Source organism: Setaria italica, chromosome VII (genome assembly GCF_000263155.2).
Source record: "Setaria italica strain Yugu1 chromosome VII, Setaria_italica_v2.0, whole genome shotgun sequence".
NCBI lineage: Eukaryota > Viridiplantae > Streptophyta > Magnoliopsida > Poales > Poaceae > Setaria > Setaria italica.
The window spans coordinates 30,797,601-30,856,913 of NC_028456.1; the positions used below are offsets into that span (position 1 = coordinate 30,797,601).

Genomic DNA, 59,313 nt, shown 5'->3' on the forward strand with positions numbered 1-59,313 from the left:
ATGCGGTGTGTGGTGTGGAAGGCCTGGCCGGGGACGCCGGGAGTGGGCGGCTAGCTTTTTCCGGGCACGCGTGCGACCCACCGGGCCCCGCGCTTTTGACGCATACGGACTCTCTCCCGCCTCCGCCACTCGCCTTCGCCGCCGTGCTCGCGACCGACCTCATAAGCATGACGTCAACGAGCCTTCGTCCCTTCCCTCGCCGGCCGGGTCGCCTGCTAGCCGTAGGCCGGCCGCCGTCTTTCTTCGATTCAGAGCAGAGTAGACTTTGCCAGCCAGCTAGCGGAATGTACGCCGAAAGACGATGAGACATGCATGCATCAACTAGCAGCTTCTACCTGCCAGTACAGTAGCACGTACGTATTTGTTACTCGCGTACTTCCAGTCACCGAACCTTTTGTACAAAATTTGCGTCAAAATTATCCGTCAAATCTTCTGCGCGTACGTGGACGGCCATGACCATGGCGTGTAGATTGGCTAGGCACAGTAGACAGGAGGCAGGCGTATCTTGCTGGCTGGAGTATGCGAGGGCGAAAGAAAACGAGAGGAATACCGAATACGTACAGATATACTGCAGTGGTTGGTTGGTCTGGGACTCTGGAACGAAGGAATATAGGTTCACGCACAAAATTCCAAAAAGAAACGGGCAGATCATCGAATCATAACAGCCATGGCAAATCACGCACGAGGGGTGCCTAACGCGATTTGAGCCCTGAGGGGGGTACGTTCTCCCATCACATCAGCTTTACCAAACGATACCGATATCTGTCGTCTGTAACTATAGTTTTTCACTTTTCAAAAGAAAAACTATAGTTTTTTTCTTCTCAAAGTTCATCCAAAAGAAACATTTTTGCCATACATGCATGTGTAGTCCATTTTTGTTTTCGCATCTGTACCTTTGGGATTGGGATTAAAAAATTGTCAATAATAATCAGGTGGGTAATTTTTAACGCCGAAAGCCTCTGACTTTTTTGAATTAACATTATCTCCCGACTCCCGTACATGTATACGCATGCATGCTCCCAGCTGCCTTATTAGTAATCTTACAACAAACCAAACTGCAAATAACACCCTTTAAAAAGAAAGAAGAAAACAGCTAGCATATCATCATTCGGAGACACTCAAATACAGAATGATTCAGCTAGCTACAACCAAACTAATATAACATCATGCTACAATGACAGGTGTGCTATAAAATATGCTAAAAATCTGCGGAGTCCAGGGGCTGGTACGTAATTTCGCGTCACGACGATAGCGATGTTAGGTTTATCTTCTAGTGGTCGGAAATGCTCGTAACAGTAAAAGTAAATTAAAGGTGATGGGCGAAGATAAAAAAAAAACAATTATAGCTGAGAAAGTAATCCCCTAGAATTATATAGAATTCGATCGGAGGAGAATATGGCACACACGAACAAGACTTCTGGGTACAGGAAATTAGGTGCATCAGTACTACTACATGCTCCAGTTCAGTAACCCTTTTCTGGTTAGGTGAAATTAATCATCAAACATTCCCTCTAATCGGTGTGATTTATTTGCTTACGTTGCTATCGCAAGACCTCCTTTCCGAAGTCAATGCCTGCTTTGAGATTGCTTAGAATTTATTCTCTAGTATTTTAACAATTTGCTTGTTTTTAATTTGTAAACAAAAAGCAACTGCATTTTCACACTGACTCGACACGACATCTAGTATGTCCTGATTCTTATGTGTGAAAAACATGGGGAGCATAATTCTATTATTGAAGACCTATCTGGTTATATCAACTCCAATATAAATGGAAGAATCCCAAAAATCGGTGCCGCTGACCGGAGCATGCACAAGAATGGAGACAAAAAAAAAATATGGAGAATGAGAATTTAAATTTTGTATAGCTAGATTTGACATGTTCATAGCAATGACATGGAATATTTTGTCTAATCTTCTTTGTTCAGCAAATGGCAATATACGCATTGCATAGTTATGACACGTAGCGTTTCAACAGAAAAGGGAAAAAAAAAACAAACAAGCCATGTGCTCCGATCCTTATCGAGGCATATCACCAATTTGCTCACTATGTCTCACTTTGAACCACGTACATTGTGATATTCCCTCTACAAGCACATATACTAAATATTTTGGACAACAGCATGATCTTCAAAATATCTTTTGATGCCATTGTATAAAAACAATAATAATATTTAATTTTAAAGACAAATCTACCTATCTTATTTTTTTTATGAGAGGTTGATACGTATATTTTGATAATAAATTCGATAAAATTTTTAAAGTGCTTGAAAATAGCATCGTGTAAATATTTTCTTTTAGAGTGAATCGCACAAGACAACATGCTGAAACCATGCTACCACTTTGTACCTGCACAGTGCACCAAGTTTTGGTCCAAGAATTCTCACTTTGCACCAGGTTTAAGCATTATTACACTGCACTGTGCTCCAAATTGTTTCTCAAAAGCATCACTAGAAATTGCCGTAATATATAATAGATGGAAAGAGAGAACACACCAACAAAAGATAAAGAAGGGGGAAAAAATCAATCCAACAACATGACCACTGCACGAGCCATAGTACGACTCAGCACCAAGTTTAATTTAGTCACACATTCTCACTTTGCACCACATTTTATCCTTGAGTCCTAGATCCACATGTAGGCCATATGGATAGTTTTGAGTGTGCCACTGGGTTGACACAAGTGTACCTGAGAAAAAAAAGGGTTGACACAAGTGTAGCTGACGTGGTGGGGAGGGATGGGGTTCTGGTCATAGGTATGCTAAAATGGCGGCAATGAAGGTATTGTAAGTGAAAAAAAATGCTGAGAAGCTATAACGCATCGAACAGAATATTCGACTAGGAGCAGCATAGTGCATCTTAGAGCTATGAGATCGGAGTTTATATTTCATCATGTAATCTTATTTATGTAAATGGTTCACTCATCTCTCTCCTTATATATATGATATGGCAGTGCTCCTGCCCCTTTACGTTTCAAAAAAAAGAATATTTGATTAAAATTGTGAAACGAGATAATCACACATCGCTCTGCGTTTCACATTTTGTAATTGAAAATTTGGCTCTCGCTGTCATCGTATTTTTTTATTACGACGATCCACATTCCGAACATGGATTTTCCACTTGGCCTTGTGGGCACAAGATCGACCTTTTGCATTATAAGGGATATGTAGAAAGAATCGTGGGTTGGCGAGAGAATTAACAGTTGGATGAATGTCATGCAAATAAGATGAATAGTCAAGTCATATGGCCATACATGGATGCGGTGCAGCCTTTCCCTCCACATTCCCCAAAATACCAAGTTCATTTGTCATACTAAATCGCCTATGTGGTTGACATATATACGATCCCAAAGGGTCATTACCTCATCCAGTGCTAAGAGTTGGTGCAAAGTGTTAATTCTTCGCTAAAACCTACTGCAAGGCGCAATCAGTGCTTGAACCTGAGATGTGACAATATGGTTTCAAAACATTTTCTTCAACTTTCGGTAAAAAAAAAACGTTTTCTTCAACTCAACGTTTCATGGATGTCAAAACCCTTAAACCAAAAGGTGTTCATCTTTTTTTTCTAGATGAACCCTAACCCTAAGAAGCTCTACAAGGCAAACGAAGTAACACTACCTGCTAAACCAAAGCTAAGAGTTATTTTTTCGATGCGTGTAGAGAATGAAGCATATTGCTATGGGCGCGGTAGCAGTACTACTACTACTACTACACTTAGCTTAGGGTCGTTGAACTGCCGATGGATCATGATCAGTTGCACCAGAATTGCCTGACGCAATTCCGGAAGACCGCCTAACGACTGCGCCGGTTAAGCTCAGCAGCAGCTGCTCCGGTCAGAAAGCCAGCCGAAATTCTCCCTCCCTCCTTTGCAAACGGTTTATATATACACAACCCACACATCCCCATCCTTTCCACTACTCATCAGCTTGCTCAGCTCAGCTCAGCTTGCTTTCCCCTCCCTGCAGCTTGCCCAACCCAACAAGCTAAGCAAGCACTCACCACACACACTCTCTCTATAGCTGGCTCGCCGCCCCTCCTACGGGCGCGCCAATACCATCCAAGAGACGGAGCAGGTCATCGATCCATCGACGACGACATGGGGGATCACGCCGAGATGTTGCATGCCGCTCCGGCCGTCGTGTACACCGGCGGCGGCGCCGGCGCCGCCCCTCATGGCGGCTGGTGGACCGCGGCATCGGTGCCCACGGCGACGTGCTCGACGGAGCTGGCCGGGTTTGGCACGTGGTCGTCCGCCCTGCAGGCTGCTACTAGCTACGATATGGCGGTCGAGGGGGCCAAGGCCAAGAGCGCCACCACGGCCTCGTCGGAGTCGCCGGGGAACAACAGCTCGGTGACCTTCCAAGAACCGACCGGCGTCGCCGATCCGGTCGGCATCAGCGCCGCCGTGCACCAGCAGCCTCTTGCTGGTTACGCCGATTGGACACATCCCTACATGTAAGTTTAATTTGCTGATTGATTGATTCTCTTCTATACTCGATTAGCCACCATCTTGCTACACATCATATGATGATGTTCAAGCTACTGCTATCACATGGCGCTGAGATCTATATGCACAACAGGAGCAGTGGCGCTACTCTGCATGGGTTCCTGCAAGATGGTCACCAGGACATGAGCTCAAGAACCGAGCAGAGCCCCATGGACGCATCAACCTTGATGAACCCTTCATCGAATAACCTAGCCCTGCAAGTGCAAGGTCACCAACAAGAGCACCAGCTGCTGTCCAGCTTCGGATCCGACCTGCTCTTGTCGCCGACCACACCCTACGGGTTGCAATCTTCTCTGCTAAGAAGCCTCTTGGAGCCGGCAGCGAAGCCGGCTTTGCCGGGGTTCCAGCAGTATGATCAGTACGGCCAGCAGATTTGCCAGCAGGCGTCACCGGCAGCTGCGAGGTTCGCGCCGGGAGCTATCAGGGAGCCACTCCAGTTCACCAACGACGCGCCCTTCTGGAACTCGTCTGCTGCCGGGTTCGGCGTGCCGGCGGCGGTGCCTGACCAAGCTAGCGTACGTTCTGCTGTCAAGCCATCGCCGGCGCCGCGTGCAGCAACCCTTACATTAAAGGTCGGTACATCTAAAAGATGCAATTTTTTTTATTTGAAGACAACGGCAACATTAGCTAGCGAGCTAGTTAACCTAGGCGTAACAATTAACCTTTGTGATTATGTGCAGACTGTGTTGGAAGGAGTAGGAGAGTCTAGCTCAATCATCAGCAAGAAGAAGGCGAGCGGCGAGCCGGCGTTCAAGAAACCGAGGCTGGAGACGCCGTCGCCATTGCCAACCTTCAAGGTACGTCGAAAAACCTAGCTGCTCCATTTTACCCACGTACGCTAGGTCGCTAGCTGAACTCAACCTGGTTTCTTAAACTTCACTGCGCATTATTTGATGTTGTTTATATATGATGCCACAATTGCTTGAACACCCAGATGGATCTTTATTTGATAAAGCTGCATGTGTGCAATACATTTCAGGTTAGGAAGGAGAAGCTAGGGGACAGGATCACTGCACTCCAACAACTAGTCGCCCCTTTTGGAAAGGTGAGGGAGGCTCTTCATGACTAATGCTGACTATATTACAAACAAAGCTAGTGCTTGGAACTATGTTTCAACATCTCTTCCCTGCAAAAGAGCTGCTCCTTTCTCTGCTCCTTTCGAGATCTAGTTAACGCAAACACACACGAACTCAATCTTATTTCTCGATGCGCGTGCAGACGGATACTGCATCGGTGCTCCATGAGACCATCGAGTACATCAAGTTCCTCCACGACCAAGTTGGTGTAAGTGCGCTCGTCCAGCACCATGATTCCCCACCTTTTAATCATAGCACATCTGAAGCACCAGCTCGCATGTTTTCTCCACAAGAATCATCAGAACACAGGACACTGGCCGATCAGAGCTGCATTTGACATTGTGTTTGCTTCTTGTTTCTGCAGGTCCTTAGTGCTCCATACTTGAAGAACGGCCATCATCATCAATTGCCCCACTTGAAGGTACAGTCACTGTGCATATATGCTGCAGGCTTGCTCCTCCTTTTCATTGTGATAGATCATGGTACTTGCTGAACAATCTGTTCAAGTGTGCTGATCGCTTTGCATGCGTGCGTGTCGTTTCAGAGCTCAAGTCCCGAGAAGTCCAAGGACAGTCATGGCGAGATATCACTCAAGGGCAGGGGGCTGTGCCTGGTCCCGATATCCAGCACGTTCGCGGTGGCCAGCGAGGTGCCCGTCGACTTCTGGACTCCGTTTGGCGCCAACTTTAGGTAGAAGAAGCTCTGATCAGAAGTGTCGTTGAACGAATAGCCAGCAATCGCAAGATCGACCGGCCTGAAGATCGATGTTTCTTAATCTCGTCTACTAGTATATGATCATAATTCATAGCAATAGTACTAAGCAGCAGCAGCAGCTATGGCAGTGACAAAAGCACACTGAGCTAGCAGCTAGCTAGATGAACCTTTGGAATGAGTGCTTGAAGACTTGGATTCATTCTCCAGGTTCATCCATCAGAGAAGAATAATGGATCAGCTAATATATTTGAGAGGACACAAGTCTCTACGTACTGATCGTCATCAGCTTCTAATTATGATTGGTTGTTAGGTTTCATCATTGGGTAGTTGCGGAAGGATTTGTTAAAGATGTGTAATGGTTCTAGCTTAAACTAGTGATGATGACGATGGATCAAAGTGTGTAGCAGGTTTCTATTGATTGTACTACCAAATAAAAGTGGCATCTCTTTGATTGATCAGCCATCGCTTTTGGCTAGCTTCTCTTTTGAATCTAAACCACATGTTTTGATATTCTAAGTAGCGCCTTCAAGAATTTGTGCAGATGTGTCGTCTTTAGGTTAGATAAACATTGCCAGAATCTTTCAGCTTAAATTATTCCATGTCTGTAGTGGATATCAGCGCATGCATAGCTTTTGCATAGGCACATTCTGTTGCGGCATTTTATATTATCTGCAGTACTGGCGGTGGCCCCCCTGCCTAAGCTAATTCTCCACTAAATAAACAGTAAAAACGGCATTGTAGACTAATGTTTAATCCACATTTCCATAGACTGCCCCCCTGCTTTGTCAGTCAAGCTCCGCCAGTGATTATCTGGACACGTACTACACAAGCATTTTAATTGTGAAAAGACTCTTATAATGCATCCAATGCCTTCTTGGGATTGCTACGTCAGAACTGTACTAAGGTGCTATCGATAAGCAAATTTTAAGAGAAATTTTAAAACGATACCAACGCATATAAGGGTTATTCCTTTGGGTAATTTGAACTCCGAAAAACTCCTCTAATACGTCAAATACTCGAATTATTGGATGAAAAATACTACATATATACTTGTAGTTGTAGTCTCCACAAAAGCAAGTCGATCCATGCTAGAGTTTCATACAAACTAGTGTTGCTATACTGATGATAGGATAAACCTAGCAAATATTTTGTGATAATTAAGAACTCACTATTGTTTCAGGATTCCTGTAAGTACCGGACTGCTCACTGCAGCCTTGCCCCTACTTCCCTTCTGTTACTGTGGCTGACTAGACTATATGTGGCTAGAGCTTTATTGGCAACATCAAATCTATGTGTGTGGATGAGTGTTAAAATGGAGTAGCGTTGTATCTTTAACTGAACTGTTCTTTTCTTGGAAGAAAATGAACCGAGTTTTCACTTGTCAGAGTTTAGCTCTGTTTTCACTTGCATGAAGCCTGAAAGGTACTAACATGCGGTTTGACGCTTTAAGCTAGTGAAATGGTAAACCCATAATGCAAGCATGCAAGGACAGTTCAACTCCACCTAGTCTTGAAGGAGACAAGTAAATTCAGTGCCTTTTTCTTAGTTCTAAGACGGCGTGATCAACATCAACACCTATAGAAGATATGTCTATTGAAAAGGAAAATTCTTTTGAGACCATCTTTTGAAAAATAATTTCTGATGAGATGGTGCACTAACAAATGGATTAGAAAGTTGCGAGCAATACACTTAACATCTCAGTCTAATCTTCGGATTGAGCCATTGAGGTTGACTAGCATGTCTGTTCTGTATGCACTCAGGCAGGGACCGGGAGTATTTCAAGTTCTGCCGTATCGTCTTGATGTAACATTCTTGAAATAATAAAGCTTCCCGTTTCCAAAAAAACACTTAACATCTCAGTGTTTGCATAGCAGACGAGCAGAGCATTAAAAAACACGTCTAAAATAAGCTCCGAACCTGCAAAGGAACCAGTGATTTTAGCAGCTAGCTACAAGGTGTTCATAGTATCACAGAACCAAAGTTTGGACTGCTATTTTTAAAATGGAAATATATTTTTCTGAATGAAAAAAAGCAGATACTTCAAATATAAAGACTGAAGACTTGAATGTGGTTTCTGAAACTTCAGTGGAAGTGTCTTTGCCTGAGTTGGGCTGGCAATTTTGAAAAGTAATCTCTCAAGATTAGAGGGATGAATTCTGCTGTAACAGGTTAAGGTCAATTGAAATAACCTTTTGACTTCTTGAAACGAGAAGATTATGAAGAGACATATTTCTGATTTGACACATTTAGGCTGGGTTAGATCATTCCAAAAGTTCTGTACCTCAAGTTTGTGGGCACTTCCTGGTAGCACCGTAGCAGGCTAAGATTAAAAGAATTGTGAGCCCTACGAAGCTCACTTCTCTATAGTAAGATACACTGGCGTAAAAAGGATGATGATTGCTTGCAAATGCAGAGAGAACATGGAATTTTCCACCGGCTTTCTTGTGATAAAGGCTTCCAATTCAGACTCATTGACTGACAGACGAAGCCAAGAAGCAGGAAATTCTTACTGGGAAAGCAAATGCAGAGCAGTGACTAGTTAGTGATACACGTACACACATGACCTGGTAGCGTCTTCTATCTGACAAGCGGAAACTAGTGAAGTTTACAATCAGGATAATATTTTTATTAACACAAATCACCGATGGAAAATACAATATATTCAATAGAACACTTTTTGTGTACAAACATGAATGGCTAGTGTAATTGTACAATAGTACAGAACAAAGAAGTTTACACATTTAAGGAACAATGAAACTCATGTTATTCAGAGATCTTTCCATGACAGACACCTAACGCGCCACTAGAGTTGTGATACTCATGTTATTCAGAGATCTTTCCATGTATTCATTTGATCTATCAGTACCGCCATTCCTGATTGTAAAATACAGAGGTTCCTTTGGGGCAGGAAGTTGGGTTGTTTCATTCTCCAGCATGAACACAATGGATGACATGAGTGGCCTCGTATTTGGATGGTCTTGGACGCACAAATGACCTAAGTGAATACACCGTATAACTTCCTGACGTGAACAACTCTCTGAAATCGACGAGTCCACGAATTCCCTTCCATTTCCATCTCTCCATAAGCTCCATGCCTGAACCAATAAAATTAGATTCTGATCAAGTCACCAAAACTATGAGCAATGAGGTTCCTCATACTTACATAAGCAATGAGGTTCCTCATACTTACATAAGCAATGAGGTTTGGAAAGTTCATTATGAGGTGGGGTGAGCTGATCTTTAAGCCGCTTACAATCTCCAGTAGTAGAACACCAAAACTATAGGTGTCAGACTTGACAGAGAATGAGCCTTCCTATGGTGTGCTGCCGGCGCCAAAGCTCTATCGACGCTTGTCGTGCCGTCGTCAGAAGGATAGTTGCTGCTACGATAGTCTTTACTCAATGCTTCCTACCCTCCTAACTAGTGGTTGCTCTGTTGATTTTCAAATGTAACTCTAACATTTCATCTCTCTGTGTGCGTAACGTTTCTAAATATTTTTTTCCTTCTTAATACAAAGATACGCAGCTCTCCTGCGTATTCACGAAAAAAAATGAGCCTTCCATAGCATATTCAAGAGCCATGTAACCGCTGTTTGAAAAATTTGAGAAATAGATGGGATGTACAGTTTGAATTAGTTCAACTAAAGATATTTACCAGCTTGAACCTATAGCTTTGGTGCTCACCAGTAGAACACTAAAGTTATAGATGTCAGACTTGATAGAAAAGGAACCTTCTATTGCACTTTCAGGAGACATGTAACCACTATTTGAGCCATTTCAGAAAATAATGGGTTGCACAGCACCACGTTAATCATCAGCTGTGGATGAATTACTTACTATGTTCCAATAACTCGTGTTGTGTTTGCTTGTTGTTCGCTTCCATAAAAAATCCTGGCCATACCAAAATCTGATATCTTGGAACACATGTCTGTGTCCAACAAGATATTGCTTGCTTTGAGATCTCTATGAATTATTGTTAGTCTTGAATCTTGGTGGAGATAAAGAAGCCCTCTTGCCACCCCTTTAATTATTTTGAACCGGGTTGGCCAATCAAACGAAGATTTTCTTGTGGCATCTTCGAAGTTTTCTGTGAAGAAGGACACTGTCAGCCTCCATGAATATATTTGAGTATTTGACATAAATTGTTTTGCAGTATGCGAACAGAAGTGAGAACATACCCAAAAGGAAAGCATCCAAGCTTTTGTTAGATAAAAATTCATAGATAAGTAACTTCTCATCTTCATGAACTAAGAAACCAAGAAGTCTAACTAAGTTTCTGTGCTGCAGTTTGGCAATCAGAATTACTTCATTTCTAAACTCCTGAATCCCTTGCACAGAACCATTTACTAAGCCTTTTGACAGCAACTTCCTTGCCACCTTCCCACATTCCCTACAGGAGTGCAACATTGTGTGATTGAAACACACAAAACAAAAAAAATATTCTTCTACTGAACCACAAGGAACTTTTCATTACCTTATAAACTTTTCCAAAACCACCTTTCCCGAGCATTTTATAATCAGAGAAATTGTTTGTTGCAGTGATGATGTCTTCAAAGCTAACCGATGGAAATTCTAGATTTTCGTTCCCAAGTTCGTTGGAAGGGTTCAAGCACAGTAGATTCTTCTGAACTTTCCTGCTTTGGTGTTTCACTAGCAGGAAGGAATACCACATATTAATATTATCTCTTACAAGTACCTAATCAACTCTATACTGTGAAAAGTAAAGCAATATCCTACCTCTTGCCTTCAATACAAGCCATATGCATGTGATTAGTAGAAGAAAAGTAGCCATAACCGGGACTACAATCTTTAGTACAGTGCCCTCCTTCTTGCTTACTGCACAAATATAATCCACAACGAGAATAATATCGTCTCAATCTATTACCACACATTTCAAGTGTCTTATTTACCACGAAAAACATTTCATTTTGACACCATCTAACATTACTGTCAACATTATACATATTGTTGCAATTACTTCATGTTCATGATCATTCGAGATTACTTGAAAATATGGTGGTTCTGAAAACAATAATCAAGATGGCAACATGAGCATTTAAACCTTTACTAGATTCATAATTGGCAAAGCCATTAAGCTCTGATGACCTGAATGACGAATGGCATGGTTCTGAAGAAGTATAAATACAGAATCAGAGAACATGAAAGCTTTCGCATGGATGATGGGCAGAACTCAGCTGGTGATGCTGAGCAGGACTGCAATAAGGTTGATCATAAATGCAATAACAAAAGTAAAAACTGTGGCTAGTTTGGTTAACGTTTTTAAAGCCTATGACTTGCACAAATTGTCACCACCGCAAGGGAGCACAATAGACACCCTGATAATTTGGCCCAATTGAGGTCAGTTGAGGCAGCATCAATAGGCAGAAAATACCACTACACCATGATTTAATTGTACCAGCATACTTAGTAAATTGTCTGTGAATATGTAAATATGTGCACGAGATAAGGTAAATACCTGGTGACCTGGGAACTCGGAGATACAGGTTCTCACCAAAAGTGCTACCAAACTTCTGTACATCGACAAGCTCCCCCATCCAAACCAAGCACCTTGTCTGGTCCAGCGTCGCACCCCATCCAAACCAAGCACCTTGTCTGGTCCAGCGTCGCATCAACATTTTTCAGGCTAGCATAAGCACACGCTGAGCACGAGCAGTTGTGACTGCACTCTGCAGTGCATTGGTCGAAGCTTCTGTTCTGGATGTACAAGAACTTGTCAGGAGTCTTCATGGTGGGCAAAGTCAAGAAACTATCTCCGCCGCCACATTTGAGCTCCTCCTTTCTCCGACATCCTTGGGAAAAACTAAGACCATTGGGCTCGTACCCATCGAGGCACTTGCATGTCGGAACATACTCAGTCCTATCACAGTAGCCAAATGGGCACAAAAGGCATACTGGTCACATGTTGAACTGGGGAATTTTTCGAAGACTGTCCATGAGGACATGCTGCTGTTCCATCTTCGAAAAGTTAACATGCCCGTGTAATCCAGAGTTATGCGTATGCTCGGTGAGCCGTCAGAGACAGTTACTTTGATGTAGTACCCATCCCCTGTGTACTCTATTGTTTGGAACATCCTGAAGCTGGAGTTGCCCTGGAATGTGCCCAATACCATTTCACCAACCCATGCGGCTCTTCGCCAGTATGGCCTTATCCCATTCCAAATGACAATCTGGAGATCTGAGATCAAGTCGCCACCCATTGAGAAGATGCTGCTGGATGGGTCATTAGGCCCCTTCCAGGCAATAAAACGCTAGCTCAATGAGAAACTTACATTGGGAACCATGGTGTCGGTAGGGTAATAGAAGCTCTCCCATATGCCAGTGCCATTTGGTGACCGGACAACCAAGTTCCCGGAGTCGAGCAGGACTGCAGCAGTTTCACCGCCTCCTGCAGTGATGTTGTTTGTCGTCGTCCAGATAGTACGGCCTGTGGAGTCTAACAATACAAGGTCAGAACTGTTGGTAAAAATTAGCTTCCCAGGCACGTTGGTGGTGATTGGGTTGTCACGGTTGGCGATCCACACGTATGTGCGCTCGGGGATGTTGTTGTACCATATGCCGACATATGAGCTTGAACTGGAGTTTTTCAGGGAGAAGAAGCCAATAGCAAAGACGCCACTGTCTGAGATGAGCACGTTGCCAGGCAAGAGCGGCTTTGCATGTGTTAACCTGTCATCGGATTGGCATAAGCAAACCATGAACAGGAAGGTGAAGACAGGGAAGTAAGCCATCCCCATTAGGCCTTGCTTGGCAAGTTGGTATACACGGTTATGGAGAACGCAGCAAGGAGATAGCATAGCTAATACTGTCCCCTTAGATCGTTCAATTCAAAGGAGTAGAAAATGTGACAAGTGTGACTTTTCTGTCCCTCCAACTCAAATGCCGTTCTTGTCACTTGTCTTTTACATGGGATAGGAGGAATGATCCAGCTTAGTGGACAAAATATCAGAGTATAAGGATAGCGCCATCAGTTGTCATATGCTGAAGCTCAGATTCTAGGTGCATCACTTTGAGGATGAAGCAGTAAGTTTCAAACGCTAATTCTAGAGACATGATAAGGGAAATAGCTATCAAGTTGGAGAAAATGGGACAAGTGCCCAGACTTTTCTCTTTTTTGAAAGTTACCCAGACTTTTCTGTGCCTCCAATTCAAATGCTGTTCTTGTCACTTGTCACTTGTCAAATTTACATAGGATACGAGGAATAATCCAGCTTAGTGGACAAAATTCCAGAGTCCCTATAGGATACTAGGATAGCGCCATCAGTTGGTTGGTGAAGCTCAGATTCCAGGCGCATCACTCGAGAATGAGCTATAAGCTTCAAATGCTAATTCTAAAGACATAGGATAACGGCAATAACCCTCAAGTTGGAGGTTCGATAGCCGGAAATTGATGCTTAGTTGCTTACACTCGGCACCTCGCCGGAAATGCATAGGCCAAAGCCCAAAGCTGTGAACTAGCAGAAACACCAGTGGGATATTCAGCGTCAAGACAATGAAATGCAGTATGCAGACCAAGAACAGCACTGAGGTACGGGCGATCATGCGAGTGCCACATCAATCAATGATACTTGTAACTAGCTGGGAATGCATAGAAATCGAATGCATAGGAACTCCGGATTCGCACGGCGGCACGACAAGGCGAATTGACACCGAACTGCAACAAGTCAGATTCCAGGTTTTCACGGAAAAGGGAGATGCCAAGAAACTGGTTACCGTCAGGCGCGGATTCGCTCCTGCGCGCCAGAACAGCGGCACCAAACCACGGTCGCCCGGCGCGCCGCGACGCCACTGGCCACCGCCCGGCCCCGACGACGATTGAAGATGGCAATGGCGGAGGGAGGCGGATGCGGTAGGGGAGACTCGAGGGAAAGGAGGGGTAGAGATCGGAACGCGACGGCGAGGCGGCGCGGCAGTCGCCGGAGCCGCGCGGGGAGGGGAGCCCGTCAGCAGTCATGGCAGATGGACCGTTTCTGAAAATATTAGGGGATTTTGTATAAATAACCGGATCGCGATTATTGATCGCGATCCGATATAGGAGATTTTTAGTAAATATTTGGATCGCGATCCGATATAGTTTTTTTAAAATATTTGGATCGTGATTATTGATCGCGATCCGAGTTTTTTTCGTAAATAATTGGGTCGCGATCCGTTCCAGGCGGCTTTCGGCAAAAACGTTGAATGCCGCCGGCGATGGCCGTCTCCGAGTGCCCATCTCATCTCAGGTGCTCGGGTCACCTCCGCCGACGCCCCGCCAGCTAGGCTCCACCCTCAAACCATCCGCCGCACACTCGAACGAGGAGACGGCGGCCATGGAGGTGGAGGCATGGACTTCCACGCCGCGAGCTCCGGTCCAGGCGGCGCTGCGCGGCTCCGATCCGTCCACGACGCGGGAGCAGCATGGCGGCGGCCTCCGCGGGCGCCATCCCGGCCACGCCCAGCGCCGCCGCCGCGCCGCTGGCTCTCCGCTGTCGAGCCCGTTGGGCCTTGAAGGAAGTGGTATGCCTGGGCGGCGTCCGCACCGCTGCCGGTTGCGGAGGCGACGACCCGTCTGCTGAGGCGATGGGGGCGAAGCGGCGGAGGTTCGGGGCTGGGGCGGAGGAGTCGCAGCCGCGCCGCCGCCTGTGGAAGGAACTCAGGAAGAGAGTCAAGAGTCGTGGCCCTCCATACCGTCACGCCTCCACGGGCGCTTGCCGACGATCTCCCCACCGGTGATTCGACGCCGTGCTCGCCATCCTGAGGCAAGTTACTGCTACTAACTCTGAAACATTGTAAGCTTTTGCAGTGAAACATTGTAGTGTCAACAATGCTGAATACAACTCTGAACATTGTAGTCAACAATGCTGAAGATAACTCTGAACATGTTGCGGTGGGCTTTGTCTGAACTTTGGGTTTAATTCATCTACTCTAAGAGATAACCAAACAAAGTGGAAGACTCGTGCCACTATGACATATTGACAATGTATGCAGCTTAACTAGCGTTAATTGAGAAAAAATATGCTGACTTAGAGCAATCTAGGATTAGAAAAACTATTAAGAGGAATTTGGTACATTTCAGCAACTGAAGAATTGTAAGAAAAAACCGACCTCATGTATCATTTGCAGTTATTTCTTTTTCGCATACACTCAACTCGAATCTCTAGTGTTTTCGATGTAATAAGCTCACAGATAGACATGTAACCGCTGTGCAAATGATCTCACTGATAAGGTCTACACAGTTTAAAAGACTGCAGGCAGATATGAAGAATCAGGAGTTACGTACTATGTCCCAACAACCCGGTTTGTATTAGCTTGAAGCTGATTTGCACAGAATATCCTGGTGCACAAGGACTAGTCAGGTCTTCATGCTAGTTGCTAGGCAAATACTCCTAGGTCAAGGTTCAACAAACTATCTCTGTCAACACATTGCCGATCCTCCCTACTCCGATCTTCTGGAGGAATTACGACCATTGGGCTCAAATCCATCCAGATGGGGTTGCATACCGGAACGGTCGCAGGCCCGACTAGACAGTACATCCACGAATTGAAGAAGGCGTGTTGCTTTTCCATCTTCGTACACTTACTAGTTACTACCATGCCTTGTAATCCAGCGTTAAGCGCACACTAGGCGGGTGGTAGTAGATAATGTCATATTGTCATTTGAAGCTGGTGCTGACGATCGTCCGGTACTACAGGCTACAGCATGAAAATTGCTGTTGCGTTGCACTCTGGAACTGGAACATGTCAAATGCCAACCACCATTTCAGGTAGCTCTTCGCCAGAATGGCCACGTCCCTGACTCCCTGTGACCCTGTCCATCCAACTGAAGTACAGTTCTCGCCGGTTGACGGGTCATCCAGCTTCCGGGGCAAAACTTCTGATTAGGATCACGGCAATGCTAATTCTGGAGACCAATGACGCTGAGTCTCTGATGCTGACACTCGAGAAAAATACTCCCTGGGAATGCTGGGCAGCTTCATCATTCAGCATCGCTTCCAGCGCGCTGAGTGGGGACGGCAGACCAAGAACAAAGCGCTGAGCTACGGCTGATCATGCCAGTCCCACGTGGATCTACGATACAACGACACTTGCAGTTGCAGCTGGCCGGGAACGAACGCCGAACGGAGCCAAATGCGCAGGAAACTCCAGTTATCAGAGGGTGCACGCTTCCAGCATCGCTTCCGTGGTGCCGGTCCAAAGCATGGGTTGAGAAGTACACGGGCACTCGGGCATGGAAAAGGGAAGAACACCGAGAAACGGAACGGGTTACCCTCAGCGTCAGGTGGAGCTCCAAACTCCGTGAGATGATAGCTCGCCGCGACAGGGGCGGCGCAACGGCGTTGACGAACCGGTGGTCGATGGCCCGCCAATTGCCAAGGGTTGGGACGGTTTCATAGCGGCCGGAGCTCGGAGGTCGCCGCCGCATTGCTGCTGCTGCTGCTGGCGCCTGGCGGTAACGGCGCGGGAATGGGGGGCGGCGCTTTTCTTTGAAATTTGGAGTTAGATGGGCTGCCAGGCTGCAACCCAAAAATGGGCTGGTGGAACCGTGTGGGTTCGGACGGGCCGAATATGGGCCAGAAGCACTCGAGCCTATTCGGGCTGGAATACGTTGCGAGCTTGGTGGTGCGCGCCTCGGTCCCCCGTCCTTTTGGTCGGCGTCCGGCCGTCCGCCGATGCCGGCCTGCCGGGGCTGCGGAGGCGGCAGCCTCCAGTCGGCTGAGGCGGTGGGAGCGAACCGGCGAAAGCGGCTGATGTTGTGGGCCCGGCCGGTGTCGAGTCGCAGCCGCGCCTCCATCTACGGGGAAGGAACTCAGGATTCAGGAAGAGAACAAGAGGCGCCGCCCTTCTTCTCGTCGTTGTACGCCTTCACGGGCCGTTGCCGCCGATCTCCCCATGGCTATTCGGCGCCACGGTTCCCATCCTCATTCCTGAGGCCAGGTACTACTAGTCTACTTTTACCCTGCTACTTTTGCCGGGAATCCGGTTGATTTCTACAGGCCACTCCTCAGATTTGATTCTAGTGTCCAACAGTACAATGCTGAAAACAACTCTGAACATGCTGCATTTTGTTTTGTCTCAACTTTGTTTTTTTTCCTTTTCTTTTCTTATTAACGGAAGAACTTTGTGGGTTAGTTCCATTAGTCTTCACAGATAAACCAACAAGGTGCATCTCGTGACAAGTATGGCAATGTATGCAAGTTAACCAGCTTCACTGAAAAGTATTCTGATAAAAAACGAGGCATGCCCGTATAAAGATCATCAATTCTTCTTGTACCATTCATAGTTCTTTCTTTTCTCACGTGCATTCAACTCGAGCTTAGCTTTTTTCATGTAGTAACAGTGCAGACGGAACCATCAGATATGCTGAAAACTACCCATGTACAGTTAAGCAAAGATTTAATGATTGCAAAAATTGTTACACTATTCCAAATTGCTGAAATTCACCTAGAGTAAAAGTTGTCATGAACATTTAACGGCCTTCGAGCTCCGTGAAGCCCATATCGTTCGAGGAAAATGCCATGTTATCACCGTTTCTTCCAGGTTCAGCATCTCTGCGTGCAAAATACATAGGTTGCATTGGTATCGGGAGCTGTATGGTTTTGTTCTCCAGCATGGACACAACTGCTGACATTAGTGGCCTACAATCTGGACTGTCTTGAACACACAAAAGTCCAATGTGGATGAATCGTGAAACTTCGTCTAGGGGACAATTCTCCTTAACAGACGAGTCCACCAAATTTTCTGTTTTTCCATCCTTCCATAGGTTCCATGCCTGAACACACAGAATTTTCTCAGTGAGCCATATTTTCAGCGAGTAGTTCCAGTACTGGATTCAGAGCATCCCTCATACTTACATAGACTATAAGATTAGGAAAATCAATGATAAGGTGTGGTGAGCTAATTTTTAATCCACTCACAACCTCTAATAGTAGAACACCAAAGCTGTAGGTGTCAGACTTGACTGAAAATGCACCTTCCATTGCATATTCAGGCGACATGTAACCACTGTACCAATGATTTCACCAATAAGGTCTATTGTAATGTGAATAAGTGCAACCAAAATTCGATGTAGAGAATTTGGTAGTGCAGTAGTTACTTACTATGTCCCAACAACCCGATTAGTATTTGCTTGGTGTTGATCGCTACAGAATATCCTAGCCATACCAAAATCTGATATCTTAGGGATCATCTCTTTATCTAACAAGATGTTGCTTGCTTTGAGATCTCTATGAATTATTGTTAGTCTTGAATCTTGATGGAGGTAAAGAATTCCTCTGGCTACCCCTTGGATTATCTTATGCCTTGATGGCCATTGAAGCACTGGCTTTCTTTCAGAGTCTGATAATAAGAGCATCAAATGAGGCATGCAGTAAGGCATATGTGAACATTGTATTTGTTTGATTCTAGAAATTTTCATAGTATAAAAAATGGGAAATAAAATGTACCAAAGAGGAAGTAATCCAAGCTTTTGTTAGATAAGTACTCATATACCAACAACTTCTCATCTTCATGAATACAGTAACCGAGAAGCTTAGCTAGGTTCCTGTGCTGTAATTTTGCAATCAAGACCACTTCATTTCTAAACTCTTCAGTGCCTTGTCCAGAACCCTTACCAAGTCTCTTGATGGCTACTTCCGTGGCATCTTGCAACACTCCCTGCATGATTTCATCATTTATAATCAGAACAGTGTCCTAGACATTGTATTTATTAATGCAAAGTAATTTAACTAGTACCTTGTACACTTTTCCAAAACCTCCCTTCCCAATCATATTGGACTCTGAGAAATTATCTGTTGCTACAACAATGTCTTCAAAGCTAATAAAAGGGTACTCTATATTTTTGTCCCCATCTTCATCTGTAGACCTCAAGTATTCTAGCATCCTTCTCTTTTGGATTTCCTTCTGTTTCCATTTACCTGTGGTAAAATGCCAATGAATTATTTTTCCTCAACAACAACATGGCAATGTTGCATTTGGAGAAGTTCTTGTTCTTTGTACCTCTGTATTTGTATATCCAGAGAAGGGCTGTGGTTGCAATTAACAGCAGGCATGCAATAATAGGGAGTAGAATCTTTGCTAAATTGCTCTTATTTTTAACTGCATGGAAATATATCCTGTTAGAATTTGTTGGATCAATCATTACTTTCAAGGTGTGATTATTTTCATGCATGCTAAACGTTGAACACCTAACTACCAATCAAACAGAGTCACAGACAACCCTCCAACATTACTGATGGATATTTGACATGTTGAGGCTGCATTATATATGCTCATACACATATTTACTGCTAGAATAATCAGATTTGAATATGGCAATTGTGAGCCTAAGTAAATTGAGTAAATTGGTATCCATATCACAAGTAGTGTATTTAGTTAGAGATGATTGTGCTCATTTCAGTTTAGCTTTCTTGCACCGTGGCTTTCATTTACTATTCTTATCAGTTGTTGCCCTTGTTCGTATTTTGTAACCAGTCTTCTAAAAGGCATTGAGGCCAAACCTCTGTATTACATACTTTTAATCTACACTGCTCCCACCATATTTTCGAAACAAAAGAAGTACTACCAAAATTTATATGTTAACTGCATTAGCACAAGCACGGAGTGTGAGAGACGGACCAGATGGTTTGTTGTAGCTTATTTGAGGCCTAAGCTCATTAGGATTTGATGTCTTTTTAGAGTGGCCATGACACAGCTAAAAGCAGACATGTCATGTAGGAAAAACACTTTGGTGGTCAAAGAAATCCTCATACCTGGAGACCCTCCAAGTCGGAGATACAAGTTCGCAGGTGCAGTTGTGGCCTTACCAGTGTCAATGAGAACCCCAGTCCAAACCAAGCACCTTGATGTATCGCCCATGGTGCCAGCATTACTCAAGTAGGCGTAAGCATATGCCAAGCAGGAGCAATTTCTGCTGCACTCAGCTTCGCATTGGTCGAAGCTTCTGTTCCTGATGTGCACAAACTTGTCAGGAATCTTCATTCCAGGCAAGGTCAAGAAATGGTTTTCCTGTCCACATTTCAGCGCTTCCTTTCTCCGGCATCCCCTTGAAAAGTTGACAGTGTCTACAGGCTCGAATCCATCAAGGCATTGACATGTTGGGGCAACCCCCGTGTGGTCGCAGTAACCAAATGGGCCGCATGAGGCGTAGAGATCACAACCGCTTGGGGGCTCAGAAACGACCGTCCATAATGATGTGATGTTGTTCCAGATCAGGAGACTCATTTTGCCAGTGTAGTCTAGCAAGACACGTGTGTATGGTGAGCTGTCAGAAGCTGTGTAACTATAGTAGAAGTTGTCCCCTGTGTTGACTACCGTTTGGTACAAGAAATAGGCAGCATTTCTCTGGTATATGCTGCCGGACACTGAGAGATCACTAACTATAGCAGTGCGGTAGTATGGCAAAGTCCCATTCCAAATGAAGACCTGAAGGTTTGAGCGAGGATCGATGCTGCTGGAGATGTCCCCTGTAGATGGATCATCAAGGCCCTTCCATGCAATGAGGCGGGTGGCCACATGTGCCCTATAGCTCAACAAGAATCTCATGGTTGGAAGGATGGTGTCGGTTGGGTGATCAAAGCTTTGCCATATGTCTGTGCCGTTTTGCAGTCGAAGGACAAAGTTCCCCGAGTTGAGCAGCACTGCAAAAGCTCCAGCACCTCCAATGTTAACATTGTTTGTGGTTGTCCAAAGAGTGTGTCCTTTTGAGTCGGACAACAACAGCTCTAAATTGTTGGTGATGGCAAGCCTCGCTGATGAAGGTGCGGTGATTGGGTTGTCACGATTTGCAACCCACACCACGGTGCGCTTGGCGATGTTGTGGTACCAAATTCCAATGTATAAATTCTTACTGGAGTTGGCTGGGGAGAAGAAACCAAGAGCAAAGACCTCACCTTCAGAGATAAGCATGTCGCCAGGAGAGAGTGGCTTTCCTTGTGTCATTTGGTCATTGCATTGGCAGAGAGAACTCAATATCAAGAATAAGAACGCAAGGACAGGAAGGGAGGCCACATCCATCACCCCCTTCTTCTTTGTTTGCCTGTGAAGTGTGAAGAAGGTAGCATGTATACATGTAATCGTATGTGACTCACTAGGATGGCAGAGTCAACGGATCAAAAGAGCAAGGACCTAACCAGAGTGCAGGGCAGACCAGACAAACGAATGGCATTCGAGTATTGTGGAAGAGGAACAGATTGGACCTCTGGCAGATGTGACTGCCAAACTTGGAGGCAGAGACAATCCACGGTACCCCGTTCACATTCTCAGTGGTTTGTTAAGACCAACTTTGGTGGCGAGCCATGTGGTGAGATGGCCTTCCCCTTGGGACTATTTGGGAACGACTTTGTTGGTCTCAAGTCAGTCTCGTACGAGAAAGAAATGCTGTCAACCAATCCATTTTTTTTTAATTTGGAGGCTTGGCCATCTTTGTCCGCCTGTTCATTCTGGCCTCTAATGATCTTTTATTTAAACAATTTTGGTGGACTGAAAGTGCAAACCATTGGTACCAGGACCTATTTTACCCGTATGCAAGTTATTTATCTTGATCCCGAATGTAATTTACTCTAGTAAAAGTATCTGTATGCTTTATTCGATGCACAAAGTTATATGGCTCTTAAAGCCCACTTAGAGAGATCATGAAGTGGCACACTAAGGGTACAAATGCTACTGCAGGTTAAACAGGCATGGCGTTGGACAAGGGACTGCACGGTACCTGGGGACTAGCCAAGGAGGTACCAGGCGTTAAGGAATCTCATTGTCACGGCCTTGGTTAGTCGTACAGAACTTAGGGATTGCGAGGGTAAACAGACGCTGAATCGGACACTTGAGATTGGATGTGTTGCTGATGGCTGCACCCAATCTCAACTTTTCAAAGCCGAGGGGTAGACAAGGATCTCTCCTAATAATTTGTAGCTTGATTCTCTTAAATTGATATATCTCCTCTCTTTGTATGGAGATTTTACTGCTACTAAATAAGATGTCTAATTCTATGTTTGGCAGACTAGACGAACTGTGCGAAGAGCAAGCAATAGATGGAGTCTCCGTTGGTGCCACAGTTTGGAGATCTCTCTCTCTCTGATCACAGCAGGGGCGGTCTGGCGGAGCCTAAGATTTAGGCCGTTCGATCATGCTGACACATACTTAAAAAACATTCTGATAAAAATATTGGAGGGAGATGGTGCACAATGCTGACAGGAGTTGGCGGTGATGCAACTTGGAGAGAAGAAAGAGACACGAACACGTGAGTCCGTTGATGTGGAAGTGTGGAACGAATCAGCGAAACATTCTTCCCCTTCAATTCACAATGGTCAAGAAAGGTCTAACACCGTGTTTAGCATGTTGCAAGATTAAGGGGGACCTTTGAAAATTATTCGCATCCCATTCCAAAAAAGAAGGTTAGTCTCATTAGGCGGCGCCACCAGGAGAGATCAACTTGCTCATTTAGTTAAGCCGCTGGAGATTCTTCTCATTAGGAAGAAGAAGATTTGTGTGTATCAGATGCTAGTTGCATATATGATACCTCAAGAACAGAAGGATGGAAACGGGAAGGTAAGTAGATCATCCGTGTCCTGGCTCTTGCTCATGTATGTTCATTTGCCCGAATGAAGCGTGAAGAACATGGGGGATTTTCCTGCGTCCGTCAATTCAATATTGCTCTCAGTCTGCAAAGTCTGGCAGTACACGGTAAAGATGGGCCGAAAGTGCTCGGGCCCATTGGGCATGGGAAGGAACAAGTGTGTGGTACGCTGTCACTTTCCTTGGGCCTGAGAGCCCGCAATACACGTTACGACGAGGGCGGCCGCCGCCGCCCAATGGTGGTGGCGGCGGCGGCGGGGGCGAACCGGCGAGGTAGCATGCTGCGCCGCGAGCTATCGGAGGGAACTCTGGGAGTATCACCGCGCCTCTTCCCGTCGTTATACCGGGTACCTGCTGCCGAACTTCCCAGGGAGATTCGACCGTGCTCGCCACGGTCGCAATGCTGAGGCCAGGTACTGGTACTATTACCTCTCTATTCTAGTACTTGTGCAGATGAGCCGGTTCGTTTCTACCGGCTGGTACCCAGATTAGATTGAAAAAAGGTGTCAAACAATGCTGAAAACAACTCTGAAGATGTTTCGGTTTATTTTGTCTGAACTTTGGGGATTTTGTTCTTCTAGTCCACTGACATAAACAGACATGGTTGCCTTCGTGCCAACTACCACAATGTATGCAAGTTCACTAGCATTACTGAAAAATATGCTGACCCAGAGCAATCTTAGGATAAAGAAAAGTTCTTAACAACCTGGTACATAACAAAGCAACTGAAGATGAAAAAAGCATCACTCTGAAATGAGGCATGCCTATATAGACATCGTCAGTTTTTATGTATGGTGTTGTCCATGTGATAAGCTCATAGACAGAGGGAGCACATATGTCAAATTCACTTACTCAAATACAGTTAAGCAAAGATTTGGTACACTATTGCCAATTACTGAAATTCAAAGAGAGTAAATGTTGTTGTTTAACATCTATCGGCCTTCTAGCTCTGTGAAGCTCATGCCATTCAAGGACAATGCTCTGTTGTAGTTTCTTCCAGGTTCAGCATCCCTACGCGCATAATACACAGGTCGCGTTGGTATTGGGAGCTGCGTGGTTTTGTTCTCCAGCATGGACACAATTGCTGACATGAGCGGTCTATCATCTGAACTGTCTTGAACACACAAAAGTCCTATGTGGATACACCGTGAAACTTCATCTAATGGACAGTTCTCCTTAACAGATGAGTCCACCAAATCTTCTGTTTTACCATCCTTCCATAAGTTCCATGCCTAAAAAGGGAGAAATTTTTCTCATCAAGCTAATACATATTCATCAGGTACTTCTAGAAATGGATTGGGAGCATCACATAATACTCACATATACAATAAGGTTAGGAAAATCCGTGATAAGATGAGGTGAGCTGATCTTTAATCCACTCACAATCTCCAAAAGTAGAACACCAAAGCTGTAGGTGTCAGACTTGACCGAAAATGCACCTTCCATTGCATATTCACGGGACATGTAACCACTGTGCACATGAGTCACCAGTACATGAGGTTTGCATACTTTGAACAAGTGAAAAGCAGATAAATTCCATCTGAATAATATGTAGTGCAAGAGTTACTTACTATGTCCCGACAACCCTGTTAGTATTTGCTGGGTGCTGATCACCGCCGAATATCCTGGCCATACCAAAATCTGATATCTTTGGTATCATCTCTTTGTCTAACAAGATGTTACTTGCTTTGAGATCTCTATGAATAATTGTTAGTCTTGAATCTTGATGGAGGTAAAGAATTCCTCTAGCTATCCCTTGGATTATTTTATACCTTGTCTGCCACTGAAGCTTTGTCTTTCTTGCAGAGTCTAATAAGAATATTGTGAAAAAAGTCATACTGTGTAAGGCATGCATGTGCATATTTATTTTTGTAATTTAGTTCTTTTTAGAAAAAAAAAGCTTAAGATTCAATGTACCAAAGAGGTATTTATCCAAGCTTTTGTTGGGCAAGTATTCATAAACCAACAACTTCTCATCTTCATGAATACAACAACCGAGAAGCTTAACTAGGTTCTTGTGCTGCAATTTTGCAATCAAGACCACTTCATTTCTGAACTCCTCCGTGCCTTGTCCGGAGCCCTTGCTAAGTCTCTTGATGGCTACTTCCTTGGTACCATCCAAGAATCCCTGCTTGATTCCATCATTGCATAATCAGAGAACAATTAGTATAATACTTTTGTATCAGTGTAGATATCAAGTGAAACTTTTTCTAGTACCTTGTAAACTTTGCCAAAACCTCCCTTGCCAAGCATATTTGAATCAGAGAAATTGTCCGTTGCCACAACGAGGTCTTTGAAGCTAATATAAGGGAGTTCTACATTGTTGTCGCCATCTTCATCAGTAGACCTTAAGTATTCTAGCATTATTCTCTTTCGGGCTTCCTTCTTGTGCTGTTTGCCTGCTGCTAGAAACATAAATGCAACTTTTCTCTTACATTTACACAACAATGCTGCATTTTGGAAAATGTAGTCTTTTGTTTAGTGTACCTCTGTATTTGCATCTCCAAACAAGGGCTGCGCATGAGAGTAGCAGCACACATGCTATAACCGGGGGTAAAATCTTTTCTATATTGCTCTTATTTCGAACTGCACATGAAAATGTATCCCATTAGATTTGGTTGCATAAAGCAGTACCTGAATACTGTGAATTTACTTGCACAGGATAGTAGAATACCGTGACTGATCTGTGAATACTTCACTTCTAAAACTATTGATTTGTGAACACTTTTTTAGACAGTCTGTAAAAAATTAAAAAGCAACCTAGAATCCTAGATACGCACAAAACAGTTACACAGCTAGCATTACTATTGGCCTTTTGGTATTGTTGTCAGTTGTGATTGCCTCACACATGCTCGTAGACAGATTTACTGCTACGAACATTAAAACTGAATTTTTGTGATTGTGAACGTAAATTACTTTTGTTATAGTGGCACTGGCACCTGCACAAACTACTCCCTCAGTTCAAGTATATAGGGCTTAGTGCGAACCCAGCTCACAGGCTCACAGTAGATAATTAGGGGTTGTTTAGTAAAATAAAGATTAACTTGGGCATTACCGTGTGGTGACATGGCATTCTCATTGGAAAGTTGGAACTTGGGAGGTATCAGGAGGCAGTGAGGCACCATCAAATTATAACCAGGATTGTACCAAAATTCTATGAATAATTAACTATTTCCCATCCTTACGAGAAGAATGGCAGCTAAATTGACATCATGTGAGAGGCATAAATGGCCATCGCCATGCAGTGGCAAAAAAAAAATCTTTCCATGGTACCTCTTTGTATCTCCCAAGTACCGTAAATTAACCATTTACGAAAGGTTTTCTTGGTCTCACTTCACAGCCTCATACGAGGGAAACAATGCCAATTGGGGAGTTTCCATTTTTAAACTTGGAGGCTTGGTCTTTTCTGGTCTGGCTTCTATTGATCACTCACTTTGAATCAATTTTCTGAGATGAACTTAGTATCATTATCCATTTTACCCGTATGCAAGCCCTTAATGTATGCAAGTCCTTTTGACCTGGAATGTTATTTACTCTTGTATAAATATATTATGGTTTATTTGATGCAGACATGTTTATTTGGAGATGTTATGAAGTGATGCACTAAGGGCACAAATGTTACTGCAGGAAAAAAGAACTCAGGTGGACACTGAATTGCAGTGTACCTGGGGACTCGGCAACTCAGAGGTACAAGTTCATGAGGTATATAATCAGCACTAAGCAAGTCCACCTGTGCACTAAGCAAGCATGGTGTGCAGATTCCATGTCATTGCCTCCAGCTGGCAGATCAATCAGACGTGGTAAAAAAAGACCTCCGGTGAACAAAGATGCAAGTTTGATGGTGCGGAGTGTACCATCTGGAAAGAAGGACCTCCGGTGAACAAGGATGCAAGTTTGATGATGCAGTGTGTATCATTTGCAAGTTAAGTGATTCGAGTGAGAATTTGGTGCAAGTTTAATGGCTTGCAATGCATTTTACTCTTTGGAACTTACAAGTTGGTTAGTCCTCCATCCATTCTTAAATATAGCTTAGAGTATATGTATAGTTTATTTTTGAATTAATCATCTTGTCCTAAACATCATATATTATTCGAGGACGGAGAGGTAGTATTAGGTAATGAAGACAAATTTGTGCCGCTGTGAAATCTTCTCCCATGTGCAGTGGGGCTAATTGCATCATATTTTGTCGGTTTGGCACTTACGGTCATGACGAGGCCTCACATGAGCGAGAAATGGTGCCAAATCTTGTTTATGAAATTCTGAAGTAGAGGGTGTTTCTTTTCGAGTATAAGATAGCTTAATGGTCACACCAATTTAGTATAAGATTCAGTAAAAAAAATCCCTTGCGTATAAGACTAGTCATTGGAGCTGAGTTAGACGCCAAAGACCATGATGTCTTGGTTGGGTCCAAGATCATGATGTCTTGGTGGGGCAATTCAATCCAGGACTATATCTTCTTTTAGAATTAGTGTTTCAAACAACAGTGTAGAAAAAGAGGTGGACATGGAGCTGCAAGAACCTGGCGCCATTTCCACAAACCAAGAAATCTACAGGCGATCTTATATTTCTTGTTGAGGGGTCTTTAATTGAAGACAGACAAATTACTATTTGCAAACATGTCATGCACTTTATGGTTAGCAAATGTATAAATGTTGCTCTGCTGTATTTAATTTGTAGTGATAGAAAAAAAAAAGAGTGAACGGGAGTGCATACCATGAGACCGGCCAGCAAGCCGAAGGTACAAGTCAGAACCAAAGATACCAACTTTCCCCGTGTCGATGAGATCCCCAGTCCAAACCAGGCACCTCGATGTGGAGGCCAAAGTTCCAGCACTGCTCATGCTGACATAAGCGTACGCCGTGCAAGAGCAGTTCTTCCTGCATTCCGCCGCGCACTGGTCGGAGCTTGTGTTCTCGATATGCAAGAACTTGCCGGGAACCTTCATCCCAGGCAAAGGCACGAAACGATCCTTCGTTCCACATCCCAGTGCCTCGTTTCTCCGGCATCCTCTAGACATGTCAAGGCCGTCGATGGGTTCGAACCCGTCGAGGCACTGGCAAGCTGGGACAGCCATCGTGTTGTCGCAGTAGCCGAACGAGCCACACGACGCGTAGAGGTCACAACTAGAGCTGGGGCGCTCGAAACCGGCTGCCCACGATGATGTGCTGTTGTTCCAGGCCCGGACCCTGACCTTGCCGGTGTACTCGAGCAAAAAGCGCGTGTACGATGAGCCGTCGGGGACCGTGTACATGTAGGACAACTCGTCCCCTGTAGCCGTCCTCTGGTACACGATGGAGGAAGAGGTGGTGCCGCCGCCCCCGAACAACGAGGTGTCGCCGAAAAAATTGATGCGCAAGTAGGGCCGGGTCCCATACCAGACGAAGAACTGAAGGTTTGAGCTGGGATCGATGCTAGCGGAGAAGGCCCCGGTGGATGGGTCAGCAGGGCCCTTCCAAGCAATGAAGCGCGTCGCCACATGTCCCTTGTAGCTGAGCAAAACCTTCATCGTTGGGAGCATTGTGTCCGTCGGGTGATCGAAGCTTTGCCACATGTCCGTGCCGTTCGCCGACCGGAGGATGAAGTTTCCAGAGCCGAGTAGCACGGCGACAGCTCCAGCACCTCCGGTGGTGGCGGTGGCGGTGCTGCTCCCCCTCGCCGTCGTCCATAGGGTGCGGCCCTCGTCGTCGGACAGGGCTAGCTCCTGGTTGTCGGTGATGGCGAGCTTCGCTGACGGAGTGGTGATTGGGCTGTCACGATTGGCGACCCACACAACGGTGTGATTGGGGATGTTGTGGTACCATATTCCGATGTATGAGCTCTTGTTGGAGTTGGTTGGGGAGAAGAAGCCAAGAGCAAAGACTCCATCCTTGGAGATGAGAAGGTCTCCAGGGGAGAGTGGCTTTGCCTGTGTGAGCTGGTCATTGGATTGGCAGGGCGAACTCAAGATCAGGAGGATGAGAACGGGAAGGTGCACCATGTCCATTAGGCCCTTCCCGTTAGTGTTTCCTGCCTCTTTAGCTGTAGAAATATAGAATAGTAGTTGTGCTGGAAGAATGGAGTTCGAATCAAAGACAAGCATGCAGTTCCATTTTTCATGCGAGTCATAATTCTTATGTCGTGAAGCATTTGGACAACTGGAATAGACCCCTCAATTGTTTTGTGCAAAAGAAAATTCATGTCTGAATTTTCCTTGCTACTCCATAGAACGCGTCCCGCTATGGTGCCAGCTATGAATGTTTGGCTGCACACTATGTAATCTCTTTAGCGTGTACTCTTAGTTTAGTCTTTTTTTTCTTCTTTTCCTTTTTCCTTGTTGGTTCTCTTTCCAGACTGGTTTTTGTCCTTAATAGTTTCAATATATAATCAATAGGTGCTTACCCCTCCTGTTCTTTTCAAAAAATGGAGTTCCAACCAGTGGACTTAGGCCTGCAAAATCTGCCAGCGCTGACAGACAGCAAGGACAGGCCAAAGCGCCGTACATTAGCTGATAGCGCAACAATAATTCCATTGGTTATTGTTTATTTGTTTTGGTTTTTATAGGTGCATATGTACATAGAAAATCCTAAACGAATAACTGTGAGAAAGAGAGGTATACTTTAGAGTTTGGACTATCTGTCTGACTCAAGGAGTCAAATCGAAATGTGGCTCTCACATAATAAAGACGAGGAGAAATAATGTAGGACGGAAAAGTCTGCAATAATCCAATCACGTCCCCGTCCGTGGAAACTGGAAAGATAGGGCGAGAATGAAACTTCAACGCACTACCTAATGCAATAATTCATATCCTGATAAACACTTCATCCTGATACTGTGATACTCGTAACGATTCAATTTGAAGCTCGAAACAAATCAACCTTGGAGCATGCACATGACCCTGTCATGCGCCATATATCCTTGCCAACGCGCGTGGCGTTGGAGGTCCTGTCGTTCTGATTACCCACTTCCATCACTTTATAGCATGGATTACGAAACCCATATGCAATCGTCTTCACTTGATTACCAACCAGTTCGTGGTGTAATCGTCTTCACAATTTTATTATTGCTGAAAACACCTCCTGAGATGGATCCTTTCGTGGTGTGCTGCTGTCTCAGCGCAAGGTCTACTGGTGTCACTCATGGTAAAATTAACACCGATCTGTCCGCGGAGATTCGGCGCCATGCTCGCGATGGTCGCCGTTATGAGACCAGGTACTAGTACTGCTACTCTGGGTCTCTGTTCCATGTTTGCAATGAAATAATTCGACGGGTTGGTCGCCAGATTAGATTCTGTAAGTCTGCAGCAATGCCGAAACAACTCTGAACCTGTTACAGTTTGCCCCCTGAACTTGGTGTTGCGTTCTTCAAGTCTATATAGAAATAACCAAACAAGACAGACATAGTCCGAACTATTACAAAATATGCAAGTCAACCAGTAAAATGCTCACTGGGAGCTATCTCATGTCTTATGGGAAATAATACATTCGAGAATCTAGAACATAACAAGGTACTGCAACAAAGAGATTGGATAGTCTTCTCTTATGAATATAAAATCGAAACCTGTGAGCAACTGAAGATAAAAGCAGGCTTCATTATACTCTTATACCTGAAATGGCGTGTAATCAATATAAATATCAAAGCCTTTGCAGTCAATGTTCCACACACCCTATCAATGTACAGTTAAGCTGAGACTCTTACACTGTTGCAAGTTTACAAAACCTGCGTTGCGAAGAAGTAGTAATTGAACTCGTTTCAATTTTTTTTCTCGTTTCAAAAAAGAAGAAGTAGTAATTGAACATCTAACGGCCTTCAAGAACCGTGACACTCATGTCATTCAAGGACAGCACCCTATTGTAGCTGCTTCTTCCAGGTTCGGCGTCCCTGCTTGCAAAATACACAGGGTGCAGTGGTGTTGGGAGTGGTGTGGTTTTACTTTCTAGCATGAGCACAACTGTTGACATGAGTGGCCTACAGTTCGGATTGTCTTGAGCGCACAAAAGTCCTATGTGGATGCATCGTGAAACTTCATCGAAGGAACAGTTCTCCTTAACAGATGGGTCCACCAAATCTTCTGTTTTCCCATCTTTCCATAAGTTCCATGCCTGAATAGAGATTTTTTCCTGTGACCTAATATTCAGTTACTGGGTTGTCGTACTGGATTGAGAGCATCGCGAAAACTTACATAGACTATCAGATTAGGAAAATCCATGACAAGATGTGGTGAGCTGATCTTTAATCCACTCACAATCTCCAATAGTAGAACACCAAAGCTGTAGGTGTCAGACTTGACTGAAAATATACCTTCCATTGCATATTCAGGGGACATGTAACCACTGTACAAACGAGACCAAACGAGTCAACAGTACATGAGGTCTGCATAATTTGAATAAGTGCAAGAAGATAAATTCCCTCTGAATAATTTGAGAATGCACGAGTTATTACTTACTATGTCCCTACAATCCTGTTAGTATTTGCATGGTGCTGATTACCACAGAATATTCTGGCCATACCGAAATCTGATATCTTAGGGCTCATCTCTTTATCCAATAAAATGTTGCTTGCTTTGAGATCTCTATGGATTATAGTTAATCTTGAGTCCTGATGGAGGTACATAATTCCTCTTGCTACCTCCTGGATTATCTTGAACCTTGTTGGCCACTGAAGCATTGCTTTTCTTGCAGAGTCTGATGGAACAAGGTATATCAGAAGGGTATGTGCACATTTATTATTTGGAAAAATTTTGAAGTAGGATGTACCGAAGAGGAAGTAATCCAAGCTTTTGTTGGGTAAGTACTCATAAACTAACAGCTTCTCATCTTCAAGAATACAGCAACCGAGCAGCTTAACTAGGTTCTTGTGCTGCAACTTCGAAATCAAGACTACTTCATTTCTAAACTCCTCGGTGCCTTGCCCAGAACCTTTGCTAAGTCTCTTGACGGCTACTTCCTTAGTGCCTTCCAACATTCCCTACAATTTAATCATTCAGAATCAGAAATATTTCCACTAATGTAATTTTCAATGTAAAACTTTTTACTAGTACCTTGTATACTTTGCCAAAACCTCCTTGCCCAAGCATATTGTGGGCAGAGAAATTGTCCGTTGCTGTGACAATATTTTCAAAGCTAATAAATGGGAACTCTATATTCTTGTCCCCAGCTTCATCTGTAGAGCTCATGTATTCTAGCATCGTTCTCTTTTGAACTTTCTTCTTTTGCAGTTTGCCTGAATAGAAACATCAATGGATTCCTTTTCTTTTCCTCATCACTTACACACATTAATATAGAATTTTTTTTAAAACGAGGGTTCTTTTCTATGTACCTCTGCTTTTACATATCCAGACAAGGGCTACCAATGCGAATAGCATAAGACATGCTATAACTGGGAGTAAAATCTTCAGCAAATTGCTCTTCTTTTGATCTGTACATGGAAGTGTATCCCGTTAGAATTCACTGCATCAAGGATTGCTTGCAGTTGTGTGAGTTTCCTTTGCAGGGGTTCTATGACTGATCAGTGAATACTTTACCTCTAAAAAGATGGACCTGTGAATATTCAAGAACCTATTACCACTTACGATTGCCTCACGGACAGTACTGATTGGGTTTTTTTGATATCATGGCATTCAGTCAGTTTTTTTTAAACGAACTATGTAGGAGAGTTGTCAATTATATTAAAAAGAAGATGAAACTTAGACAGGGCATAATACAACAAATGGAAAAAAAACAACACCAGCAAAATGGATTGGGACGTCAGCTTGAATGCTCATACATAATTTGCTGCTGCAAACGAAAGTGAATCTGGTAGTTGTTAAACTTCTTGTTTCCTTTGGGCTACATCAGCACATGTTAGGAGATATGGTATGGTGTATGGTTTATTTGATGCCAAATCTTGTTTTGTTTTAAAATCCATTAAGGACTTGAACAAATTTGAAATAAATCCTGAATTGTTCGTGTTACTAGGATCTTCCAAGTAGCCTTTGAGCGAGCACTACTTTCACATCCAGGAAAGAAGGATGAAGCGTACCAGGGGATTCACCTAGCCGGATGTACAAATTCTCTGCAAAGCTGGCCTTCTCCATGTCGATGAGATCCCCTGTCCAAACCAAACACCTCGATGTGTCGCCCGTAGTGCCAGCATTGCTTAGGTTGGCGTAGGCATATGCTACACACGAGCAATTCCTTGTGCACTCGGATGCACACTGGTCGAAGCTTCTATTCCTAATGTGCAAGAACTTGTCAGGGACCTTCATATTAGGCATGGTTGTGAAATAGCTCTCCTTTCCACATTTTATCGCTTCCTTTCTCCGGCATCCTCTCGAGAAGTTGAGCTGGTCGACAACCTCGAAACCGTCAGGGCAGTGGCATGTCGGGATTGCCTCCGTGAGGTCGCAATAGCCGAACGGGCCACAAGAGGCATAGAGATCACAATCAGCCGTCGGACGCTCAAAGATGACTGCCCATGACGATGCGGCGCTGCTCCAACTAAGCAACCTGAACTTGCCTGTGTAGTCTAATGAAAGACGCGTGTAGGGTGAGCCAGGTGAGACTGTGTACTTATAGTATAGCTCGTCCCTTGTGTTGATCATCTCTTGGTACATGACGATGGAGCTACCGTTGCTCTGGTATGTGCCACCGGTTACTGAAACACCATTAACAATGGAGAAACGGATGTACGGCAAAGTCCTGTTCCAAATGAACATCTGAAGGTTAAAGGGGGGATCCATGCTGCAAGAGATATCACCGGTTGATGGATCATCAGGGCCCTTCCAAGCAAAGAAGCGTGTTGCCGCCGACTGTGCTTTGTAGCTCAGGATAAGCCTCATGGTTGGAAGCGTTGTGTCGGTCGGGTGATCAAAGCTTTGCCATATGTCCCTGCCGTTTGGTAACCGAAGGACAAAGTTTCCGGAGTTGAGTATTACCGCAAAAGCTCCAGCACCTCCCCTTGTGTTGTTCGTCTTCCAAATACTTCGGCCTTGGGAATCTGATAACATTAACTCTGAATTGTTGGTGATGGCGAGCTTCGCTGATGAAGGGGAGTTGATTGGGTTGTCACGGTTGGCGACCCACACCACGGTGCGCTCTGGGATACTATTGTACCAAATTCCGATGTATAACTTGCGACTCGAATTGGTTGGGGAGAAGAAACCAAGAGCAAAGTCCCCGCCCTCTGAAACGAGCTTGTCTTTGAGGAAGAGTGGCTTTGCTTGTGTTAGCTGGTCGTTGGATTGGCAGAGAGAACTAAAGAATACGAGGATGAAGATGGGAATATACACCATATCCATCATGAGGCCTCTGCTCCTCGTTGGCCGATGAACTACTATGAAGCAGTGTGAAGAACATGGCGTGTAGTATGTATATGAAGAATAAAAGTTGGACCGGAGATGTGTGGAACTGGTTTTTCTGTCTGACAAATCAAAACGTGGCTTTCATCAAGCGTAAGGATGATGGCGAACCCTTATTCAGAGACTTAACAGATGAAGGAGCTAGAGAACCTATACTAACAACGAACCAACGAGCAGGTCGGACTAGCATCAGTTTAGTGGTAGGTAACTCAAATGGTATCCGACGACTTTGTGGTCAAGAACGTGGTCCGGGAAGTCAAAGGTGGCTTCTTGGAAGATCCCAAGTCCAAGATACGCGCACGGGATTCCAAGTCCAAATAGACTGGCAACACCTTCCTTGCAGATCTCCACAAACGCCTAGACAGCCAAGCCGGTGACCACATTGATCGTCTCCGACTACGACGACTTCGTTGGTCACGCGTCGTGGCCGCACGGGCAGGGATCGGGCAAGCGGCCAGGCGCGCCGCACTGGAACGGCTTACAGGTAGCAAGATTATGCTGACGCTGGATGCCGGAGAACACCGAATTCAGTAGGCCGTACAACGATTATTAGAAGACATGGACCGCGCTGGATACGTTCTTGGATCCTTTGGTCTCTCTCGATCGGGTGCGCGCATCGCTTTATTCGGCCCCTGCCCCGGTGCCAACCAGGCCGCGGTCAGGTCGGCGGTGGCAAAGTGGCAGTGTGGGCATGCTTTCTGGTCTGCTTTAATCAGCCGGAGGCTGGAACTGTAATACTATTAGTGAATGAATATTGGGTACAAAACTCGAGCGGAGACGCAGTGCCGGGAGCCAGACAAGCAACAGCGCCTGAAGGCTAGAGCTGCCGTCACGCGCCTGTGCGGTGCGCGGCCATGCCTTGCGCGTCTTCGCCGGCGAGCAACTGAAGAGAAAGGTGGACCGCCTCATTGGGAATTAAAATGCATTGTCTGGAATGAATACCATTGGTACCACTCACTACAATATCATTCACAAATTTTTATCCGTCCAATCAAATCCAGTGTTACACACATGATAAGCTCACAGCCACCTAACAAGAAGAAATTCACTTGTCCATACACAGTTTTGCAATGAATAATTCAGGTGGGGTTTGTGCTCTCCAGAGACGTAAAAGAAGAAAGCATCTAGCGGCCCTCTAGTGTAGTGAGGTTCATGTCATTTATGGACGGTTCCCTGCTATCACCGGACTTTCCAGGTTCGTAGTCCCCAAGTGCAAAATATACAGGTTGCTTCGGTGTTGGAAGTGAGGTCGTTTTGTTCTCTAGCATGAACACAACCTCCGACATGAGTGGCCTGCAGTTCGGCCTGTCTTGAACACACAAGAGTGCTATGTGGATGCATCGTGAAACTTCATCGAGGGAGCAATCCTTCACTACAGATGAGTCCACCAAATCTTCTATTGTCCCATCTTTCCACAAGTTCCATGCCTGAACATTGACATAATTTCACAGTCAGCGCATATTTTGTTTCCTGTGTGTACTGTTGCCGTTCTGAATTCTGAGAATCTCCCAGTACTTACATATGCTATAAGGTTAGGAAAATCCATGATAAGATGTGGTGAGCTGATCTTTAAACCACTTACAATCTCCAACATTAGAACACCAAAGCTGTAGGTGTCAGACTTTACTGAAAACGTACCTTCCATCGCATATTCAGGAGACATGTAACCACTGTGCATGCAAATGATTTTACCAAAAGGATTGCATATTTTTGTAACTGTAAGGAAATCAAATCTATCTGAAAAGTTGGCAGTGCAGGAGTCACTTACTATGTTCCTACAACTCGGTTAGTATTTGCTTGGAGCTGGTCACCACAGAATATCCTAGCCATGCCAAAATCTGATATCTTTGGGCTCATCTCCTTATCTAACAAGATGTTGCTTGCTTTCAGATCTCTATGGATTATAGTTAACCTTGAGTCCTGATGGAGATACATCATTCCTCTAGCGACCCCCTGGATTATCTTGAACCTTGTCAGCCACTGAAGCACTGATTTTCTTGTAGCGTCTAATAAGAATAGCAGGAAACAAAGAATGTCAGAAGGGTATGTGCACATTTACTTGTTGGATTTTTTTAAAGAAACACTTATCAGTTTTTATTAACAATATGAACATTTTGAAATAGGATGTACCAAAGAGGAAGTAATCCAAGCTTTTGTTGGGCAAGTACTCATAAACTAACAGCTTCTCATCTTCATGAATACAACAACCAATAAGCTTAACTAGGTTCTTGTGCTGCAACTTTGCAATCAAGACTACTTCATTTCTGAACTCCTCTGTCCCTTGCCCAGAACCCTTGCTAAGTCTCTTGATGGCTACTTCCTTGGTGCCTTCCAACATTCCCTACAATTTCATCATGCAGATATTCAGATTTTTTTATTTCTGATAATATAGTTTTCAAGGTAAAACTTTTTACTAGTACCTTATATACTTTGCCAAAACCTCCTTGCCCAAGCATATTGCAATCAGAGAAATTGTCCGTTGATGTGACGATGTTTTCAAAGCTAATAAATGGGAACTCTATATTCTTATCCCCAGCTTCATCCGCGGAATTCAAGTAGTCCAGCATTATTCTCTTCTGAACTTTCTTCTTTTGGCGTTCGCCTGGTGGTAGAAACTAGAAACATCAATGGATTCCTTTTTTTCCTTTCCTCATCACTTACACGGTAAAGTAGCATGAGGGTTCTTTTCTCTGTACCTCTTCTTTTACATGTGCAGACGAGGGCTCCGAATGCGACTAGCAGCAGACATGCTGTAATTGGGAGTAAAATCTTCAGCAAATTGCTCTTCTTTTGAACTGTGCACGGAAATGTATCCTGTCAGAATTTTTTTTTTGAAAGAACAGGAGGGGGCGCACCCCTACTGATTAATATATTGAAAGGAAAAGGAGATTACAAAGAGTTCACGATTACAAATCAGAAAGAAAGGAAGTCTAAAAACGACTGAGCAAAACTAACAGAAAGAAGGGAAAGCAAAGAACAACTTCGTATTACAAGTCATCTAGCCATGCTTCCATCGAAGGCATAAAGCGTCTCTTGCAATTGTGTGAGTGTACTTTTTTTATGTAATGTGTGGGTTTACTATGCACAGGGTTCCATAGCTGATCTATGAAATCTTTACCTCTAAAAGATGGGCCTGAGGAAACCTAATTATCACCCAAACAGATATCCCGGATATAGAGCACAAACGAAATGAGAGCCCCCCCCCCTCCCCAGCGCCAGCCCCCCTCGTTCCGCCGCCGCCGCGCCGCCCACCGTTGCCGGCGTCAACCCAAGCCTACCTCCGCGGAGCCCCACCGAAGCCGACCCTCAACCAGAACCCACGACCCCGACCCCCACTATCCCCATCCTCAACGAGAGCCTGGGAGCAGTTCGCCAATGGCTCCCCACCGCCACCTCCGCGGTTCCACCGACGGCCGCCGCCCGAGGTCGATTGGGTGCCGGACTCGCCGGATCCGCGAGTCACCTCGCCGGATCTGAAGATCCCCCTACAGGATCTGCTACCTGCTGGCTCCAGGCTCCCCCCCATCGCGACGGACGGGACACGGTCCTATGCGGAGGTCGTCAGAGGGAGAGGAAGAGTCTTCAATACTCCAGCTGCCCGCGCACCTCTACGCCGCCATGGTGACGACAGCTCTACTACCCATGGGAGATGGAGTAAATCCGACGACAAGACAACCACGCGGCGCAATCAAGACACCACGCCAGTGACTCCGCCCCCCAGACCTCCGTACGGCGGTGTAATGGGAACATTGCAGCACAATCCGGATCTCCATGCCTGGCAAACTGTGAAGAGTCGTCGGATGCGGCGGCAAGCGCGGCCCGAGACGTCGCGACGCGACGGCGGACATGACCGGAGCTGCAGAGACCATTCAAGACGGCCAGCAAGCCGGGCTTTGCTCGACTTTAAACGGGCAACACAGGGCCGCTGCTTCCGCTGCCTCGCCCACAACCACCTCACCTCTGCGTGCCGCGACCCGGTGCGCTGCTTCCGGTGCCGGCGCTTCGAGCACAGGGAGCGCGAGTGCAGAGCAGGGCGGCAGCAACCTCGCCGGAGATCTGAGCTCCAGGGACCTCCACGCACACCCACACCACCTGAAAAGCCAAGCGACGCCACTCCCGACCACCGCCCGCCGCCTAACAACTCCAAATCTCCAACTCATCGCCGCCACTCCAATCGCCGCCACCCCTTCCCGGAGCCCCACCAACTACAACCAAGAGCCGCCACAACCAAAATGGCCATAGGCGACCCGAACACACGGCCGGAAGTTGAGACGGTGTTCGTCTCCACAACTTTCCACCTTGAGCATGACGCACGGGACTGGGAAGCCTGTGCGCTTGTCCCGTGGGCACTGCATCTGCCGCCGGATGCCGGCGCCAGGGACATTGCCGCCCTCCTCACCAGAGAGCTCCATCTGCGGCCCGGTGATGTTGCCGTCACCCTCCACCAGCCCGAGCCGTACCTCATCAGGTTCGAGCAAGCTGAACATGCGGCGGAGGCGCGACGGCGGGGAAGATTCACAGGAGCCGGCATCGACATCTGCCTCCGCACCTGGAGAAGCCTCACCCACACCCTCGGATTCCGCATCTTCTACAGAGTTCGACTCTGCCTCGACGGAATCCCAGCCCACGCTTGGACACCGGAGATCGTCGAGCGCGTCATCGGCCACAAGTGCGCCCTGCAGCACATCGTCACCGATCTCCTTCAACCGGCGGACTCCAGACACATTGAGCTGTGGGCTTGGACAGTCGATCCAAGCGAAATCCCGAAGAAGGTATGGCTTGCATTCACTCATAACCCAACAGCAAGATCATCTACCTTTGCAGTCTCGGCCGAGCCCTCGCAGCTGCCCTGGCAGCAAGGGACTCGGTATGAGGTCTTCATCCACTTGCCCCTTCTGGAGGACTACTCGGCGGCGGCACAGGATCTCCAGTAGGCCATCGACAATCCGCAGAGCATCATCCCCATCAGGCGTCGCTATGAGTGGCGCTACGGGCTTGTTGACGGTGCGCCCTCTGATGCACGGTCGCGCTTCCTGGCGCAACTTCCTCGACCGCCGCGTGAACACCCCAGCGCGGACCCAAGCGGGGGACGGCGAGCTCCTGCGGCCGGCTGCAGAACAGAGCATGGCGACCGACCTGTGGCTGATGCTGGGGAAGGCGAACGGCGGCGCGACACCTCCACCCATCAAGATCAACGCACCAGAGAAGACCGCCCCAGGCGTCGGCCGGCGAGGCAGCGCTGTGATGATCGGCCATTCACCTGGCCGTCCCGCCACGACGGCGATGACGACGACCACGAAAGCGACTACGAGCACCCAGGACAGGGGCGGCACGTCGACTCCGACTACTGGGGGTGCGCGGGAACGGTACACCGTGACCGCACACGCTCCCCCCCACGGCACAACTATGCGCCTCTGCAGGGACGGCGACATGACGCCGGCACACTGGGGCTCGCCAGCCTAGCTCCATCCCAGCTTCAAGCACTCTTCACGGCGCAGGCGGCAACCTTGAAGAACTACATCCAGAGCCAGGTAATTGAGGCACCCCCCTCGACTGACATCTCCACCTTGGATGCCAGGACACGCTTCTGGCACGCCGGCGCCGATGAGTACATCCGCAAGGCGTGCCGGCTTGCCGACCGGCTCGGCATCGAGGAGGCGGCGCCGGGGGAGAAAGCCTGGTCCGATCCAGTCCCACTGCCGCAGGTCTTCAACACACTTCGCACGGCGCTGCTGCAGGAACCGGCGGCCTCTCCGACAGTTGAAGAAGTTAGCCGGGCCCTAGATGCGCTGGGCGTTCAGGCCGGCTGGGATCGCCAGCCTAAGCAGGCCGCGGCCCAGCCAGGCAGTTCGCCTGGCAGGGAGGCCCAACAGGCGACGCCTGACGCTCCGACAGTTGAGGACGTCAGCTGGGCCCTCGATGCGCTGGCTGTTGAGGCCGGATAGGTTCGCCAGCCTAAGCAGGCCGCGGCCCAGCCAGGCAGCTCGCCTGGCAGGGAGGCCCAACAGGCGACGTCTACCGCACCAGCCCAATGTGAGGGCCCATCTCCACCAGAGCTAGAGCACCTGAGCTACAACTTAGCCCATAAACTAAACACTGAGCAAGCCATTGTGGTCCATCAAATGAAATCAACACCGATCCATTACCACCGCAGATCAAGGCCGGCCCATACCATAACGCCGGAACGGCCCAACCCAAATCAGTCACCCCCAACCGCGCCACTGATCAAGCTAGCGCCACAAATTGACAACCTTTTTGCAACACCGCCGCCACCAGCCATAAAGCAAGCCCCACCGCAACGCGCGCGAAAAGGTCGCACCTTCGACATGACTAAAGTTCGGCGGAGTGCACGCCTAGCTAAAAAACCAGCTCTGCCAGCTGTAGAGCGCGCACAGCGTAACCTTTGCAAGAAACTAGGTGTTGACACTGATGAGATGATGCCAATGGAACAGGTTTTGCAGGACTTCATTAACATGTTTCAGGGGCCACTGCCGGACTACATCATATCTGCCATGACCGTCCTCTTCGACCTCGACGACGAAGCGGCGGACCAAGCAAACGAAGCACTTCTGCAGATGGCAGGCGCTGATGTGGGTGACCTTCAGGAGATGGACCATGCGGCTGCATGACCTTCTGTCGCGGCAACTTCGTCAAGCGTCTATTTACCAGTTTATGTATCGCTACTGTTATGTACCTTATAATTATGTTCCTCACCCTGCTGGCTGCGACCTTCGGGGAGGACTCCACTCACGCCCTGCTGGCTGCGACCTTCGGGCGAAAACAGTGAACGACACACTATGCCCCGCCCACGACAAACCTAAAACGACTACGCCTTTAATCACTACTACAGAATGCGCCAATGAACAGGAGTCATCAACGCCGGCAACTCAGAACACAGAGAAGCACATCCACGGAGTTACTAACTTACGAGTCCCACTGGCATGGCTGCATCAATTGCTACAGAAAATGCACTTCGGCCACTCCGCCTTTGCGCGCCAAAAAGTTACCTTCCATGAGTAGCAATTTTCAAATAATGAGCTGGAACGTGAGAGGGTTAAACGCTCCGGCAAGATGTCTCACAGTTCGCGAAACCATTGCGGCCACAGCATGCCGCATTATATGTCTGCAGGAAACAAAATTACAAAGTATTGATAAGACGCTAGCAAACCTACTAGGGGGACCTCGCTTAGCTAATTTCACATATCAAGCGGCTTCAGGTACAAAAGGTGGTATACTACTACTCTGGGACGAACGAGTTTTTGACATACAGGACATCCAAACAAGTCGGTTTTTCATCTCAGCAACAACAATAGTTAAGCACAGTAACGTTCGGTTCCAACTCACGACGGTATACGGCCCAACATGGCACTCAGCAAAGCCTGCATTCCTACGCCAACTGCGAACAATGGCGCCCGACGACACCACTCCATGGCTAATACTGGGCGATTTTAACTTAATCTACAGCGCAAGAGACAAGAACAATAACAACTTAAATCAGAAGCTTATGAGAATATTCAGATCAACACTGAATTATTGCGGACTTAAAGAAATTCACCTACAAAACAGACGATTTACCTGGAGCAATGCAAGACATCAGCCGACGCTAACGCGAATCGATAGAGTTTTCTGCAACGCATCTTGGGATATAAAATTTGATGATCACGTCCTTCACCCCTTATCTTCTTCGTACTCGGACCACTGTCCACTGCTACTCGCGCAACATTCGGGACCTCGCAAACCGACACCATTCCGATTCGAAAATTTTTGGACGCGGCTACCAGATTCTATGAGACCGTAGCCAAAGAATGGTCAAAGCCGACTACCCATACTGAGCCGTTCCATAGACTGGGCTGTAAACTGCGCAACACTGCCCGCGCACTAAGATCCTGGAGCCGAACGCACGTCTCCGACGCCCGTTTAAAACTGCATATGGCACAAGAAGTCATCCTGCGCCTTGATGAAGCTGAGGAAGCAAGAACGCTCACGGAACCAGAACACAACATACGAAGCAAACTCAAAACGCGACTTCTGGGATGGGCGGCCGTAGAGAAAATGCGAAGGAAGCAGTGGTCCAGGATAACCTACCTGCGAGAAGGTGATGCGAATACTAAGTTTTTCCACCTCAAGGCAAATGGGAGGAGGCGGAAAAACTTCATCCAACGACTGAAGAGGGGAAATAACTGGGCAGTAACGCACTTACAAAAACAGCAAATCGTCCAAGACCACTTCGACAACGTGATGTCCGCTCCTCCTACTCACACCAGAACCTTCAACTGGGACAAGCTACATTTCCCAGTAGTGGATCTAGCCGGAATTGACAACCCTTTTTCAGATAAGGAAATACAAAATGCAATAACTGCCCTACCCAAAGATAAAGCGCCAGGCCCAGATGGCTTCACTGGATTGTTCTTTAAGTCATGCTGGGATATCATCAAAGGAGACGTTATTGCGGCAGTAAATGCTTTCCATGCTGGGAGATGCAATGACTTAAACCTACTTAACACAGCAGCCATTGTCTTGGTACCCAAAAAGGATGGAGCTGAAACCATAAGTGACTTCAGACCGATCAGCCTTATACATGCAATAGCAAAGATCATTACCAAAGTGCTGGCAACTAGGCTTCAGCCCTACATGGACAAATTGATTTCGCCAAGCCAAAGTGCCTTCATCAAAGGGCGAAGCATCCACGATAATTTCCTGTATGTTCGGAACATGGCAAGAAGGTTTCACAGGCACGGAACGCCGACACTGCTAATGAAGCTGGACATCTCAAAGGCTTTTGACTCCGTTCGCTGGGACTACCTGCTTGAATTACTGCAACATAGAGGATTTTCTGCACGATGGCGTAACTGGATCACGGCATTACTGGTCACATCAACCTCCAAAGTCCTAATAAATGGAATTCCATCCGACGCAATTGTGCATGGGCGAGGCCTACGACAAGGAGACCCCCTCTCTCCCTTCCTTTTCATCCTGGCGATAGACCCACTGTACCAATTAATACACACGGCGACAGGAATGGGATTACTTAAAAAACTAGGCGGACGCACGCCGCGCACTAGCATCTCTATGTACGCCGATGATGCGGCTATCTTCATAAAACCAACAAAGGAAGATGTCACAAATATCACAAAACTCCTACATTTATTCGGAGAGGCCACAGGACTCCACACAAATCTGGAAAAGATAGCAGTGGCTCCCATCAGCTGCAATAATGTAGACCTTGACGAAATCCTATCCGAATGGCCAATCACTCGCACCGGCTTCCCATTAAAATACCTCGGATTACCACTTGCGATACGGCGCTTAAGGAAAGTTGACTTCCAACCCCTGATAGACAAGGCAGCTAAAAAACTATCTGGGTGGCAAAATCGCAACATCACACAAGCAGGACGAGTCTGCCTCGCCAAAGCTGTGCTTTCTGCGCAACCTTTATATCTACTAACTGTATTAAAACCATCAAGCGAAGTCCTGGAAGAGCTAGATAAAATAAGGAAGCGATTCATCTGGGCCGGAGACAGTTTGCTAACAGGGGGCAAGTGCAAGGTCAACTGGATCAAAACCTGCTTACCCAAAGAAAATGGCAGACTAGGAGTGCTGAACCTTCATAATTTTGCTAGAGCACTGCGACTACGATGGATCTGGCATGAGTGGGAGTCCCCAGGGAAAACATGGATTGGACTGGACATCCCATGCGACGACTCTGATCAACGCTTATTCGCGGCTTGCACAGTTATCACAGTGGGAAATGGACGCAAAGCAAGCTTCTGGCACTCAGCTTGGGGAAGGGGTACCCGCCCGAAGGACATTGCACCCAACATATACAAGCTATCCAGGGGGAAGCACAAAACTCTTGCAGAGGCATTACACAACAATAAATGGGTGACAGACATAAACATCCACGCCGGCCTAACAACGCAACACTTACAAGAATTCATCATACTATGGCGACTAGTAGCGACAGTGAACCTCCAAGCACAACAAGAGGACACACTAAGCTGGAAATTCACAAAAAATGGACAATACTCAGCGGCATCAGCGTACAAGGCACAGTTCTTCGGATCCACTTATGCACCGCACAGTAAAACAATATGGAAATGCTGGGCACCACCGAAATGCAAATTTTTCGCCTGGCTGATATTACAGGACCGGGTTTGGACAGCTGATCGGCTGGCGCGCAGAGGCTGGCCGCAATCACCAAATTGCCCTCTATGCCGAGTACATCAGGAGACAGCACATCATCTCCTGGCACAATGCAGATACACCAAGCGAATATGGAGTCTTATAGCCACCTGGGCCTCGCAACCCAGTCTACACCCTTCGGAATGGCCCCCATCTGACAATGCTCTTGAGTGGTGGATAAATATGACTACAAGGACTGAAGCTCCTCGGCAAGGAGCTTGCTCTATGGGCCTGCTGGTAATATGGGAAATTTGGAAGGAACGCAATCGACGAATATTCAACCATCAAGGGATGACCGCAACCTCCCTGCTGGCACAGATCAAAGCGGAAGCAGACACATGGATTTTAGCAGGGGCGAGAACACTAGCGTTGTTATTATCTAGAGAGTAGTCGCGATACAAATACAAACGGAAACTTTGTATCTCTCCTGTAACAATCTGTAATCTGTAATTATCTACTCTCTCAATGAAATAGGCACTATCCCGTGCCCATTCGTTCAAAAAAAAAAACAGATATCCCGTGGATATTACTGATTGGGCTTTTGATATCATGGTAAGATCAGTCTAGTTGTATCCAGCTAAACTTCTTCTTCTTTTTCTTTTTGCTACTTTGTTGGAGTCCAAACAAACACAAAGACATATGGTATACTGTTATGGCTTATTTGATGTCAAATAGTTATGTTTCAAAATTCATTTAGAGCCTGCTGTGATTTTAGGGCTTGTTGAGAAAGAGGATACTGGAAAAAATACTCATTGGGATTTCTTCTAAAACATTTTGGAGCATTCTCAAACTTACTAGCATCTCACAAATTAACAGGCCTTAGAGCGGCCCGTGTTGACTGATGATCTGGAATATTGACACACTGAGCACAAATGTCACTTCATGGAAAAGAAATTAAGATGAGATGTACTGGAACGTGCATACCAGGAGATTCGCCAAGCCTGATGTACAAGTTCTCTGCAAAGCTGGCCTTCTCCATGTCGATGAGATCCCCGGTCCAAACCAAACACCTCGATGTGTCGCCCGTAATGCCATCATTGCTTAGGTTGGCGTAGGCATATGCCACACACGAGCAATTTCTCGTGCACTCGGATGCACACTCGTCCAAGCTTCTATTCCTAATGTGCAAGAATTTGTCAGGGACCTTCATATTAGGCATGGTCGTGAAATAGTTCTCCTTTCCACATCTTAGAGCTTCCTTTCGCTTGCATCCTCTGGAGAAGTTGAGACTGTCTAAGAGCTCGAACCCATCAGGGCACCGGCATGTTGGGGCAGCAGTCATGTCGCAGTAACCGAACGGGCCACACGAGGCATAGAGGTCACAGCCTCTGGGGCTATAAGAAGCAAGTGTCCACGACAAGGTGGTGTTGTTCCAGCTCAGGAGGCTCAAGTTGCCTCTGTAGTCAAGCAAGATGCGTGTGTAGGGTGATCCATCAGAGACTGTGTAGGAGAAGTAGAACCCATCCCCCCTGTAGTACAGAAGCTGGGACATGACAGAGGTAGTGTTGCTCTGGTACGTGCCGCCGGATACTGACACTTCGTTAATAACCTCGGGGCGCTTGTACGGCAGACTCCCCTTCCAGATGAAGATTTGAAGGTTCGAGCTGGGATCCATGCCTACGGAGAAGTCCCCACTAGATGGATCATCAGGACCCTTCCAAGCAACGAGGCGTCCAAACACCTGTGCCTTGTAGCTCAGCAAGATCCTCGTGTTTGGAAGTATGGTGTCGGTGGGATGATCCATGCTTTGCCATATGTCTGTGCCGTTGAGCAACCGGAGCACAAAGTTACCTGTGTCGAGTAGAACCGCGACAGCTCCAGGACCTCCAGTGGTGGTGGTGTTCGCCGTCATCCAAACAGTGCGGCCATCGGAGTCGAACAACACCAGCTCTGAAGTATTGGTGACTGTGAGCTTCACCAATGAAGAGTTGGAGATTGGGCTGTCACGATTGGCGACCCACACGACGGTGCGCTCTGGGTCGGGGATGTTGTGGTACCAGATTCCAAGGTATAAACTCCTGCTGGAGTTGGTTGGGGAGAAAAAGCCGAGAGCAAAGACTCGCCCCTCAGAGATGAGCATGTTGCCAGGGGAGAGTGAGGTTGCTTGTGTTAGCCGGTCGTTGGACTTGGACTCGCAGAAAGAACTCAGGATCAAGAATAGGAGGAAGAAAACATGAAGGTTGGCCATGTCCATTAGCTTCTCTCCTGGTTATTGGTTGCCTCTGAAGTGTGAAGACAGTAGCATATAGCCATGGAGTAGTTGGACCGGGAGAAATAGATGCATACTTTGGAGTTTGGATTATCTTCCTGACTAAAGGCGTCAAATCAAAACGTGGCACTCGCATGTTTAAGACGCTGATAACTGTAGGACGGAAAAGTCTGCAATAATTCAATCCCGTCCCCGTGAGACTGAGGGGGTGTTTGGGAGTAGGGGAATTTTAATGTTTGGACACTAATTAGGAGTATTAAACCTAGACTAATTATAAAACTAATTACACAACCCCTAGGCTAAATCACGAGACGAATCTATTGAGCCTAATTAGTCCATAATTTGACAATATGATGCTACATTAACCATTCGCTAATGATGGATTAATTAGGCTCAATAGATTCGTCTCGTGATTTAGCCTAGGAGTTCTGCTATTAGTTTTGTAATTAGTTCATATTTAGTCTTCCTAATTAGCATCCGAGTATCCGATCTCAAACACCTCCTGATACTTCAACGCACTACCTAATGCTATAATTCATAACGTGATAAGCAATTCGTCCTCATACTCATAACAATTCAATTTGAAGCTCGAAACAATTCAACCTTGGAGCATGCATGCATATGACCAGTCACGTGCCATCCTTGGTAACGTGGTGTTGGAGGCCGTGTAGTTCTGATTACCCACTTCCATCACTTGAAAAGCATGGATTTGAGTTTGACCCGTGCGCAAAATGGTTGGATTTCTATATTTTTGAAAGACCCATCACTACCTAGCTAATGAAAAGGTGCTTGGCTTGCTATCTTTTTTTTTAAGGGCTTGCTACACTATTTTGTTCAGTTTCCTCGGGCTGTACAAAGATCTGAACATCAGTGGGCCACAAATGCTCAAGAGATGGGTCGTGCTGGACACGTTGTGGGCCGGGACACTTTAGTTTAGTCTCAGAAGCGAGAGCAGGTTTTAGGCCCAAATAAGTGGAGCCAACGTCACCGCGGCGGCGGCGAGGACGACGGCGAAGTGGCAGAGGTCGCTGAGGCGGCGGAGTCGCGATCGGGCCGCCATCTCGGGGAAGGAAAAGAGGGGACAGACACCGCCTTTCCTCCGGTCGTTGTGCGGCCTGACGAGCCCAATCCCCCGTCGGCAACTCGACGCCAGGGCCAGGTTCGCGACCGTCGCCATCATGGGACCAGGTACTGTGCGACGCCAGAGCCTGATAGGAGCTGATCTTCTGCAGAAATATCCTATCCAATCCCACCCCCACCCACACACACAATATTAAGATCCTTTCACTCCGAAATGCCTCCCTTTGAATACCTTGTCTGAAAAATGTATCATATCAGCTTCCTTAAATACACATGCTCAACTCAAATCCAGTGTGGCATGCTTTCTGTAAAATAAGTTCACAGACAGTACAACCACTAACTTCTCCATATACAGTAAGGACTTATTACAATGTTGTGATTGCTGAAATAATTCATGTAGAGTAAAAGTTGTCATTGAATATCTAACGACCCTCTAATGCCGTGAGGCTCAGGCCATTCATGGATGACTCCGTGTTGTCACCGGCCTTTTCAGAACCCTGTGGTGAAAAATATACAGGTTGTTTTGGTGCTGGAAGTGGTGTTGATTCATTCTCCAACATGAACACAACGGTTGACATGAGCGGCCTACAGTTGGGACTGTCTTGAACACACAAAAGTCCTATGTGGACGCATCTTGAAACCTCGTGGAGGGAACAATTATCCATAACAGTTGAGTCCAAGAAATCCTCTGTTTTGCCATCTTTCCACAACTTCCATGCCTGAACAGAGACAATTTCACAGTGAGCTCACTCCTATTTTTTACTATGGTTAGTTGTAGTTCTGAATCATGAGCATCTCGTGATACTTACATATGCTATGAGGTTAGGAAAATCCATTATAAGATGTGGTGAGCTGATCTTTAATCCACTTACAATCTCCAGTAGTAGAACACCGAAGCTGTAGGTGTCAGATTTAACTGAAAAGATGCCTTCCATTGCATATTCACGGGACATGTAGCCACTGTGCAAATTATTTCCCTATTAAGATTTTCGTAGTTTTGAAAACTGCAAGCATTGAGAATTGGTACTGGGAGTTACTTACTATGTCCCTACAACTCGATTTGTATTTGCTTGGATCTGCTCACCACAAAATATCCTAGCCATGCCAAAATCTGATATCTTAGGGATCATCTCTTTATCTAGCAAAATGTTGCTTGCTTTCAGATCTCTATGGATTATTGTTAATCTTGAATCTTGGTGGAGGTAAAGAATTCCTCTAGCAATTCCTTGAATTATCTTACGCCTTGTCGGCCATTGAAGCAGCGGTTTTCTTGAAGAGTCTAGTAAGTGTAGCATGAAAAAGGACATATTACGAGGCATATACGGACATATTTATTTGTTGGGTTCTAGGATTATTCACAGTATGAAAAAAATTCTATATTGAAGTTTACCAAAGAGGAAGTAATCCAAGCTTTTGTTGGGTAAGTATTCGTAAACTAGCAACCTTTCATCTTCATGAATACAGCAACCAAGGAGCTTAACTAGGTTCTTGTGCTGCAATTTGGCTATCAAGATTACTTCATTTCTGAACTCATGTGTTCCTTGTCCAGATCCCTTACTAAGTCTCTTGATGGCTACTTCATTTGCACCTTCCAACATTCCCTACAGGAGTTCACCACCTAGTATCACAAAAAAAAATTAATGCAATTATCAAGGTAAAATAGTTCACCATCTTTACCTTGTAAACTTTGCCAAAGCCTCCCTTCCCAAGCATATTTGAGTCGGAGAAATTGTCCGTGGCCAAAACAATGTCTTCAAAACTAATAAATGGAAACTCTATGTTCTTATCCCCAGCTTCATCCGTAGACCTCAAATATTCTAGCATCATTCTCTTCTGGGCTTTCTTCTTTTTCTGTGTGCCTGCCAATATATATATTGATGGACTCTCCTATCAGCTCTTACACAATGGCATAACGTTTTGGAATCACGGTTTTTTTTTTCTGGCTACCTCTGTATTTGCATGTCCAGATCAGGGCTGTGAATACGAGTAGCAGCACATATACTAGAACCGGGAGTAAAATCTTCAGTAAATTGCTCTTCTTTTGAACTGCACGTGGAAATGTATGCAATCAGAATTTACTGCATCAAGCATATCTTGCAGTAGTTTGAGTTCATTCTCTATTGAACTTTCTTCTTTTGCAGTTTGCCTGAATAGAAACATCAATGGATTCCTTTTTTTCCCTCATCACTTACACACATTAATATATTTTTTTTTAAAACGAGGGTTCTTTTCTATGTACCTACGCTTTTACATATCCGGACAAGGGCTACCAATGCGAATAGCATAAGACATGCTATAATTGGGAGTAAAATCTTCAGCAAATTGCTCTTCTTTTGAACTGTACATGGAAGTGTATCCCGTTAGAATTCACTGCATCAAGGATTGCTCGCAGTTGTGTGAGTTTCCTTTGTAGGGGTTCTATGACTGATCAATGAATACTTTACCTCTAAAAAGATGGACCTGTGAATATTCAAGAACCTATTACGACTTACGATTGCCTCACGGACAGTACTGATTGGGTTTTTTGATATCATGGCATTCAGTCAGTTTTTTTAAAACGAACTATGTAGGAGAGTTGCCAATTATATTAAAAAGAAGATGAAACCCAAACTGGGCATAATACAACAAATGGAAAAAAAACAACACCAGCAAAATGGATTGGGGCGTCAGCTTGAATGCTCATACAAATTTTGCTGCTGCAAACGAAAGTGAATCTGGTAGTTGTTAAACTTCTTGTTTTTCTTTGGGCTACTTCAGCACATGTTAGGAGATATGGTATGGTGTATGGTTTATTTGATGCCAAATCTTGTTTTGTTTTAAAATCCATTAAGGACTTGAACAAATTTGAAATAAATCCAGAATTGTTCGTCTTACTAGGATCTTACTAGTAGCCTTTGAGCGAGCACTACCTTCACATCCAGGAAAGAAGGATGAAGCGTACCAGGGGATTCACCTAGCCGGATGTACAAATTCTCTGCAATAAAGCTGGCCTTCTGCATGTCGATGAGATCCCCTGTCCAAACCAAACACCTCGATGTGTCGCCCGTAGTGCCAGCATTGCTTAGGTTGGCGTAGGCATATGCCACACACGAGCAATTCCTTGTGCACTCGGATGCACACTGGTCGAAGCTTCTATTCCTAATGTGCAAGAACTTGTCAGGGACCTTCATATTAGGCATGGTTGTGAAATAGCTCTCCTTTCCACATTTTATCGCTTCCTTTCTCCGGCATCCTCTCGAGAAGTTGAGCTGGTTGACAACCTCGAAACCGTCAGGGCAGTGGCATGTCGGGATTGCCTCCGTGAGGTCGCAAAAGCCGAATGGGCCACAAGAGGCATAGAGATCACAATCAGCCGTCGGACGCTCAAAGATGACTGCCCATGACGATGCGGCGCTGCTCCAACTAAACAACCTCAACTTGCCTGTGTAGTCTAATGAAAAACGCATGTAGGGTGAGCCAGGTGAGACTGTGTACTTACAGTATAGCTCGTCCCTTGTGCTGATCATCTCTTCGTACATGATGATGGAGCTACCGTTGATCTGGTATGTGCCACCAGATACTGAAACACCATTAACAATAGAGAAACGGATGTACGGCAAAGTCCTGTTCCAAATGAACATCTCAAGGTTCAAGGTGGGATCCAAGCCGCAAGAGATATCACCGGTTGATGGATCATCAGGGCCCTTCCAAGCAAAGAAGCGTGTTGCCGCCGGCGGTGCTTTGTATCTCAGGATAAACCTCATGGTTGGAAGAATTGTGTCGGTCGGGTGATCAAAGCTTTGCCATATGTCCCTGCCGTTTGGTAACCGAAGGACAAAGTTTCCAGAGTTGAGTATTACCGCAAAAGCTCCAGCACCTCCCCTTGTGTTGTTCGTCTTCCAAATACTTTGGCCTTGGGAATCTGACAACACTAACTCTGAATTGTTGGTGATGGCGAGCTTCGCTGATGAAGGGGAGTTGATTGGGTTGTCACGGTTGGCGACCCACACCACGGTGCGCTCTGGGATACTGTTGTACCAAATTCCGATGTATAACTTGCGACTCGAATTGGTTGGGGAGAAGAATCCAAGAGCAAAGTCCCCGCCCTCTGAAACGAGCTTGTCTTTGAGGAAGAGTGGCTTTGCTTGTGTTAGCTGGTTGTTGGATTGGCAGGGAGAACTAAAGAATACGAGGATGAAGATGGGAATATACACCATATCCATCATGAGGCCTCTGCTCCTCGTTGGCCGATGAACTACTATGAAGCAGTGTGAAGAACATAGCGTGTAGTATGTATATGAAGAATAAAAGTTGGACTGGAGACGTGTGGAACTGGTTTTTCTGTCTGACAAATCAAAACGTGGCTTTCATCAAGCGTAAGGATGAAGGAGGATGGCAAATCACATTGATCGTCTCCGACGACGACGACTTCGTCGGTCACGCGTCGTGGCCGCACGGGCAGGGATCGGGCAAGCGGCCAGTCGCGCCGCACTGGAACGGCTTACAGGTAGCAAGATTATGCTGACGCTGGATGCCGGAGAACACCGAATACAGTAGGCCGTACAACGATTATTAGAACATCATCAGTAGGCCCCAAAAGCTCGAGACATGGACCGCGCTGGATACGTTCTTGGATCCTTTGGTCTCTCTCGATCGGGTGCGCGCATCGCTTTGTTCGGCCCCTGCCCCGGTGCCAACCAGGTCGCGGTCAGGTCGGCGGTCGTCTTCCAAATACTTCGGCTTTGGGAATCTGACAAGACTAACTCTGAATTGTTGGTGATGGCGAGCTTCGCTGATGAAGGGGAGTTGATTGGGTTGTCACGGTTGGCGACCCACACCACGGTGCGCTCCGAGATGTTGTGGTACCAGATTCCAATATACAAGCTCTTGTTGGAAGTGCCGGGAGAGAAGAAGCCAAGAGCAAAGTCCCCGCCTTCAGAGATGAGCATGTCTCCAGGGGAGAGTGGATTCCCTTGTGTGAGCTGGTCATCGGCCTGGCAAGGTGAACTCATGAGTAGCAGGATAAAAAGGGGAAAGTACGCCGTGTCCATTAGGCTTTTTCTTGTTCTCGTTCGTTTCCCTCTGAAGCGTGAAGACCTTATAGCTGTAAGAACAGCTGGACTTCTCAATTTCTCATTGAGTGGACATCTCAACCTTATCGTGATGAGCGTGAACTTATCTCTCATCATTCATATGGAAGGGTGGGAATGGTTGGATGGGGAAAGCTTCTTCAATAATTCAGATATTTACAGATCAAGAGTGCGACCGCGCGACGACCTAGACCAAGAAAGTACCTAACGCTGCTGTAACGCCACATGAGTTCTAAAGTAATTTGATAATTACAGCATTAGGACTCCTCACAATCAGCCTAGCCGAGTTGCCCATGAGGCCATGCGATTCCTGTTCTAGCCTGATCTCCAGTGCAAGCATCAGGACCATCTCGATTGTCAAGTAGCTAGCTAATACTCCTGTATCTTAAGACCCTTCCTCTCAATTCTTTTGGACATTGGTCATGGAGAAATAGAAAACAATTAATTCAAGCGTATCAGTGGCTGGGTATTCTGAGAAATCATATAGTTGACATTTAGCTTTTTTCTATTTTTCCATGTTTTATACGCTAGTTTAAAGCAAGATTAACCCAAATACAATTCCCTTTGTGTCACCACCAAACCAGCTCTGTTATCCGAGTTTTCCTTTTACCGTGCTCAATCAATGATCACAATCTTACTATTACTAATTGGAGGCTCCTTTTGAAGCCTCCAGGTGAAGCCACCTAGGATTCCTAGGTGGACACTCTAGAAAAAGAGAGAAATCCTAGAAATTCTCACAAAAAAGCAAAACATCCAACCATTGATCAATAGATTCAAATCATGATAGCCATTAAATCTATTATGTTTTCTACAAAATTACCCACCTATGCCATTATGAAAATAGCCTAAAGTAACCCCCTAAATCTATATATAAATTACCCACCTCTGCCATTATATAAAATAAACTAAAGTAACCCCCTAATCTTCATCAAAATTACCCACTTATGCCATTATAAACAATATTTAAAATAACCCCTAATTTGCAACCAAATTGCCTACCGCTATTACTTAAAAACTTAAAGTAACCTGTTAAATTTGCATCTATATTACCCACACATGCCATTATTAAAAATAACATGACAACCCTACGTTTGAATCAAATAACCTTAATTAAAATATACAGCAATATATGATTCTAAATCGTCTATATCTTGCACTATTGGTATATGATATAATAATTAAGGTCTATACACATGATGTGTCACCATTTATAAAGATACAGAGGAAGTGATGAGAATATAGATTTCTATGTTAAAATTGTATCACAAACTTAGGGTTCATTAAACAAATTCAAGCGCATACCTGCGATACAAAGTGAAAAGTTAAAGATTATAAATGTGGATGAAAATATTATAGAGTAATTACTAACTAAAATCTATGACAATTGGATGAAGATAATAAGTATATATCTATTGTGCTTGAATATTTAACAAATGAGAGGTAGCTTATGGTAATATTTTTTAGCAATGTAGTCCCATTTTTTTTTCCATTGAAGACTCCGCATTAGTTCCCATGAGACAAGCTAGAAAAAAAGAGACAAATTCTCATAAAAATCAAAAATATCAAACACCAATCCTGTAAACTCTAATAATCATAGCCATTGATCTATTATATTTTCTAAAAAGTTACCCACCATTATCATTGTGAAAATATTCAAAAATGAGCTCTAAACCTATATCTAAATTACCGAGCTCAGCTATTATAAAAAATAATCTAAAGTAATCGCATAATCTTCATCCAATTTACTAATATATATCATTATAAAGCATAACTTAAAAAGTCATTCTAAAATTTTATCTATATTACCCACGTAAGTTGTTATTAAAAATAACCTAAAATAAACATCTAAATCTTAATCTAATTATCTTCATGTGCATCATACATAAATATCAAAAATAAACTAATATATGATTCTAAATTACCTATTTATATTATTATTAATATAAAAATACTAAGTTAAAAGTATATACACATGATGAGTGTCACCATTTAGACCATTTATACATGTACGTGAGGAATCGATGAAAAATATTGATTTGTATGCTAAACATAATGTATGGAGGATTGGAGGTGCGATACAAAATGGAAAAAAGTATGAATATGGATGAAAAAGTGCATAGAGTAATTATTAATTAAAAATCAATCACAATTGGACAAAGATAGGTACATATCTATATAAGTATTATGTTGACGTATTGAAAAAAATAAAAGAGTAGTAGGTAATCAATTTTGATTATTAGCTAGGAGTTTAATTTCTAAATAATTTTCAAATACAATAGCTTCTAAAAATATTAGCCCGTGTGGGAGCACGGGTTGATGGACCAGTTAAATCAATCAACATATATATATTTGGCTTATGTAATTAAGCTAACCACTATTTCATGGCAACATGCAGGAGATCCTATGTTTTCTTTCTAGAAAAATGAATTATCTCTGACCTCTGCAACCGCACACAATCGAACTCATTATACGTATACAGTCAAATACATGGTTTTGCAGGCAATTTCTAAAATGTTTTTGTTGTTTATGCTATATTGAAGTCTTTAAAAAAATTTCTTATGCGACTGTTTTCTACTCGGCGTCTCGCGCCCCCCTTGTCGGTGTTTAAACTCGGCAGAAGTATCCAAGGTAGTGTTTTGGTTGGTGGGTGTCATCAAAATCAGGAGCTCGATGGTGTACGTAGGCACGCGATTTAGACAGGTTCGGGCCGCTAGATCGCATAATACCCTACATCTTGTATGTTGTTTGCTTGTATTCGATTGAACTTGTTTTGAAGGGATCCCTGCTCGCCCTTATATATCGGGGAGCAGGGTTGCGGGTCGGTTGCCTTACAAAAGTACTAGTCGGAATCAACTAGAGTCCTACTCTTGTTGCTGCGAGCAGTTTTCTTGTCCTCGACTAGTTCTTTGTAATCCACGTAGACTACGCCGTCCTGCACTGTTGTCTCCGTGTCTGATACGTCTCGGTGTACAGCTCTATATGCGGATCTGTCCAGACCTTCCAGTGGACTTATAGATATATATACGACACCCCCCCAACCCCAGAGCAAGCTCCGGTTCCTGAGGAACACGGCCGTCGCGGGCGTCTTCATGCCTTGCAAGATCGCGAAATGGCCCCCCTCCTCGCCGCCGCATCTCAGTGGCGTCTTCCTCGCGCATCCTCCCGACGGCCTGGTCCCGTTGGCCGGCTCGAACCCGTCTGGGCACTTGCACGTCGGGACAGCCTCCGTGGCGTCGCAATAGCCGAACGGGCCACACGCAGCGTAGTGCTCACATCCAGGACGTGGGTTTGCCTCCAAGATTGTCCACGCCGACGCTGAGCTGTTCCAGATTCTGAACTCGAACCTGCCCGTGTAGGACATCCTGGCGTGCGTGCCCGGCGCCGGCGGTCCGTCGCCGGAGACGACGCTGTACGTCAAGGAGATCTCATCCCCGTTCGCGACGATCGTCGTGATTATAACCGAGCTGGCGTAGGCGCTCGGCTTGTAAGAGCCGACCATCTCACCGTCCCATGCCGTGCTGCGCCAGGACGGACTGGACCCGTTCCAAATGAAAAGTTGGATGCCTGAGCTGACACCCCCCGAGAAGGAGAAGTTGCCGGAGGACGGGTCCTGGGGGCCCTTCCAAGAGACCAGGCGCTCGGCGAACCGTGTCCGGTAGTTCACCACCCGGAACGGCATTCCAGGGAGGATGGTGTCTGTCGGGTGATCGAAACTCTGCCATAGAACGGTGCCGTCGGAGGACCGGAGGACCAGGTTCCCCTCATTTAACAGCACCGCGCTAGCTCCTATGCCAACAGTGGTGATGCTGTTCTTCGTGCTCCAGTAGATGCGGCCTCCGGGGTCCGACAGGACGAGGTCAGACCGGTTGGTCACTGCGAGAGTCACAGAGTAAGGGCTGGTGATTGAATTGTCACGATTGGCAACCCACACCACCGTGCGCTCGGGGACACTGTTGTACCATATGCCGACGTAGAAGCTTGTGCTTGAGTTGCTCGGAGAGAATGAAGGAGCCCAAAGCAAAGGCTCCATTGCTGGAAATCAGCTTGTCGTCAGGGAAGATCAATGGCGCCTTCGCAGGTGCTAACTGGTCATCGGATGCGCATAACGGAACCAAGGACAGGAGGAACGCACTCAAGAGATCGAGGGGAAAGGGAAACTAAACCCATTAAGGAGAAGCTCTATCCTTTGTACAAGCACAATTGTAAAGAACTGGAGAAGAAACCACACAATAATAGCATGCCCTTAAGGACCGGTATGGTTGTTGAATATTGCTTTGCAAGGTATAGGGCCCCTAAAAGAGCCGATGATGCTACACTACAAATACACCGTCATGATTGGCGGCCCATGCGACCATTATTCCTTAGCTTGTGCTGAAATTTCTGTGGATTTTCTATATGTATATTTTTTTCTTGTTAGACTGTTGAAGCTGGTTGAGAAGAGGAAGCCAAAGGAGAGAGCAGCAACCGTCGAATATGACACCGTGAGAGTTCCTATACGTGTGTCCCTTGTTCGTTTATAGTCGTGCGAACGTGCAACTGTGTTCCTTTCATGTTTCTGTGGGGGGAGCACATCATTTTGCCGTGTCATGAGGGGGCACGGACAGACGCGTGTTGCCGTGCGTGCATATTTCAGACGGGCTTGACACAGCGCATGCAAGCTGCAAGTAGCCTCGTGGAATAATGACCCGGTTGGTGGTGATTGTACTAATAATAATTCATCTATCCATTTCAATATTCATTCAAATGACAATATCTTCCTCATCTCTGTTATCTATTTTCAGTTTCATTTTCACCATTACGTTGTTTGCAACAACGACCTCAATAAAACTAGATCCCTTGTATATATTTTAAAGATAGTTTATATGTGCTGATAACTTATATGTAATGACAGTAGCTACTTATGAGTAAACATACGAAATAAACAATTCACATAAGTTGCTATAACTTGTGTAGGAGATTGTGTAGCAGCCTGCTATGTTGGTACTATATACAATTTAAGTAGAGACTCATTATCAATTTATTTAGAGAAGGCTAATAGAGCTATATATGTTGATACTGTACAACAAATTAAGTAGAGATTCAGTATCAACCTTTTTAGACTAATAGACCATGTAACATGCAATTTATATTGAACTAATGTATGATAGCCACTTTTATATAAAAGGCTACATAGTAACTCAAGCCGTGTCTAGTATCAGACTAATAGACTATGTATCAACTTGTATTGAATTTATAATAGCAATTTTTGTATAGACTAGATAATTGCTTATATTATCCGTCTAGTGACAATTTATGTAGAGATCCTATGATAGCTTATTATAAACTTATATAGAGACTATATAGCAACTTTAGTATTTTAAAAAAATTCCAAACATATGCAATATGGATCTTATATAAAATAGTGGTGCAAATAAAATTAAAATAAAGATCACATGTAAGAGTTATGATAGTTTAATACATTTTAAAAGAACTAGTATAGAACAGACCTACTAGTCCGTGGTTCCATGGTTGTCGTATGGCCGCTCTGGTCCAACATAGGATGGTGAAGTCTGCAATAATTCAAATACTAATAAGTTACTCCCTCTGTCCCAAATTACTAATCATTTTGAGTTTTTTAGATACACACATTTTGACATGCACCTAGATATATACTTATTTCTAGATACATAGCAAAAATGATCTATTTAGAAAAGCCAAAACGAATACTAATTTGGGACGGAGGGAGTAATTATCAAGAAAGTGAGGACGACATGACCAAATTGACAAGCGCCAAGAATTGAAGAGGATAAGAGCAGACTAGATGAATGGCACAGGAGCAAGCATTAGTAATTGAAGATAGATAGAATGACCCTCACAAGAAACAGCAAAGCGGTGACCGGCATAGTGGCATGGTCTCCGACGACTTGGCCGGTCTCACATGGCGCCTCATTGAATTTGGGAATCAGGAGTTATTTAGAAAAAATATGATATTTGTGCAGGACATCTTGCTAGTTATTTAAAGGTTAAAATGCACCAGCGGTACACGAATTCAGCAGGGTGTGTCATTTAGATCTTAAACTTCCAAAATGCACTTTGAAGTCCACAAACTTGCTAATCCATTCACAAGATATCCAAATCTCCACAACCCATGTCAAACTGCATGCGTGGCAAGCTAGGACACTGATATGTCCTGACCTATGGGGCCCACGTGTCAACCCAATCTCTCTTCTCCCATCTCATAAGTCATAACCCACGTTTTTTTCTAATTAAAAAAAAAGGAGAAAAAATCTAACCATGGCTACACTTGCCATCCACCCGAGCCGTCCTGGTCGCCGGCAGCCCGGGGCCACCGAACGCCTGCGCTGCACAGGCCTGGCCACCAGCCGCCCGCGGCCACTGTCCGCGCACGCTGGGCCACGGCTCCTGGCCGCCGTCCGCTCCTGCCGGGACGCGCGGCATCGCTCCTGCAGGGCTGCCACCATCCGCTCCAGCCGGCGAGCTGCAATCGCTGCCGTCCCGCAGCCCCGGACGCCGGATGCCCGCACACCCCCGTGCGCCACCGTCCCGCGGCCCCGGCGCCGTCCGCCTGCGGCCCATTGGTCGCCCGTGCTAGGCCACGGTC

At 45.5% G+C, this 59,313-nt stretch overlaps 7 protein-coding genes, 1 long non-coding RNA gene and 1 pseudogene across 14 annotated transcripts; 2 read left to right on the forward strand and 7 right to left on the reverse strand.

Moving 5' to 3' along the window:
- The first annotated feature begins 3,900 nt into the window (after positions 1-3,900).
- On the forward strand, positions 3,901-6,771 carry LOC101765898 (transcription factor bHLH112). The gene is made up of 7 exons (XM_004976878.3): positions 3,901-4,451; positions 4,577-5,075; positions 5,184-5,300; positions 5,483-5,548; positions 5,722-5,787; positions 5,944-6,000; positions 6,124-6,771. Exons 1-7 carry the CDS (start codon positions 4,093-4,095, stop codon positions 6,271-6,273), a joined length of 1,314 nt encoding a protein of 437 aa, XP_004976935.1. The 5' UTR covers positions 3,901-4,092; the 3' UTR covers positions 6,274-6,771.
- A 2,314-nt stretch (positions 6,772-9,085) lies between these two features.
- Positions 9,086-13,047, reverse strand: LOC101785328 (annotated as a pseudogene).
- Positions 13,048-16,922: 3,875 nt separating this feature from the next.
- Positions 16,923-27,039, forward strand: LOC105914842. Of its 2 annotated transcripts, none has more exons than XR_002678424.1 (4): positions 16,923-17,224; positions 21,956-22,164; positions 22,283-23,271; positions 26,428-27,039. It is a non-coding gene; the product is annotated as an uncharacterized LOC105914842 (long non-coding RNA). The 2 variants fall into 2 exon arrangements; XR_001393279.2 differs by having other exon boundaries at positions 26,486-27,039.
- LOC101785729 (G-type lectin S-receptor-like serine/threonine-protein kinase B120) lies at positions 17,533-21,449 on the reverse strand. Its single transcript, XM_004978201.3, has 7 exons — positions 20,038-21,449; positions 19,286-19,384; positions 19,022-19,203; positions 18,733-18,943; positions 18,388-18,625; positions 18,142-18,292; positions 17,533-18,059 (listed from the first exon to the last, which is right to left on the reverse strand). The coding sequence occupies exons 1-7, from the start codon at positions 21,299-21,301 to the stop codon at positions 17,757-17,759; spliced, it is 2,448 nt and encodes an 815-aa protein (XP_004978258.1). The 5' UTR covers positions 21,302-21,449; the 3' UTR covers positions 17,533-17,756.
- LOC101764950 (receptor-like serine/threonine-protein kinase SD1-7) lies at positions 23,538-29,014 on the reverse strand. Of its 3 annotated transcripts, none has more exons than XM_022828064.1 (7): positions 27,572-29,014; positions 25,346-25,444; positions 25,076-25,257; positions 24,776-24,986; positions 24,430-24,667; positions 24,179-24,329; positions 23,538-24,090 (listed from the first exon to the last, which is right to left on the reverse strand). In XM_022828064.1, the coding sequence occupies exons 1-7, from the start codon at positions 28,935-28,937 to the stop codon at positions 23,791-23,793; spliced, it is 2,547 nt and encodes an 848-aa protein (XP_022683799.1). In that variant the 5' UTR covers positions 28,938-29,014; the 3' UTR covers positions 23,538-23,790. The 3 variants fall into 3 exon arrangements, with proteins under 3 accessions (XP_022683799.1, XP_022683798.1, XP_022683797.1); XM_022828063.1 differs by having other exon boundaries at positions 25,076-25,260; positions 27,572-29,013; XM_022828062.1 differs by having other exon boundaries at positions 25,076-25,263; positions 27,572-29,013.
- A 1,175-nt stretch (positions 29,015-30,189) lies between these two features.
- On the reverse strand, positions 30,190-34,332 carry LOC111258037 (G-type lectin S-receptor-like serine/threonine-protein kinase B120). 4 transcript variants are annotated; one of them, XR_002678664.1, is made up of 8 exons: positions 32,855-34,332; positions 32,153-32,251; positions 31,875-32,056; positions 31,591-31,801; positions 31,281-31,518; positions 31,017-31,167; positions 30,533-30,954; positions 30,190-30,440 (listed from the first exon to the last, which is right to left on the reverse strand). XR_002678664.1 is itself a non-coding variant. In XM_022828755.1 (7 exons), exons 1-7 carry the CDS (start codon positions 34,113-34,115, stop codon positions 30,634-30,636), a joined length of 2,451 nt encoding a protein of 816 aa, XP_022684490.1. In that variant the 5' UTR covers positions 34,116-34,332; the 3' UTR covers positions 30,190-30,633. The 4 variants fall into 4 exon arrangements, 3 of the variants coding, with proteins under 3 accessions (XP_022684490.1, XP_022684491.1, XP_022684489.1); XM_022828755.1 differs by having other exon boundaries at positions 30,190-30,954; positions 32,867-34,332; XM_022828756.1 differs by having other exon boundaries at positions 30,190-30,936.
- Positions 34,333-35,120: 788 nt separating this feature from the next.
- Positions 35,121-36,962, reverse strand: LOC101766721 (cysteine-rich receptor-like protein kinase 10). The gene is made up of 6 exons (XM_022828758.1): positions 36,869-36,962; positions 36,593-36,774; positions 36,303-36,513; positions 35,941-36,178; positions 35,692-35,842; positions 35,121-35,599 (listed from the first exon to the last, which is right to left on the reverse strand). Exons 2-6 carry the CDS (start codon positions 36,737-36,739, stop codon positions 35,297-35,299), a joined length of 1,050 nt encoding a protein of 349 aa, XP_022684493.1. The 5' UTR covers positions 36,740-36,774; positions 36,869-36,962; the 3' UTR covers positions 35,121-35,296.
- Positions 36,963-45,206: 8,244 nt separating this feature from the next.
- On the reverse strand, positions 45,207-46,573 carry LOC111258038 (S-locus-specific glycoprotein S6-like). The gene has a single exon (XM_022828757.1). The coding sequence runs from the start codon at positions 46,546-46,548 to the stop codon at positions 45,235-45,237; it is 1,314 nt and encodes a 437-aa protein (XP_022684492.1). The 5' UTR covers positions 46,549-46,573; the 3' UTR covers positions 45,207-45,234.
- A 1,308-nt stretch (positions 46,574-47,881) lies between these two features.
- On the reverse strand, positions 47,882-52,204 carry LOC101767132 (G-type lectin S-receptor-like serine/threonine-protein kinase B120). The gene is made up of 7 exons (XM_004976880.3): positions 50,585-52,204; positions 49,591-49,689; positions 49,321-49,502; positions 49,034-49,244; positions 48,685-48,922; positions 48,453-48,603; positions 47,882-48,362 (listed from the first exon to the last, which is right to left on the reverse strand). The coding sequence occupies exons 1-7, from the start codon at positions 51,846-51,848 to the stop codon at positions 48,066-48,068; spliced, it is 2,442 nt and encodes an 813-aa protein (XP_004976937.1). The 5' UTR covers positions 51,849-52,204; the 3' UTR covers positions 47,882-48,065.
- Positions 52,205-59,313: the final 7,109 nt, after the last annotated feature.

Excerpts from the sequence above, each read along its gene's own strand:
- LOC111258038 (XM_022828757.1), bottom strand. The coding sequence starts at position 46,548 with ATGGACATGGCCAACCTTCATGTTTTCTTCCTCCTATTCTTGATCCTG.
- LOC111258037 (XM_022828754.1), bottom strand. The coding sequence starts at position 34,115 with ATGATGGATATGGTGTATATTCCCATCTTCATCCTCGTATTCTTTAGT. Across the intron at positions 31,802-31,874 it reads GTTTTGGCAAAGTATACAAG|GGAATGTTGGAAGGCACTAA; the intron begins GTACTAGTAAAA and ends ATTAAATTGTAG. Across the intron at positions 31,168-31,280 it reads AACAGGATTGTAGGGACATA|TGGTTACATGTCCCCTGAAT; the intron begins GTAAGTAATAAC and ends TCGTTTGTACAG.
- LOC101764950 (XM_022828062.1), bottom strand. The coding sequence starts at position 28,937 with ATGCTTGTCTTTGATTCGAACTCCATTCTTCCAGCACAACTACTATTC. Across the intron at positions 24,987-25,075 it reads GTTTTGGCAAAGTTTACAAG|GGATTCTTGGATGGTACCAA; the intron begins GTACTAGAAAAA and ends GGAATCAAGCAG. Across the intron at positions 24,668-24,775 it reads CTTGGATAAATACCTCTTTG|ACTCTGCAAGAAAGACAAAG; the intron begins GTACATTGAATC and ends TATTCTTATTAG.
- LOC101785729 (XM_004978201.3), bottom strand. The coding sequence starts at position 21,301 with ATGGATGTGGCCTCCCTTCCTGTCCTTGCGTTCTTATTCTTGATATTG. Across the intron at positions 19,385-20,037 it reads CCGACTTGGAGGGTCTCCAG|TTAAAAATAAGAGCAATTTA; the intron begins GTATGAGGATTT and ends ATTTCCATGCAG. Across the intron at positions 19,204-19,285 it reads CTGGATATACAAATACAGAG|GTAAATGGAAACAGAAGGAA; the intron begins GTACAAAGAACA and ends ATTTTACCACAG.
- LOC101765898 (XM_004976878.3), top strand. The coding sequence starts at position 4,093 with ATGGGGGATCACGCCGAGATGTTGCATGCCGCTCCGGCCGTCGTGTAC. Across the intron at positions 5,301-5,482 it reads CGCCATTGCCAACCTTCAAG|GTTAGGAAGGAGAAGCTAGG; the intron begins GTACGTCGAAAA and ends AATACATTTCAG. Across the intron at positions 6,001-6,123 it reads ATCAATTGCCCCACTTGAAG|AGCTCAAGTCCCGAGAAGTC; the intron begins GTACAGTCACTG and ends GTGTCGTTTCAG.
- LOC101766721 (XM_022828758.1), bottom strand. The coding sequence starts at position 36,739 with ATGCTGGACTACTTGAATTCCGCGGATGAAGCTGGGGATAAGAATATA. Across the intron at positions 36,514-36,592 it reads GTTTTGGCAAAGTATATAAG|GGAATGTTGGAAGGCACCAA; the intron begins GTACTAGTAAAA and ends ATGAAATTGTAG. Across the intron at positions 35,600-35,691 it reads TTCCTAACCTTATAGCATAT|GCATGGAACTTGTGGAAAGA; the intron begins GTAAGTACTGGG and ends GTCAATGTTCAG.
- LOC101767132 (XM_004976880.3), bottom strand. The coding sequence starts at position 51,848 with ATGATGGATATGGTGTATATTCCCATCTTCATCCTCGTATTCTTTAGT. Across the intron at positions 49,503-49,590 it reads CTGGACATGCAAATACAGAG|GCACACAGAAAAAGAAGAAA; the intron begins GTAGCCAGAAAA and ends ATATATTGGCAG. Across the intron at positions 48,604-48,684 it reads AATCGAGTTGTAGGGACATA|TGGCTACATGTCCCGTGAAT; the intron begins GTAAGTAACTCC and ends TAATTTGCACAG.